The 72,089-nt window shown below is 39.4% G+C and overlaps 1 protein-coding gene across 1 annotated transcript; it reads left to right on the forward strand.

The window, feature by feature from the left end:
• The first annotated feature begins 13,264 nt into the window (after positions 1–13,264).
• On the forward strand, positions 13,265–49,566 carry CEP126 (centrosomal protein 126). The gene is made up of 11 exons (XM_051608428.1): positions 13,265–13,368; positions 14,253–14,378; positions 21,882–22,027; positions 23,329–23,434; positions 27,326–27,524; positions 38,467–40,570; positions 43,749–43,864; positions 44,150–44,237; positions 45,461–45,670; positions 48,091–48,155; positions 49,278–49,566. The coding sequence occupies exons 1-11, from the start codon at positions 13,286–13,288 to the stop codon at positions 49,383–49,385; spliced, it is 3,351 nt and encodes a 1,116-aa protein (XP_051464388.1). The 5' UTR covers positions 13,265–13,285; the 3' UTR covers positions 49,386–49,566.
• Positions 49,567–72,089: the final 22,523 nt, after the last annotated feature.

Here is a 72,089-nt window from a genome sequence, read left to right on the forward strand (position 1 = left end):
TCCATGGGCTGAAAGTCCACATTCGCCCTTCCTGGTGCTTTCAGGGAACGTTCCACTGTGCTCCTCCATGAGCGCAGGGGGACAGCCTGCCATCTCCCCGTGAGCTGCAGGGAAACTTCTCCTTGGGCAGGAAGTTCTGCTTCCCCTTCTTCCTCACTCGGGATCTTCACCCCGGCACGGCTCTCGCCTCTCCAGCACAGCTCTTCCTCCGCTGCTTGCTCTCTCCTCAGGCCTTATATCGGTTCTTTCATATGCTAATCATGAAGGCGCATCTTTTCTAACGACCCTGCCTCGGCCACCTAAGCTGGGGGAGCTTTTAGTGGCTTCTTACAGGAGCCACTCCTGAGCCCCCCTCCCCTGTTACCAAAACTGTGCCAGAACCAAACCAGCACATGGTGATTGAACACTGGAGTAGATTGCCCAGAGAGGTTGTGGAGTCTCCATTAGTGGAGACATTAAAAAAAAAATAGGACATAGTCCTGGACAAGATGCTCTAGGTGACCCTGCTTGGGTACATCATCATAAGAGTTCCCTTCCAACCTCAAAGGTTCTGCAATTTTGTGATGCCTCTCCATTGATTTTTTGGGAAACTGAAACATAAAAAAAAAAGAAAAAAAAAAGAAAAATTGCATTGTCACTGCTCAGGACTAGGGAGCTGAATTTCAAGTGTATCTGAGCCTACACTGTGGGCAGTGGATTCTACTTTAAATTGCTGGGTTTGGCAGATGTTCAGGAAAAGAATTACTGCACTGCAATTTTATTACTTATTTGAATAATCTAAAATGTACATGGTGTATAATTTGTATGCCATGGCATTATTTTTTTGTCTTTATCACATTACTATTCAGTAAATTTCAACTTTGGAAGCAGGGAAAAAGAAAATTATATTAAGAACTTCTAAGGACTTTTTTTTTTTTTTTTTTTTTTTTTTTTTTAAGGGAAAAATAGTATCCTCCTGTTTCATTCCTGGCAAAGCCATTCAATGTGCTATTATAACAGGAAGAGCTCAGATGTGTTTCTCAGTGCATTAATGACTTGTTCCAAAAACTTGACTTTACAAAGAAAAATGATGTTATTGTTTGCTGTTGGTCTGTAGTTCTGTAACCAGGATGATGTCACCACTTTTGCAACAAATAATTGCACTGCAATGAACTTGGAGGGTTTTTATAACCAAAGACTTAGTATATAGTAGGCAGAGACAGATTTTTCTCCAGAAAGAGGAGTAATACGTTCTTAGAAAAATAAGGGTTCTTGTGAGTGAAATGTAGTAATGCTCCCAGATCCTGGTCCCTGCTCTGTTGTAATATTTGCTATTAAAAAACATACACTAAGAAGTATTATCATTGAAAGGCTTTGGAATCTAGATAAAAGACCCCAAAATGCATATATGGGCTTATCCATTCCAAAGTACAAGAAGTCAGACAAGCATGGCAGAAGGATGAACATGGACGAACATGGAGCTCCGGAGTGAGCACATGCACAAAGGTCCCAGAAAGGTGGAAGCAAGCAACAGGCTATTTGAGAGGAACACAAATATGTTGCCTGATTGAGTACTTTGCAAGCCAAAGTTCAGCCAGAGGTGAAACTAGCACAGGAGGTGAAAGGCAACAACAAAAGGTTTTCTAATTACATTGGCATCAAAAGAAAATGTGAGGAGAATGTGGGCCCATTGCTCAAGGGGGCAGGGGACCTTGTAACTACAGAGATGAGAAAGGACAAGGTACTCATTGCCTATTTTCATAGAATCATAGAATGGTTTGGGTTGGAAGGGACCTTAAAGATCATCTAGTTCCAACTCCTCTAACCATGGGCAGGGACACCTCCCACTAGACCAGGTTGCTCAAAGCCTCATCTAACTTGGCCTTGAACACTTCTATGGATCCACAGCTTCCCTGGGCAACCTGTGCTAGTGTTTCACCACCCTCACACTAAAGAATTTCTTCCTAATGTCTAACTTAAATTTACCCTCTTACAGTTTTAATCCATTACCCCTTGTCATTACCCCATTACAAGACAAGTAGCCATGGGGAGATCTTGAATTTTAATAATCTGTCACTACTTAATCTTTCTTGTCTTCAAAACACAGTCATGTACAAGTTAAACTACAGGCCCGTCTCATTTCACCTTTCATTCTTCCTTCCTTTCCTTGCTCACTAAAATGTTGAGTTCATGTTGAGCTCTGCCACCCAATAAGCTAATATTTCCATTAAAACCACCTCAGATTCTGTTCAAGAGAATCTAGAGAAATCAGGCTGAGGCTAAAGGGTACTTTCCCGTGTTCATGCATTTAGTGTTTTAGTATTTTATGTATCACATGGGAAGGAGGAAAAAGCTGATATTCCTTCAGTCTGAGAAACTTCATGTGGCTTTGTGCTTTGTATCACTCTGAACATTGGCAGTGGGGTTGAGCACTCTGCTTTAACCCACCACAGGCACCCATCAGGTTTTCTTGGTATCACACTTTTTAGGTTGCAGAACCTTTGTGTCTATGATCACACTGCCAGCATTTGCAGAACATCGAATATAACACGTTTCAAACAAGAGTTCTTGAGATGGTAGTTTAAATAATTGTGTGTTGATTGTGCAATGCAGAAGTGATCCTTAAATAACTGGGAGGACTTATGAAAACTGCTGCATGCAACTACCTAAAATTTAGAGTCAAGCTGTGAATCCACTTGCAACTTGGAGTACTGTTTGATGCACATAAACATGTAGCAAAGCATTAATACAATGTAGTGTTACAGGGTTTTTTCATAAATATGTTCCAGATAGAGACCAGTAATAAAACCAAAAAGCTTTTCATGTTAAGGAAACATATCTGATTATAAAGTTTTAAACACATACCATAAAAACAAAAACAAAACCAAACCAAACCAAAACAAAACAAAAACACAAAAAAACCCACAAAACACACACACACACACAAAAAAACACACACAAAAAAAACCAAAACTAAACAAAACAAAACAAAACACCTGTGTCCAGTTCTGGGCTCCCCAGTTCATGAGGGACAGGGAAATGCTGGAAAGAGTCCAATGGAGTCTACAAGGATGATTAAGGGAGTGGAACATCTGTCATACAAGGAAATGCTAAGAGACCTGGGGCTGTTTAGTCTTGAGAAAACAAGACTGAGAAGGGACCTTATTAATGTCTATAAATATCTGAAAGGTGGATGTCAAGATGGACTAGTCTCTTTTCAGTGGTGCCCTGTGATAGGACAAGGGGAAACGACACCAAGTTACAACACAGGAAGTTCCACCTCAACATGAGGAAAAGCTTCTTTACTGTGAGAGTGACAGAGCACTGGAACAGGCTGCCCAGAGAGGTTGTGGAGTCTCCTTCTCTGGAGACTTTCAAGACCCATTTGAACGTGTTCCTGTGTGATCTGCCCCAGGTGTTCCTGCTGCAGCAGGGGGGTTGGACTCAATGATCTTCAGAGGTCCCTTCTAACCGCTATGATTCTATGAAAAAGAAAAAAAAAAAAAAGTAATCTAAGTAGTTTAGAGGATCTTTTTTTACTGTCCAGTTAAGGGTTTTCCAAGTGGAAAGTAAGATGCCTTTAGCTGTTCTGTTTTGTTATTTCCAGATGTCTAATGCACTGAACCCTGCACTGCCACGTCAGTAGTAATCAGGCCATGGAAACCATGTTGTCATTTATTTATATTACTGTACCGTCACAAACTGGGTCAAATATTTTGAGTTCACCAAACTGAGATTTACAATTTGAAGACATACTCTTGGAAAAAGAAAACAAAAGAAAGAAATGCAGTTTCATAACATCAGAGATCACATGTCTTTTAAAGACAGCTTCTTACAGTCTGGAGTATCATTCCTGGAATAGGTATTAAGTGTAGTTCAACCAAGCTACTTTTTATTTGGAAAACTTAATCAGCTTCTCTTAATATCTTACACCCCACATGTTTATTTTTATTGAGTTGAAACAAGACTATTTGTGCAGTAAGTGACTGATCAGCAGTCCTAAATATATGGCCACAAAATTCTTATGTATGGTGGTTGGGAATCATCAGCTCCAAAAATGGAACATAGGTCCCTGGAATCAGTTTAATGTCCTGGTAAATTCTTTGTGTTTAACTACAAAAATATTTGCTTTCACAGTTGTTTTATTCTTAGAGAGGAAATGGAATGAATCTTTGAAGACAGTAGCCATCTGTCACATGGAAAATGTTATATTTTCACTGCTATATTTTAGATTTGCTCCCAGCAAGCTGCCAACTAATCTCTAGCACTCTGCTTTCCTAAGCATATGCTAAATTTTAAAACAAAAATACAGACTAACACATAATAACACAATAAATAATAATACTAATAATAACATGTTTATAATAATGTAGTGTTAATATAAGCATACTATTATAATAATATAATTATTATAATATATACAGTAATACTAAGAAAAAAACAGACCATACCAATATTCACATTTCAGAATATTCAAGTGATGATCAAAGAAGGAAATCCTAAAGGCCCAGGAGCAGACTGTCCCCATGTGTCATACAATGAAAGGGCGGGGGAGGACAGCAATAGCTGGCATGGCTTGGCTGCACAGGGAACTTCTGCTGGGACACAGAAAAAAAAGGAGGGTTTACCACCTTTGGAAGAAGGAACAGGCAACTCGAGGAATACAGAGATCTCATTAAGTCATACAGAAAGAAAATTGGGAAGGCAAAAGCCCAGCTAGAGCTCAATCTGGCCACGGACATAGGGGACAACAAAAAAAGTTTTTACAAATTCATCAACAATAATAAAAAAAAAGCCAGGGAGAATCTCCATCCCTTACTGGATGTGGGGTGGAACATTGCAACCAAGGATGAGGAAAAGGCTGAGATACTTAATGCCTTCTTTGTTCCGTCTTTAATAGTCAGACCAGCTTCCCCCAGGGTGTTCAGCCTCCTGAGCTGGAAGATAAGGACAGAGAGCAGAACAAACCCCCATAATCCAGGAGGAAGTAGTTACTGACCTGCTTCTGCACCTAGACAAGTACAAGTCTATGGGGCCAGATGGGATCCACCCTAGACTTCAGAGGGAGCTGTCAGGGGAGCTCACTAAGCCTCTCTCCATCATTTATCGACAATCCTGGTCAACAGGGGAGGTCCCAGATGACTGAAGGGTGGCTATTGTAGCGCCCATCTACAAGAAGGGCCAGAAGGAGCATTCAGGGAACTACTGGCCTGTCAGCCTGACCTTGGTAGCTGGAAAGACCATGGAGAGGCTCATCCTGAGTGAGCTCTCATGGCAAGTGCAGGGCAGCCAGGGGATCAGGGCCAGCCAGCATGGGTTTATGAAAGGGAGGTCTTGCTTGACCAACCTGATCTCTTTCTATGACCATATGACCTGCCTTTCGGACAAGGGGCAGGCTGTGGATGTTGTCAGGAACAGAGTGGCCAGCAGGAGTAGGGAAGTGATTGTTCCCCTGTGCTTGGCACTGGTCAGGGTGCACCTCAAGTACTGTGTTTAGTTCTGGGCTCCTCACTCTAAGAAGAACATTGAGGTGCTGAAGCCTGTCTAGATGAGAGCTACCAAGCTGGTGAAGGGTCTAGAGAACAAGTCATATTGAGGAGCAGCTGAGGGAACTGAGCTTGTTTAGTCTGGAGAAAAGGAGGCTGAGGGAGATCTTCTTACCCTCTACAGCTGAAAAACCTAAATGAGGTTGTGGGAAGGTGGGTGTTGGCTTCTTCTGCCAAGTAAACAATGACAGGACCAGAGGAAATGGTCTGAAGTTGCAGCAGGGGAGAGTTAGACCGGCTATTAGGAAGAACTTCTTTACTGAAGGAGTGGTCAGGCACTGGAACAGCCTGCCCAGGGAGGTGGCTGAGTCACCATCCCTGGAGGTATTCAAAAGCCGTGTATATTGGGTACTTCAGGACATGCTCTAGTGGCCAAGGTTTTGGGTTTTTTGAGGGGTTGATGGTTGGACTCGGTGATCTTAGAGGTCCTTTGCAACCATGACAATTCTGTGATTCTGTGAAAACTACAAGATTCCCATGCTCAAAAGCTGTTCATAGAAAGTTAGTCAGATCCTCTCAGCTGCTAAACTCCATGAAAGAAAATGATTACATTATATTCATTATTATCTAATTACTTGGTTTGGTGCCACAGAAGCACTAAGTGTGAGCATGACTAGTAGATGATATGGCAAATATCAGAGGAAAAATTTGTAACAATCTCTATTTTCATGTCTGAAAAAGGAATAAGGTGTTGTCCATCTTTTCCTTAAGAACACTGTGTGGAAAACTCCTACTAAAATTATTTAAAGGAGAGAAAATCTGACTGGTATTACCAATTTGGACTTCATCCTCTTTGCAGTTTACACTGCAGATCCAGCTCTCACAGCACAACTAAGACACAAGTCAAGCCTGGGGCAAAAGGAATTGATTTTATCTACAAAGAGAAGGAACTCTAAGCCACAGAGAACACAATTTCTACCTTCGACCTTGCTAGTGGAGCAGTACTTAATGATAGTAAAGCATTTATAGAGAGTTCAAAGCAGTTTCTGCAAATAGTCTTGGAAATGTTTTTATCTTTGACAGAACAGTGAAAATTCAAATGCCCTCCCACCAGTACTGATAGAGATTTCAATTCATTTTTTGCATAGCTTTACAATTTGACTTTAAGATCAAATATCTGTTTGCAAGAATGGTCCTTCAAGCTTAGGTTATCTTTTCAGGCCCATCTCCTCCATGATTTGTTACTGCCAGTTAATCTAACCTCTCTGACAAAGGAGAGATTAAGCTTGGTAATTACATGTGGTAATATCTGCCAGCACAGATCTATAATCTTCATTTTCCACCTTCATTTTTAAGCAGGGATTATAATAAAGCCAGACGGAGCCTCAGGGTATCTGCAGACTCTAGCTTCACACTCTGCACCCAGATCCCCTACTTTCTGCTCACAGGCTTGGACCTGGTTGTCAGATCAGAGGTCTCACCAGCAAAGTTTGAGGCTTTCAGCAAAGTAATTAAACTTCTGTAAAATTTAGCCACTGGGATTCTCCAGCAGAATTGTTGTACTGCAGCCTGAGATAAAAGCCCTAACACAGTGACAGCATCCAGGCTTGCAGCCAGAATTAATGCTGTTTAAACAATCACATACTGCTCTCATGCTTATTAATCTTGATGCTTTCATTTTAATATCTACCTCTACAGGTCTGCTGGGTCCATGTTGCTGTTACAAAAGGACTGTGTGCTTAACAAGCCTGGCAAGAGAGGGAGGCCTGAAGAGGGTGTTCATACTATCTCTCCACTTCTAATTCCAAAGACTACAGGGTCTGACAACAAATTCCCCCCCACTCAGGGAATTAAATCTCCCTCAAGAGCATGAGCTAGCCCCTCTCTCACAATCCCTTTACAGGGCCTGTGACAGCTCTCTAGCAGAGAGAAACCTGCTTTTAGCAACTTTTAACCTTCAATTGTTCAGGATTAGTCAAGTATAGAAATTTTTATCCCCCTTAGCCTTGTAACAGTATATATACCCTATCACAAGCTTAATTTCTTCCTATAGCTACATATATCATTGGAAAGAAGTTCTAAAACGTGGTGGTTCTGAACTGATTATGGTTTCTGCTCATTGTATTAATGTTTGGTCAAAGTGCAAGACAGCAAAGAGGAAACCCAAAGAGCTTGTTACTCCAAAGCTGATCTACTGAAACTGAAGCAGAGGTGAGAAATACTGTGCCCAGTCACTAACAATAGATACCAGGTTCCAGAAACACTGCTGTACTGACAATACTAACATTTTTATTTATAATATTCTATTTTTACTGACAGAAATTCAAACCATTCTCACTACGTAATTTAAAATGTACTTCTATAACTCCAATTGGTTTTGTTCATTAACACGCTAGTTCAGGAAGTGAATGCCAACAAGAATGAAAAACATAAGACTAGGCCTATATATTCAAAAATTAAAACTCTAAATGTTATATGAAATGTTAGACATTTTCTTTCAAAAGAAAAAAGAGCAGTCCACTGGGTCACAACATCAATCTTCAGTCCAATATAAATCAGTGGGAGTGCTGCTAATTCTCACAAGGAGATTTGGTTCTACCTGAAAGGTCATCAGCCAATGAGATATGGTACCAAAACATGCAACAGGTAAGTAAAAATATGTGATAGATATAAAAAAAACATTCATCACTATGTAGTTTCTTAATCCCTTATATGCTGGAAATGATGCAATTTTCTGTCTTAAAGCCTGTTAATAGTTAATCCACTGTACAGCTTGTTCTGTGTCTCATATCATGCAAGGTATGAGGGGCATGACTGGGTCAGGTGCAATTTAAATTAAATGAGCAGGTGGATGCTTCTAATGATATTTCTTCCCTTGCCATTCCTAGTGTGTATAAGAGGTATATTCCAAACAACTCTTTAGTGTGTCTGATCCATCTTAGAAATATCATTGATTGAAGTTTACTACTTGAAAATATGATCAGAAAGTGGTCATGATTCAATCTTCCAGAAATTAAATTGGTTTGAATGCTCAGACAAGAGCCCATTTGGGACTAATTTTCTGGAATGGTGAGAACCTGCTGCTACCACTGAAACTGGATATTCTTAGAGCTCCTGGAATTTATGTTTCAACTAGCCCAACTAAAGTATAAAAATCTATGCTCCCTTTTCAAAACATGAGGATTCAAATATGAGAAGATGAGAACAGGATCAAGCTGTCTAAATAGTTTTCTTCAATTATCTGGTATCTTTGTGCAAAGGATTCTAAAGACATTTGAGTTTAGTATCAGTTATATTTACAGGGTGGCTTATTGCTGAAAAGATCCTTATTTAAATCAATTGTTTTATGCTGGCTTTGTTTTCTGCTTTTTTGTTTCTTACTATGGTTTTCTGCCCTTCGTATTTTTCTCGTTTTGCTAGTCTGCAGAACTTCCAGAACTCTGTCCCTTAAAATGCATTACAGTTTACTGCTTATGTTTCAATGTTTTGATACTTTTGTTCATCTGTCTTTTCTCTTGTACCCTTTTTATGCTTCAACACATGGAAGAATTTGCATTTACCAGCTTTCCTTAAAATAACATTCTTTATGGAACACATATTTTAGATGTTTTTGTCTGAGAACTTTTTGGCACTATCTTCTCAGTTCTGTGGAATATCTACCAGACAAGAAATAAGACACTGATGTCATAAATGTGGACATTTCTTCTCATTATTTACCTTGTGCTTTTAATCAGATTATCACAGAATCATAGAATGGTTTGAGTTGGAAGGGACTTTAAAGATCATCTAGTTCCAACCCCCCTGCAAGGGCAGGGACACCTCCCACTAGACCAGGTTGCTTCAATCCCCATCCAACTTGGCCTTGAACACCTCCAGGAGGGGGCATCCACAACTTCCCTGTGCAACCTGTGCCATGTCTCACCACCCTCACTCTAAAGAATTTCTTCCTAATGTCTAACCTAAATCTCCTCTCTTCCAGTTTAAAGCCATTACCCCTCATGACTACATGTCCTTGTAAAAAGTCTCTCCCCAGCTTTCCTGCAGGCCCCCTTCATGTACTGGAAGGCCACTGTCTCCCCAAGGTCTCCCTGGGGCTTTATCTTCTCCAGGCTGAATAACCCCAACAAGCCTGTCTTCAGAGGAGAAGTGCTCCAGCCCTCTGATCATCTTCATGGCCCTGCTCTGGACTTGCTCCAAAAGCTCCATGTCCTTCCCATGTTGGACCCCAGAACTGGACACAGTACTCTGGGTGAGGTCACATGAGAGCAGAGTAGAGGGGGAGAATCACCTCCCTTGACCTGGCCACGCTTCTTTCAATGCAGCCCAGGACACAACTGGCTTTCTGGACAGGTAGAAAAAGGATGCACCTTGGTGACAGAATCCAGAGACAGAGTTTCTTAACTCCAACTTTATAACACCAACTTTGTTGTTCTTCACATAATGCCAAGGTAGAAGGTGGTGTTGGCACTCTTATAGAAAACTGGAGGAGTTTGGCTTTACTGTCTGCAATAGAAACAGCAGCTGCACAGGTGCCTTCTTTAGTGAGTAGCTGTCTACAGAACTGCTGGCATAGGGCTAGGAAAGAGTTTCCAGGATTGCAATACCTGCTCCCCACGCAATGTATATTTGCCTTTGTACGGCAATATCATGGTCAGAACCCAGACACAAGCCTGGACCTTCTTGTTACTCAACAGCTGAGCACAGGGCTAATGGGAAGGTAGAGATCAAAGGATGATCAATGCCTGTCCCTACGCAGGGTCTCTGTCCCCTAGTAGCCTGTATGCTGTCATTGATAGCTGCCCTTTCTGAACAAGCCACGACCTGGAAAGGACTCACACTCTCAACCACATCATCCCTAATGGAAAGGCCTGTAAAATCCAACCTCTCTTATCCACAGTGCAACTCTCCACCTCGCCTGCCCTGCCTATCCCTGTTCTGCCCTCCTGAACAGTGATGCGCTCTTACTCTTCTGCGCCAGTGACAGTAAAGCTTGTGTACCTAGGTTCCGGATTCACAAGAGAAACTGGTCACCTGAAGCCTGATGCAAATATGGTTTTGCCATGTAAGTGTGAGTGATTGCTTAAAAAATGTTGCTTTTCTGCAGCCAGAATTTTGGCAGCAACCAAGTTTTTTATAATGATTTCTCCAAGAACTGAAATTTCTCCCAGGATGTTCCAAAAGCACTTCAGTCACAGCTGAGCATGGACAGCCATAGCCCACTGCACATAAAACATTGCTGTTTCCCATTGTACATGACAACTGAATCCTGGAGACTTACTCTGGGAACAGCTACCTTGACAAATGATAGAGTAGTAAAAGTTTGTCTTCAAGAGGTAGCCAGAGATGCTGAGACCACCCACTCAAACACAGGACAGACAGGTTGGGATTCAGCTTGTCTGACTTTAGATAGCTTTATTGCAGATATTTGTATGAAAAGGTTGCTAAGATCCCATTATAGTTAGCAGAATAAAATTTATTACTGCTACCCTAAAGGAGACATCTTTAGGACATCTTTAGACTTAACTGACTGTACCGACTAGGGCCTCAGTTCAATTTCCTACACACAGGTGACTTAATGCTGTAATGAAACTAGCACCTAGAACCTTGCAGACATGACACAGAACCTATGGACAGTCTTGCCCTTCTGAGGGTACAGCTGGAGGCCAGAGGACATTCAGATCATACCCAAATGATGTGCAGGGGTAGGCTACTGCATCAAGACCTTGATACCACTCACTATAATGCCTGTGTAGACACATAGTCCAAACATCGACACAGAAGTTACAGTGGGCTGAATGCCCACCCTAGTTTTAGTTCCCTCCTCTACCAAGGAGGTTTGTATCCTGTATCCCCGTAGCCAAGACCTAGTGGGAGCATTCTCCATGCATTTTTTGTAGCTTGTGCAGGAAAGAGCAAATACTGGGCCTAAAAGACTATTTTTTTACCTGTTTCTTGTTCTGATCATCTCCATTTGGCAAGCTTCAAGAACCACTAAGTACTTACTTAAACAAGGTTTTGACATTTTAAAGAAGGATGTGTTTCATGTTTCTTAATTGCTAATAAACACTTGTTATTTAAGAAATTGTATTAATATGACATTTCTAAATACCAATCCCAAAAATAATTTTTGAAGAACTCCACTAGTAAAATCCCTAAAAGCTGATTAAATATTGAATCTTCCTAGGTGTGACATGGGCTCAATTCCTGCGGTTGTTTCCCAGCTCTGCTTCAGTCCTGTTTGGGTGACTCACTTCTCCATACTGATAAAGCCTTCTACTGCATCTTAAATGAAACACTACATTTTATCAGGCAAACTGGGACTTGAAAAGTATAGTTGAAAAGTACATAGCAATAAAAGTAACAACCAGTCTTCTACCTGCAACACAGAAGAGCTCAAGAGGTGGTGACTTTGGGCTGGTATTCTGAACTAGATAGAGGTGAAATACTTCCATTTTAGTGTCACCTTCTCAACTGTGGCAACTGAGTTATTATAAATACTAAGCACATTTGGCAACATGAGCATCAGTGGTCTCAACTGTAAAATGCTAATAGTATCTACTTCACAAGCTGTGCTAAAAAGACATGGGGGGTTCTGTGGAGAAAAGTATTTTACAAATGCCGAGTGCTATTTTTACCCTCCTAGTCAAAGACACAGAACAGCTGCACAGTGAAAAAGAGAAGAATTGGTTTCGGCCCAGATGCAATAGCCAAGAAGTGTCTGGCCAGGAAACCACCAAGGCATTTAGCCTTCTGCTGACAGCTGATCCGAGGCATGGCGAGATCCCAAAACAACACACCCTGCTTTGCCTGAAAAAAATAATAACAAAGTTTTTCAATCTCAAGCACAAGGTATTTAATTATTTTTGATTTGCGTAGCTTTATTTGACTGACTTTTTATATTTTTCTATAACATTTTGTACAATTTTATGTTTTTGTTGGTTCGGGGGGGGGGGCGTTGTTTGGGGTTTTTTTTGTGGTGTTTTGTTTTGTTTAATTGCGAATTCTACACCCTGTTTAAAAAAAAAAACCAAAACCAACAAAAAACCCACGTTTATCCTGTTAGTTCCAAGTCTCCTCCGTCAAGAGCTTTAACAGCGGCCGCAGGGAGCTCTGCAAACCCCCGGGCAGCAGGCGGGCTCAGGGAAGGATTTGGTTCGCCTCGCAAAACTTCTGTTCGGATCCCCGGGTGTTGTTTCAAAAACAAACGAAATGCAGTCTGTGATTCACAAAAGCGCGGAGAGGACGGAAGGCTCGGCGGGACCAGGCACCGTGCGCGGGCAGCCGGCAGCGTGTGCCTGCAGAGGCGGCGGGACACGGAGGGTGCCGGGACACGGAGGGTGCCGGGGCACGGAGGGTACCGGGGCACGGAAGGTACCGGGACACGGAGGGTACCGGGACACGGAGGGTGCCGGGGCACGGAGGGTGCCGGGGCACGGAGGGTACCGGGACACGGAAGGTACCGGGACACGGAGGGTACCGGGACACGGAGGGTGCCGGGGCACGGAGGGTGCCGGGGCACGGAAGGTGCCGGGACACGGAAGGTGCCGGCCCCGCGGGCCCTGGACCTCGCGCCAGCCCCGAGCAGCGAAGGCCCCTCCCGCCGAACCGCCGCTCCCCGCCCGCCCCGCGGCCCCCGCCGCCGTTCCCCACCGTCCGTCACCTGCGGCCGCCGCTCCCCCCGCCGCTCCGCGCCCACCCCCGCCCGCGGCCCCGCCCCGCTGCCAGGCAAGCGGCGTCCCCGGTTGCTACGATGGCGGCAGCGTCCTGAGCGGCGGCAGCGTGCCCGGCACGGACGGCGGGTTGCGGGCCCGGGGCGCTGTATGGAGCCCCGCGGGCAGGAGAGCGGAGCGGAGCAGGGGCAAAACCTCCAGGGCTGCTCGGCTGCTCTGCGGGACGCTGCTGCGTATCCTTGCGAGTGCCGGTCAGCGGGCCCCGGGGCTGGGGCTGGGCCCCTGGCCGGGCCTCCCGCGGAGGGGCCGGGCCGTGGGGATGCGGGGCGGTGCTGGCGCCGCGGGGGGCGGTGAGGGGCGGCGGGGGGTCCCGCCCCCGCCCTGCCCCTCCGTCCGGGATCGCCTCGGGGCGGGCTGGAGATACGAGGGGTGCGCTGGGTGTTCTAAACTGCTGTAGGAAAGTTGTCTTCTCCGGCAGTTTTCTCTTTTTTTTTTTTTTTTTTTCCTTCGTCTAAGACGTACGGCCACTGGGAATTGTGTTTTCCATCCTCACTTGGGGTCTTTATTTTCTTGAAGTTAAACAATGAGAAATGCTGACACAAGTTGTGAGCCCTGCCTGTACAGTGCTGCAAGGGTCCGGGCTGCGCTGGTGCTGCTTTCTGGAGAGCTTTTGTCCGGTGATAATAACGAGTTTCAGTGCAAACAACTAATCCTTTAGACTGGGGGGAAGGGCTGTTTTTACTATTGAAACGTTTTCCGTGTGATAAACGTTTCAGACAAGCGTATCTTCCATAAACATCTGTTCCATATGTTACAGATTTAGGTGGATGTATCTTCAAATAGACATCATAAAGGTGAGATTTTTTTATGTGTTGGCGCAAAGCCACTCTAAACAGTAAACTGCAATTAGATTTTTTTCTGGATGAACATAAACTGGGGTGTGACTGTAATACACGTTTGTGGGACCAACTGTTGTGTACTTTGTTAAAAGGCGTATCAGCGTTTTGTATCTCATGGATAAAGTTTGCCCTTTCCTATAAAGGTGTGTAAAGTCAATCACACCAGCTTTTAAGGAACTGTCTGATAAGCGTTTCCATTGTCCTTAACACAATAATAGGGACGGAGCTTTGACGTTTCATTTTGGACAGGATTTGGGAGAAGCACGCCGAGCATTGAAAGAACATCAAAAAATATGCCGGAGTAGGGCACAGAAATATTCCATGGAGACAAACAGAAGAAGAAGGTTAGTAACTAGGGTTCCTCTGATGGGAGGTTGTAAAAAGGAACAAAAAAAGTCAAAGCCTTGAAATGGAAGTAGCCTCACTGCTTTGTTCTAGAGAGATCTAGGCTGTAAAGTTTCACCAATCCAGTTTCTTGCTATAGAACAAATAAAATACAAAAAGAACAATATTCTGGGTTGTTTGCTACTTTTTGGAAACTCACTGTAAAGTAAAGGCAAGTAGTGCTTTCATTTCATGGATCTGCATTTCTAGTATTCAGGTTTGATTAGCTTCAATAGGTGTTGTCCCTTCCAACAATAGGTGTTCAAGACCAGGTTGGATGGGGCTTGGAACAACTTGGTCTAGTGATGGTGTCCCTGGCCATGCAGGAGAGTTGGAACTAGATGATCTCCTAGGTCCCTTCCAACCCAAACCATTCTATGAGTCAACAATTCAACAAACATGTGAGAAATATGTTTGGATGTACAGCTTGGGTCAGCAGGCAGGCAGTTGTCCTCGCCTTCTCAAGTATGTTTTCCTGCTGCAAGAGGTAACAGCTGCACAGCCTCCCCCAGGTTGGGGGGCTTAGTGCTCCCACTTCCCCATAAACACAATGCAGACTTTCTAGTACACGATTATTGACATTGCGACAAGTTGACATTTTAAACAGAGCTTTGAATGTTCTGCCTTTCAGCACACAGGAAAATGCAAAGTCATGAAATATTCTGTGATAAATTGATTAAGCAAATTATTTGTTGAGATGTTTCATGGAAGCGCTCTTGTTAATAGGCATAGGGGGCTTTTCCCTGGCATTGACATTGTACTCACGGATACAGGAGGCTTGGCTATGTCTACTAGAGAGGCAAATGTATTCCTTCTTCCAAGCCCCCAGCCTCAGACCAAGTTCCTCTGCCTCATGTTGTTAATGCTTATACCCTGTAGTTCAGATTATTTCTGTTGTACAGTGTTTCTTTATTGAAAATATGTTGATACTTCTTAAGAGAGGCAGTGTAGATATTGTTTATACTGTCATTTTATCTTGACAGTATGTGCTGTAAACAGATGTTTTGAAATATTTAGAAAAGTGGAAGAGGAAGTATAATCACCTGAGAGTGATTAACAACAGTGTGTGACCCCCAACCTTTGCAGATAATAAACCAAGCCTCAGCTGAAAGATTAAATACAATATTTAGTTTGTCTTATGTTAGAAAGGTATTGAGCGCATACAGTATTAATAAGCTATTGAATATAACTCAAAATTAAGGGTCATTGCATATATGGAGGAAAGTAATTTGGGAATACAAAGTTCCTTGAAATGGACTATTTTTTCCTGACAGTTAATGCAGGTAGGAGGTGATTTATCTTCTAATGGATCAGCCATCAAGTCATGTCTCAAATCTGTGCATGAACCAAGATCCATTAGCTTTGTTACACGTGTAAAGGTGTTAGATATGACGATGGTTTATCACGGGTAGTATGACTTCCTTACTTGGCAACACCCTAAATTCTCTCTGACAGGGCTTACAGGCATGTATCAGAAGTTATTCTTGTCAATGCTGTTGTATAATTTTAAAACTGGAATGGTTTCTTTTTTTTTTTTTTTCTTTCACCATATGGAAAGTAGACATGAGTGCACTTTGAAGTGCGACAGTCTGTTTTCTACTTCTAACCTTCACACAGAATGGTCGCGGTTAAAAGGAACCTCTTGAGGTTACCTGGTCCCCCCTCATTGCTCAGGACCACAGCTAGATGGCTTTTGAGTATCACCAAGGAGGGAATCTCCAGAACCTCTCTAGGCAACTTGAGCCAGTGCCTGATCACTCTCACAGTAAAAAACAAACAAACAAACAAACTCTGTTTCCTTATGTTGAAAGCGAGCCTCCTGTGTTTAAGTTTATGCATGTTGCCTCTGGTCCTGTCACTGGGCACCACTGAAAAGAGCCTGGCTCTGTTCTCTTCACAGCCTCCCTTCAGGTGTTTATGGACATTGGGATTGTCCATGAGCCTTCTCTCCTCCAGGCTGAATAGTCCCAACTCTCTCAGCTTTTCCTCAAAGGAGAGAGCTCCAGCCCCTTCATCATCTTTGTGGTCCTTTGTTGGACTCTGTCCGGTTTGTCCATGTTTCTCTTGTACTGGGGAGCCCAGAAATGGACACAGTCCTCCAGGTGGGGAATCACCAGTGCTGAGTAGAGGGGAAGATTCGCCTCCCTAGACCTCCTGGCAATGCATTGCCTAATGTAGTCCAGAATGACTTTTGCTTTTTTTGCAGCAAGGGCCCATTGCTGGCTCATGTTCAACTTGGTGTTCATGAGGACCTGAAGCTCCTTTTCAACACGGTTGCTTTACAGAAGAGTGGCCTTCAGCATATGTTGCTGCCTGGGGTTGTTCCTCTCCAGGTGCAAGACTTTGTGCTTTCCCTTGTTGAACTTCATTAAGTTCCTGCCAGTCCATTTCTCCAGCCTGTTAAGGTCCCTCTGGATGGCAGCAGCACCCTCTGATGTATCAGCTATTTCTCCTGGCTTTGTGTCATCTGCAGACTTTATGAGGGTATACTCTGCCCCATCATCCGTGATAGTTAATGAATATGTTAAATAGGACCAGGTCCAGTATTGACCCCTGGGTTACACCACTAGTTGCTGGCCTCCAACCAGACTTCATCTCACTGATATCACCACCCTCTGGGCCTGGCCATTCAGCCCAATTTTCAGTCCACCTCCCTGTTTGCTCGTCCAGCCTGTACATCAACACCTTGCCTATGAGGGTCTTATCAGACACAATATCAGTGGCCTTAATGAAGTCCACATAGACAATAACCACTGCTCTCCTGTCATCTGCCAGGCCAGTAATTTCTTTGAGGAGGTTTACTAAGTTGGTCAAACATGACCCAATTTAATGTCAACCTTTAATTTATAAAGCTTTTGCTGAAAAACAGTAAGAGAATTTCCTTTAGCGAATAGATCTAGGGAAGATATTGCAGAGCTTCTGCTCTGTTCTTAATCTTGCATCATTTAGGTTCCTTCTCTTTGTGTTGCATTGTGGAAGAACACTTTTCCGTGGGTTTTCTTGGTGTTGTTTGTTTTTTTTAAGAACCACCACCAGGCTACCTTTCAACAAGGTTGTACCCAAGCTGATGCATATGCAGAGAGCTTGCAGATTGACATCTTCTGGTTTAGACTTTTTCTAAATATACTTGTATTTAATTTGAATTAACTTGAACTAAATTTTTTCTGACAGTGTCATATTGATCTGCTGTCAACACCTATGAAATGCAGCAGCTTCAGCATTAAAAATACGCAGCTTCTGAAAAGATGTGTTCAGTTAATTGATTTATTAGTAAAAGACAAAAAGATCACTTGCACAGAAAAAGCAAGTGTAGCTTCACAAAGCAGAGTCGCAGTAACTTAATTCACAGATCTTTTTAAAAGTGAATTCTTAGAGGAACCCATATTCCTCTTCTATCTGATTCCATTAGTTTCTTTGCATCTCTTGTACTGATCAAGCTTCTCATTAACAGCAGCACTTCAGCACAGTGAGCAAGTAGACTACTGATTATTTTTACACAAGTTGCCCTAGTATCAAGAAAGTCATTCTTTTATTCTCTCACTAATACATGAAGTTACAATTTCAAGATCAGCTTAAGAATTAAATATGTTCTGGGGTAATAGCTGACAGACTTTTTGCTTAAATAACAGTATTCTGGAAATAAGAGCTACTGACTAAACACATACTTGGTGTAAATGAATCAGGTATGATATTTTGTGTTTATATACTGCAGTACTTTTTAAATACCAGCCGCCAATTTGGTGGTGACTGCAGCCATCCCGCCGTTACTGCTCAATGCAAAATGTGTATCCCGTTTTACTGTGACGTTACCAGCTGCAGGTAGCTGGTTCATTCTGGAAACGCAATTGTCTGTGTGCATTTTTTAATAAATCTTGCAGTCAGCTGTCTTGGTTCAGCGTTTTGAATTACCTTGAAACCTGAATAGCTAATCCATCTGCTGTAATTGGCGAAGGAAACATTTTCCCAGCTTGTATCAGTTTCCAATCTATTCCCATTACTGCTGTTTTTTTTTCAAAAGTATTTTATTTTCAACATATGTACAAGCTTTGTTCTCCGTCTGCTGGCTGGTAATCACTGATGATTTAATAAAAACTCCCTACATGATTCTTTGGTGGTGTTGATGCAGAGCAAAAATCAGTCTAGTGCCAGAAATGGGACAAAAACATTAGCACTGGGTACACAGAGAGGGCAAAGTGTTAAGAATTTAGTATTGATTTCTACATCAGAATGAAACCGGGAAAAATAGTGATGACTGTAAACATGCAGACCTGAATTTTTTTGCCATTTGTATTGCTGTTGTGCTGAATTTACAAGGCCTCAGTACAGATGCTTGCCAAGCTTGCTCTCTCCGAACTTTTCTTGACCTGCCACAGCTTTGTTTTGCTTGTTTTAGCTGTAGTAGCAATTTCTCTAATTGAACAGGTGTCTGTGGCTAATTTGTTTTGCCTTTGTTTATCTTTTTATGGTATGGCTGTAGTTTTATATAGATAGCAGTAACAAGCTGTTGTTTGATGTAGAGAATGAGATGCTTATGGCTCTCACATAATGATGTAGTGTAGAAGATACAGGCCTGGTACAATCGCAGAGGTCTTGAGAACTGGAGGTGCAGGATGCAGCATAGAGGAGTGCAGGCAGGGGATGATAAGAGATGGTACACAGGCTTGGCACTGGAGACCCCACAGTCTTTAGCAACTCACTCATAGCTGGTTCAACAAGTGCAGATCCAGATCTGAAAAGACTGGCTTTTGGACTAACAAAGAGAACAAAATAATAGTATGTAATATATATAAAAGGCACCATATATGGAATATTTGGAGGTACTATGGACCTGCAGATCAATGAAGAAATAGCAAAGGTGTTAAAGCATGTTTGCAAATACAGAAAAAGGCTCCAAGTGGATCAGGAAGAGACGAAGAAGAAAGCATTAACATGAACATCATATTGCTCCTGGTGAAGAGACTTCACATTCTGGCAACTCACTGTAACTCCCCAGCACCACCTGAAATAAATGACTGGCCTTGGGATGCAGAAGATCAATGGAAGCATGAGCACAGCATTATGAAAAGGGGTAGAAGCTCAGTGTGTGAATAACAATTTAAGCTGTATTATCATTATGATTGAGGCTTTCTCTGTTTAGAAGTATTCTAACTATTATTATATTTTGGTAACTATTATATCTGGATTAACAATTACACTCTTAAGGTTTTAATCATGCTAACTAAAACCATCTTGGCTTACTTTTTGCCCATAAATAAGATTTGGAGTGTAAAAACTTGTGGGGAGTGCAGAAAGCTCTCCTGTGAACTTCTGGGGCATTTTGGAGGACAAGCACTATAAGGGTCAGTCCTTCCGAAGCCCTTACAGCAAACTGAGTCTGCCCTTTTGTCTTCATCATATCATAATCAGAGAAGATGAGGGGACAGAGTTAATATGTGTTCCTGTGGTCCTGGTAAATATCTCACATAAAGAAAAAAAAATTTTATGGGCAACCTCTGTAGATCCTTTTAAGGATGTAGGGTGGGTTTCCTGTTTGTCCATAAAAGGGATTTTGAGTGTGACACTCCATTCTAGCCTTTTCTTGATCTTGCTGTAGTCATTAAGTACACAAATACCCTCCTGCCTCAGGTTTAAAATTACTGTGTACTCTTTTGGAAATGTGATATGTCAATGGATGAATAATAACAGTTTAGTATCAAAAGGTTGGTTTCATAGCATTCCATAAGCATTCTATATATTCCTTTTCTTAAAATTTTCATCCAAGGTACTAGTAAGCATTGAGTCCACCTGAGAATGTAGCATCCATCACTTCACTCTGAAGATAATGTAATAAAATTAACCAGGAAATAGTTCCACCATCTGGTCATACTGTTTTTAACTTAAAAATACCTTTCACATCATGTAAGTATATGCAAAACTGCTAAATATTTTAAGTTTCATATTCCAAATGCACTATGAACGTTTTGGCAGCCTTTGCAAAAATTGCTGCACCACTGGATTGTTTATAGTAGACAGAAAAACTGGGTTAAAAAAACACCGGTCAGGAAATTCTTCTGCTAACTCTCCATCTTAAAGCCTTATGCTGTTGCCAGTGATACATCTGTGATATGAACCTAAGTTGGTGGCTTAAGGAGAATGGATGAACAAACGTTTGTTTTAACTGTTTTACTCTAATATATCAGTATGCATTTGTAAAATTATTTGTTTTGCATAGTGCACCTGGGTGTCACAATTTAAATTCTGTGAGGTCAATAAGTTTATTATGCAGGATTCACTGAATATATTGAACGCATTTCCTTACATTTCAAAGAAGGCTATTTTTCTCCTGCATATCTTAATCCAAACCAAATAGGGATCATGATGAGCTGTGGTGAAAACAACCTCTTGCATCAGCATTTGAACTTGCCCATTTCCAGCTATATGGAGCAAGAGTCTTTTTTTTAATGCCAATTCTTAGGAATGTGGAAGAGTACAGCTAAGTCATACTCCAGAATAGTTCTTAAAAAATAAATAAATAAAGGCTGTCAGAATTTGCTCTTTCCTTTTTGGAGTTATACTCTGGAATGACTCCAGGTGCAAAGTTGTAGAATTTCCCACATGTCTGAATTTAACAAATACAGTTCAACTAAAGGTCGTCTTGAGCAGCTTCTAGAAATACTATGGGGATCAAGAAGAATGTGTTTAAAGTACTTACTAGGATAAGAAAGTCTGTTTCCTCTCTTGTGATTTTCCTATTTCTTTAGTCAGGATAAAGATGTAAATTTACTGCCAGTGAATTTACTGGGTATATTTCAGTTGGGGAGCTAGTTTAAGTTTGTCAGTAACAGTTGACTGTTTTGTCAGCAGGAATAAAAATTCCACATAGCTTCATCGAGCTTGTTCCTATTGAAGGAAAGCTTTGTGATGATGATTGTTTTTTATTAGAGGTGCTTTGCTTTCCAGGCAGTAGAAGGACATGTTTAACACATTTATTATACATTCACAGCTGATTCTGTCAGTCATTGTTTCACATTACTCGGTTTTCCCATTTTGTTCTACTAATCTGATTGTGTTTCAGGAAGCTTCTCAACAAATAGAAGTTGATACTAACTCTTTCATATTTGTAGGTAAAAACTATAGTTCCTTTATGTACATGGTACATTTACATGGTAATGTAAAGATTGTCACATTGGTGACGAGAACTGCTTGAGTCTGCATGTTAATTTATGTATAAGAAAGAATCAAATATCTGGCTGAGGCTAAAAAATTAAAATATTATGGTGGTGTCTCTTCTTCACCACCCACTGTCCCATTTACATTCAGACAAACCATAAAAATCCAGCTGTGCTGAAGTTTATAGTATTTAATTTATGGACAATCAAGCTTTTGTACTAAAATTGCAAACAGATAAGCAAGTAAGTGACTAATATTTTGCTAAATGTAATTAGAAAACATAAGGATCATCTACTTTTGCTTCTTAAATACAGGGCCTTTGAAGAAAGACGAAAGCAAGAGGAAGAAAAAGAACAAAGACATAGAGAAAAAGTTCTGCAGCAGAGGAAAATTAAACTTCAGGAAGTAACTGATAAGTTCCAACGTGCTCATCTGCCTTTTTCACAGCACAAGCAAATAGGTTTGTAAATTAAAATTCAACAATTATTCACAAGCATTTTTCTAATAATGGAATATAATTGAGAAAAACAATTAACTCTAATTAATTTAATTAATTAGTATAAGCAAGAAGTTCAGCTCTGATACATATGACAAAAGTGGGTAAAGGAAATTTAAAAAAACACATCCTTTTTCCAAAGATTGTATTGTGAGGTATTTCATTATATTCTGGTCACAGTAAGTACATCACCTCCATGGGATATTGTGGCTTCCTGGGTTTTCCCCACTCTTTTCACTGCAGTCTGCTTGTGGCTTACAACACTGTGCTTTCCCAGCTGGGTGTGAAGTGTTACGAGACCATGGGAAGATACTGGAGTAGTATCCACTGTTTGAACCCTTCAATATGAAGTACTCAAGAGTGTGCATTTTGTTTATGAATAAGCAGTCCTAGCATATATTAATGCATTACATAACTTTTGCTGAATTAGTCAGCCTTTTAAGCTGTTGTCTTGCTGCTGGGAAGAAGTAATGATCACTTCAGCTCAGTTCCTGCTTTCTTGGAATCAGTGCAGATTGGCAGAAGTTTTTAACAGCATCAGCCAAGTCTGATTTCCAGTCAACTTTCCAGTGTTGAAACTCTTAAGATATGGTATAATACTTAGGTATTCTTTAACGGATTTACTCTCCCAACTGCAGTTTTGCCAACTGTGAGGTAATGTCTCTGACTTCAAGATCAAATGTCAGATTAAAATAACAAAATAGAGCAGTACTGGTTTAGGGCTTCTTCACAGCTCTACTGGCAGCCCAGACTGTGCAGCAATATAATGAATCACAATTTTTTTTTTCTTGGTTTTCCTTTAGAGAAGTTTTGTCTCTGCCATTTTCTACCGTACTTTTGCTTACTTGAACCTTGTGCCTGTCCAGACTTCCTTTCTGAACTGTTTCAGTTAGTAAGTCACAGTTTGGCCTCTATAAAATGTCTGCAAACCATATCTTTGGCTTAGCACATGAGCAGAATAATCACAATGTAAAAACAAAGTTAGTGCTGGAATTTCTAACCACCTACTTTTTCAACAGTACAGTCTAGCAGTGAAGAACAGAATTGTTGCATATATATGTTACTGTAAAGACAAAAGTAGACTGAGGGTTCATGTCAGAGGATCTACAGATGCTCTATCAAGCCTAAAAATTATAAGCGACTCAGGTTATTATAGTCTGTATTTAAGCTTCCAAATTTAAGAAACTTAACCAAAACATTTATGGTAAAGTATTCCAATCGTTAAATGATTTTTTCCACTGTGATTTTTATTCTAATCCCTCTAGTGCAGACAAAAGCAGCTTCTCAGTTAGAAGAAGCTCTTGAACAAATTAAAGGATCAGTTTTAACACCAGGACTGTGTTTGTCCAGCAGAAACAAAAACAACTTCAGGTAGGCATTTCTATTTACTCTGATGATCAAAGGAAATATATTGCTTAGTGTATTCAATAAAGAGCAAACAGTTACTGTTTAAGAAGCAGACCGTTTCTCTAGAGGTAAATAAAGCATTTCTGTGAACTGTTCCAGTGCAATGTTATGAAACATGCCTGAGCTGTTTGTGCTCGTTTGGTAAAACAGCAGAGGAAATGACACAAACTTTTTGTCTTCAGCAGAATTCTGGAAATAGCCAGGGCTTGCCCCTCTCTTGTTCAGTAACAGCCTGACTCAGATTGCCATGGTTATCAACCCATCTGCTGTTCTATGAAGTATAAAGTATTCTGTCTAAATAATTTCTTATTCTCAACCAGTGGGGTTTTTTTCTATTTTACATTTAAGCATAGTTTAGTTTGTATATTCATCCCATGATCTTATCTTTTTTCCAGTTGTCATCCCTTCAAATTCCTCATCCTCCTTAAGAATTCTTATAGAGCATCCTGATAACAATTTCACCTGCAATGTCATTTCATTTATCCCATACAATTTGAATTGCATACGTCTCACCTTATCCAAGCACTTTTTCTGAGATACTTTCATTTATCACAAAATGTTTCTTCATGCATAGTTTATCTGCTGTATTTGATGCTCCTTCCTGATTATCCCCTTTCTAATCTCTCATTTCTTCAACATTTCAGTTAAGGGTTTTGGTTTTGTTGCTGTTTTTTTTTTCTTACTATTATTATAATTATTTTCTGCATGCTGTAAATTGTGCAGATGTTGAGAATAAAGGTAAATTATGTCTAAAAGGGGTCTTCCTACTTTGGAACTTCAGTCTGTTCTTCATTGTGACATTGATATTCAGTTTGGTTACATTTCTACTGCTGATTAAGCATGTTTGTTGGTGATAAACTGGGCAATTGAGAACACATTCCATATCTCTCAAAGTTAAATACTTCTGCTCTCTTCTAGTCAACATTCACAAAGATCTGCAGCTACTACACTGGATTCACATAATAAAGTAGAATTGCAGCCATTAAAAAAATCTACCTGCTCAATATAAGTTGAAGTTATGGCCAAAAAATGTAGATGTTTCTGAAACCTTTCTCAGGGTTCCTGATGATTTGTCTGATTTCACTCATAGACTCAGTTAAGGACAGCAGCTCAGTACCTCATCCCACTGCCTTTATAATTTCTTTATTTTTCATCTTTCTTCAAACAGTTTCTTGTTCCTTAAGGGCTCACTGCTTTCTCTCAGGACAACTTCAAACCACTTACCATTTCCTTTATTTCTTACAGTATAACAGTGCTGTCACTCCACATTGGATTTGTATAATTTTTTAAAATTCACTATCCTGTTATAACAATAGTGTGCTCTTTTCCTGTTTTTCATTTTTATAACTGGATTTCCTAAGGAAATTAGATTTATACATTCATATTCTTTTACAGTTTGTGTTCCTCTAGTAACCAAATTTGAGAGAGAGCTAAGAAACTCAAACTTCTTCCCACCCAAAAAAAACAGCCAAACAAACTCAAGAGATTTTTGGGGGTCCAGGTGTGTATCAGTCTGGACCACTATAACATGTGAGAAGTTTTTCTCCCTTTTTACTATCAGCCATCTCATCTGAAATAATAAATTCCTTTTTAGACTCTACCAAATATATATCTTTGCTAAGTCAGTGCAGTTAAGCCAACCTTTTTGGAGTATTGTGTAAAACCTTCTGAAAAAAACCCAATAATCTTGATGGGATGAAAGCTTCCATTTTCCATTGTTCTAAAATTATGTTATAATAAATGCAGAAAAGGTCTCATTAGGCTGTTTACCCATTTGGCACAGATGTACTAAAAATAAAAGGGATTTTTTTTAACAGGGAATATAGTTTTAGATACAAAAAGAGGATGAAACAGATGAAGGCTCAGAAGAAAGAACTGTGAAAATTAAGCTGAAGAAATAGAGAGAAATGAAGGAAAGAGGCTACAGAGTTTCTGTACATATGTTAGACATGTGGTAGCCATGTCCAGCTAGGAACAACACATGTTTCTTAGTAATTCATCTCTCCTGGATAGGCAGCAGAGGAGGATGAGGTCTGTGTATGTGTTGTGTGACTGCACTATTCCAAGTTGCTCAGTAGGTGTGCTGGCTGTTAAGGAAAATGGCTTTTTTGCCCATATCTGAAAGGAAGGAAGGAAGCATCTTCACCATCCCCTTCACTGAAAAGGAGAACAGGTAAAATACAGGGTATATATAAAAGGAGGGAAATATTTAGAAGTATAATTTTCATATTTAGTAGCATATAGACCAAAAGTTCACTTCTGCAAATAATTTAGCTAAACTCTCTCACCTAGTTTAGCAGTCTTTAAGGGATTGTTTTGATGCTGCTGAGAAAATATATGTGTGAGAAAGGCATCCTGAGAATGTTGGAAAGGGTATGCATATTGAATAGACAAGAAGGTTTGGTTTATTACTCAAAATCCAGTCATTGCTGAGACAAAGTATCATTTCAAATATTGGACCTGATCAAAACCTGGTAAAATAAAAGCTAAATGTCCCCATTTTGGTAAAGTATACCCATTTTACAAATAACTGGAAGTTTATACTGATAATCTGTTCCCAAGATCTATTCTTCTTCTACCACCGTTTGTAATCATTGTGAGGTACAACAAATTCTTGATCCTAAACCAGCGAGACAGAGGCTTGGCATGCTAACCAATTGTAAGGGTTATGGCTCTACTGAGCAGATGTGAGAACTCAAAGCATGGATCTGGTGACAGATTTCCATTCAGTGCCACTTTGGGTAAGCCAGACTAAAGACACTTATGGCCCTTGAACCAATTTGGAGACAAAAGACAGGACCAGTGTCCACTGCTAAACTGTTCCACCTAGGCAGTCAAGCAACAAAGTCAAGCAGTCTAGTGTAGCTGGCAACCTGGTAATCGTTATATTTCCAGAAGATTAAAGCTTGATTGACCCACGAGCTGGTGGACTTTGGAGTGTGGGTTATTTTTGTTGCTTGTTGGGTTTTTTTTAATGACTACCTTCTTATTTGTTAAAGCTACTTGTATCTTGCTTTTGTCATCATTGATATCAACTACTTCTTGCCTCTTATTTTCCAAAGCTTAGTTCCTATTCCTAGTGATCTTACCCAGCCTTCTTCCAGTTTTGTCTGATTTTATTCGTGACTGTATCTTGTTACACACTCCCTGCTTTCCAAGTCTCTGATTGCTTTGCCTTGTCTCTTGATTTCACATGCTTCTTGGCTTCTTTAATTTCTGAGTGTCCATCAGCCCCATGGTTCTTACTAATTCTCACCCTGTAAAAAGCTGTGGTTTTCCCTATCTTAATTTGGGCTCACACTGACCACAGTACCCAGGTGCACTTCCTACTCCAAAGATTTTATTTTTTTTTCAGGTACCAAATGCAAATGGACCACATGGCTGGTATCAGTTGAGTTGGGCTCTCTAGATACTACAGAGCCTTCTTGCTATTTGGAGTAAGGGAATATCTGACAGCATCAGTATATAGTTATCCTCTATATAAGCCAACCTTATGGAAAAATAAAGGCCATTTTGCTCATATTTAAAAAAAAAAAAAAACAACCACAAAAACTAAACAACATCCGTGTTCCATTTCTGTAAATGACCAAACTGTTGGCTGACATCTTCCAGATTTATTCAGCCTGAGGCAATCACCCAACAACCCAATCAGAAAAGTGACTATTTATAAATAACAGAAGCGAAGGTTTAAAATGGAAAGTGTTGGACAGTTTTAAATAGTACTAGCAGCAGCACCTGTAGTTACATATAGTTTAGCTGTCCTTCACTTGCCAGTGAAGGAAAAGGAGCATGTTAAACAGTGTACAGTTGACAAATAGAAATAAGCCAAAGTAATAAGTTCTTTCTTGCATCAAGAACCACAGGTGACACTTCAACCTCCTCGGCATCTAGAAGCAGTTCTTGCCATCAGAAGCAGATTTCAGCAATGGTTGACTGCAATAAAACAACACAAGAGAGCAGTAGAACAAACAAGGAGAGTAACCAACTTTTCTTCCAGGAAAACCTGAAAGAAATGCAACAACTCCTTGAAAAACAGCATCTCAGCAACTTGGAGGTATGACAATTTCATGTGATGCATTAAATTATGCTTCTTAAATGTAATAGAAGTTTTCTTGAACATGATAAAAATGCAAGGTCTGTTAAGCACACTTTGCCAGGTAGACAACACCTGAGGGCACAATGCACTATGCCTTATTTGTAAGTAAAAATATACATATTTTTCAATAAGAAATCAGGTATTTTTAAAAATTTTTGTAAGAATATTTTCACCAATTCATCAAACATATCTGTAATGTTGTCTTTCTCTCTGTGAACATACAATTTGTATGTCAGACTTCTTAGCTCTGAAGTAGCTAGCCAGTAGTCTATCCCAGGAGTCTTGTGCTAGCTCCAAACATAAATTGGTGGCTTGCAATTTGCACTTAAGTTTTTGCTTTGCTGATTGCTACAGCTCAGCACAAAATGCTATAGCAGTATAATTATGGTAGATCAAATGATTTCATAGGGATTGACTTAAAGTCTCTTGAGATCCTTTTTTGTCACCTTTGGAATAAGTGCAGCTGTTCCAGTAGAAAACCATTAACTTTCTACCTAAAGTAATTTTTGGACCCAAAATCAGTTTCAAAAGTCCGCTTGGAAAGGCAGTGAAAGTCAAGAGGAACTGAGCTCTAAAGTGATTTCTTATTACTGCTCTTTTAAGTATCATTTTAGGTCTATCAGTGTTGTCTTTGATTTTGGAAACATTGTCTTCAATATTACAATTTTTTGAAACCTTGTCTTCAATATTACAACTTTTGGAAACAAGAAGATATAATTTCCAATTAATTCTTTTACTTTATAATGCTATCTGCTGGCATCTGGCCTTTTGTTGTCTGAAATGACCTTGGCACTGTAAAGAACTGTCCCTTTATATTGGTGATGGCCAGAAGCATGGGATCATTGGTGGCAAGAGAGCAAGGGCTTTTCCTTTTAGTACATGTATATGGGTAACTTTTGAAAGACAGTTCAAATATATTTTTATTTCTTTGAAATTGGTGTTTTCAGGCATATTCATCTATCTTTGTACCTCCTTTGTTCTGATGGGTATTCATGAGAATCTGGAGCAGCTGATGGCTAACAGAAAATCTCACTCAGCTGGAGTAAATTTCAAGAAAGTTGAGACACAAAGTGCAGTTTGTACTGGCAAGGTTGTTGATTAGTGTTCAGTCTTATTTCCAAGCATAAAAGAAAGAAAAGCAAATAGCAGATTATAGAAGACTGATCAAACTGAATTCTAGATAAGCACTTTCAAACAAAATACAATGAGGTCCAAGCTTTTTTTTTATTTAATTTTTTTTTTTTTTTTTAATACCACATTGTCTATCTCATTGATATACAGTGTTTGCAAACCCTCCCTAAATTATTATGCTGAATTTCGCAATAGCTGTATTAGGACATCTTAGAATTAGGGAAAAAATTGCAGTCTTTTTGAGAAAAATGAGTACGAATATTCTTAATATATTTTAAGCAAACTATATTGTAGTATGGTTTGTCAAACACAATTGCCACATTCTAATTGAATTCTAGGGAGAAACTTCTGTGAGTCATGCAGGACTTTTACTTACAGTTTTTTCTGTATGTTATTATAATCTTTGGACATTGCATATAATACAAGAATTGGTGTTTATAAATTAATGCATTTTTGAAAACGCTTGGTTCTGTAAATAATTTTGCCTTTTTTTTTCCAGAATGTATTTTTCTGTTACCACTAGGGGTTGCTCAGCTTCTTCCCTCTGATAAATAGTTTTAAATTATAAATATTTATACTTCAAACATTTGGACTTTCTTGAAATTAAATGCTTTGGACTCTGATTAGAAAAATGGTCAAGAAATCTATTGTCATTTTTCTAAGGCCTCAGGTTTGGAAGTTTAATACTTGGATTGTGCTGGTGTGCATGTGCATTGTGACTTCCCATGATCTGAAATAGAATTGATAGTACTCCTGCTAATAATATTTATAATTTAGAATTGTTTATAATGCTCTTCTAATGTAAATAAGCTTCAGAAGTCTTGTTACTGTCTGTTGTCCAAAGTAATTTCAACAGTTCTTGCCTTTCTGAAACTAATGTCAAAGTATTTCTCTGTGCACATGCTTTGCAGTCTAACCATACACTGAGATCCCTTGACCTCTCTTTGTTTCTCTTTTTACAGGCCCAGCAAGATTATAAAGAAAAATTTGTATAGTTTCAGCAGTAAGCCAAGGTTTTTAGTGACCCTTCTACCATTCTCCAAAATGAGCTTGCTTAAAATATTGAGAACAGTAGATTTCATTTTATGTAACAGTTACAGCTGAGCCAGTACATCAAATTATTAGTTGTTATATGTCCATGAATATGTTCTGTTTTGAGGAAATCAATATTGTTAAGTTCATTCACAATTGAAGGTTTTGTTGCACAGTCTTTTCCTGGTTTTGCTGCAGGCATAAATAAAATCTTTAAGGTGGAGCTGGTAGCACAGTCGTTAGCTAAAACTGCATACAGCTTTTTGCCAAATGATAGTACTCCCAAATGGTTATGATTTTTCCAAATGTTAGCTGTTAATGTTGAAATTTTCCATTTCTGGCACCCATCTTGAACTGAGTAATTCAGAAAATTTACATTAAAATGGTTCAACTATGACATGGAATAGTATTATTCATACATCTTTGTCTTTTTCTTTTCATCATCTCTTCAATTTGGTGGCCATACAAAATTGTGTTGGTCAGTACAATATTTTTATGCTCTTCCAGAAAAATACATTATTCTTAAACTGTTTGATTGGTGTAACATTTTATCTCTATTGTTTCACTTTTTAAACAAAGTAGTTGGAAGCAAGAGCTAAATCACAAACAAAACAGGTATAGATTATGACATGGGGACCGCATTTCCCTCTTCTCTCCTTTCTATTGCCATAATTAGGTTATTCAAGTGGTACCATTGACATCTGAATTTAAATCCATTTCTGGTTGATTTGAAGCAGGAATTTTACCTTGGCTAATCCTTTTTTTTTCCAAGAATATTGTGCAACCATTGAAGTACTCAGTATCAGTCTTTTGATGGATCCTGTTGCCCTTGGCATAAAATACTTCAATATTTATTGAAACAGGGACTGGAACACAGGTATTATTTCTCAGAAATTGCAACCCAAACCATGAGGTCAGAGGGTTACTCTTGTATCATCTCTCCTACAACACAATCGAGTATCCTATTATACTGTGTGTGTGTTTATATATGTTACATACAGAATTAAAGAAGTCTCTGAGAAATAAATAATATTTTCTAAGTGAAGTTGCACTGAATGAAAGCAGCAGATGCTGCAAACACATAGTTATGACCATCTCCTTACTTACATGAGTGAGTTGACCCATATGACTGTTAGCTCTTTGTGTTACTATGCTTTTGAGCTTGGACTGTGTCTATGAAATTTAGATGTTTCAGGTAATTGATGGAAAAAATGAAATAATTTTCAAATGCATTTGCAGTATGACTGGAATGAGTTAAACAAGGGTTCCTTCTGCAAGGTCTGTTGTATCAGTCTAACTCTTCAGAGGCATAGACAAGACCAGCATGGAAAAAAGGAGTGCCCATGTACAGAGACTCTCCTGAGTGCCAAGTTCTTGTAGAATGCTCAGGGTTAGGTAGTGGGAAAACAGACTCTTGAGGGGAGAGTTAGGATAAAACAGCACCAGAACTGAGGTCAGATTTGATTTTGAAGAGACCATTCAAAGACCTGAAATAGGTTTGTATGGTCACCTTAAATGTAGAAATGTTGGCCATTTTTTATTTATAACTGTGAATGTTAACATGTTTTATGTTGATCACTGAAATTATATGAAAAAACTGGAGTGATTTCCTTACTCATTTCCTTTTGGCAAGGTCAGGAAGGGCCAGTTTTTATTGGCTTTCAACTCATATTGCAACATACCAGTATCTTCCATGTTATTTCACTAATCCAAAATTCACATTTGCTATAAAAGCAAATTGAAATGTCTCTCCAGACTAAATTATTTTACCCAAATACTAAAACTTGTTTTGATTGTGTATTCCTCAAGACCAGGGTTTTCCATGTAAAATAGTGGCTTATTCCAAGGCCATGCTGTATGAAATGGCATTACAATCTTCCTATCTGGCAATCTGGATGTTCAGTCATTTGAAGAGTGTCTTGCCTTGATTCAAGGCCCTGTCATCTTATATACACCTGCTCCTATTTTACGAGCATATACTTTTTCATAAAAGCAGCCATACCTATTAACATGACTGCATTTTTGGGTTTTTATTCATATCCATATGTGCATATATATATGTATATGAATCTGTGAAATATGCACTAAATTATTAGTTATTATTTAAGTTATTTGTTTTGCTGGAACAGAATAAAGCATTCAGAAATGTAGTTAAAGGAGAGGAACAGAGTTTAAAATAGCAGTATCTGATCTTCAGTTATCGTAATAATAAAATGTTTGCTTGCAGGAAGGGAGTGGAAGATACCACAGTTTCTGCACACTGGTCTGCCAGGATGCTATATCATGATAATTTGGTATTGTCAGAGGTAGTATATACTAATGTCTCAAGGGGATGTTGGGAAATCTATCACTTTCACATACCAGAGTAATTCTCTTACCAGTGTAATTCTACTGCCTTGAAGATAGCAGAGCTGTGTTTTGGGGTTCTTTTTTAAGAGATAAACCTTTTGTGAAGTGGAAAGCAAAACAGAATTTAGGTACTATTTTCTTCCAGTATTCTGACCCTGTCCTAGCAGCCTCATGGTCCTGTGGGTACACAGAAAAATTTTTTCAATTTTTAAAAAATATATTAATTATTACAAGCCTGCAGCAGCACTTCTGTGGTATGTAGTAGCTTGAGCTTTGCTTTGCAGTTTATGCTGATACTGGCAAATCTCCTTAAGGAAGTATGTCTCACCAACTGGGAAATAAAGCATTGAGTCAAACAGAGGACTCAGAGGTCAAGAATAAGCAGAGAATAACTGAGACCCAGGAGACTGAAAGATCTTGGAACAGACAAATAATTATTCTGTTACAAACAATGGCAAGGAAAAAAAATCAGCCTTTAAATTCAGTATGCTGTTTAGGGGAAGGTAAATGCTGACATCTTGTACGTGGTCCAATAAATCGTATCTGTAAAGTTCTTAAGAAGAATGTATCTCTTGAAAAAAAAATGAAGAAACTGATTTTGTAAAACAGGTAACATGTAACAGTAACTAAACAATTTTTTTCAATATAAGTGATTGTATTAATGAAGCATGCAGTGACTGCTGGCAATTACATGAAACTGTCTCATTAGATAAAGTTCTTTTTAAATAGGTATAGATACATAATATTAGAAAATGCTCATAAATATATTGTTTAACTTTTAGGTTGCCTTTTGTGGAGTCAGGCTTTGGACTTGATGATCCTCGTGGGTCCCTTCTAACTCAGGATATTCTATATCTGTATCTGTATCTGACCTTTAGAATGTCCTAATATAAATACACCTTCTGCCTCAGTTGCTGCTGTGCAGTGCACGAGATAGAGTGGAAACGTTAAAACCTGTTCTCTCTTCACAATGTATTTACATTGCTCAAAGAAAAAGCTGTGCTTTTTATAGACTGCAAAAACATATACCAATGTTTCAGTAAGCCAAGAGTCCCTCAGCTGAACTAGGGATCATTTTAAAAATTATATTCACACACAGTATGGTAACGGGTGGTCTTGGAAGTGTGTACTGTGAAGTAGTATTAATATTATTCTCATGCTACAGATCCACTTCATTCAAATCTGTCAAACCTAATGCTTTGCCTTATTTATGTATTTGTGAATAAGAATAAGGCAGGAAGACAAATTCTCAGTTCTCTAGAAGGTGGTAAAATACTTTCTTCCATCAGTTATTCTTCTCTTCTTTCACCATAAATCAGACTTTGTTGGAAAGCTTTTCTGAAAAGGATAATTTTGGGGCTTTGAGTCTCATGATTAAGGCCTTAACCATCAACAAGACAGAGTATTTCTTTCCTTTAAAATGGAAAAAATATCTCTGAGAATGGTTTCCCCTTCATTTGTGCATTGTCTAGAAATAGCTTCATCTACAAAATGTATTTTAAAACATTATTTCTCCTACAGCATGGAAATTACAAATAAGTGAACAAGGATATTTTAGCTGGTTTCCATACTCCTTTTTTGTGATAACCAAATTGACATTGACTATAAAATAGATTGTGAAAACTAGTAACTTGATCATTATAATGTCATTGCATTTCAAGTGTAACATGTAAATCAACTTTAATTAAGCAGTTAAGAACTTCTAGAATTGTACTGCATATGCATGCTCAGTTGTTCTCCATCTCTCTTTGTCTTATGATGGTTTTCAATTATACAGCCCCATACTCTTTTTACATTACTCAATTTCTTAAATTTGCAGAGTAGATAGTGTCTACTCAAAATAAATTTGTTAATAGGGTAGAGACAAAAAAAAGAGACTAATGCATTGTGGTGCTCAGTGACTCAACATTTAATAATTTAATAATTTTAATATAATTTTTAAAGTAGCATTGTGAATTCCACTTCTGGAGCTGAATGACTAAGTTAGTCTGTGAGAGAGTTCAGCAGCTGGAGTAGGGATCCTGAGAAGCAGCTCTCTGCATACTGAGATACTAAATTAATTAATAGAAAGCAACAGAGAACAAAGTTGAGCTGAAAGCTTGTTTCCTACACAGTTATGTACATTTACTCCAGGCTTTCATTAAAACTGGAAGTCAACTTGAAAACCTGACACTTGGTGTTCAGATCACTGTTCTTGAAAAATCCTTCAGTACAGCACTGCCTACTGAAGTGCCTGAGTGCCTGCAGAACTGGAAACTGTATCCTAGATAGCCTGGGGGGAAATTTGGCACCTAGGAGTTAGCCTAGGAAAGACAGGACTGTTGATAGGAAGCTTTTCTCTGGTCATCCTACACCTCCATAGCTTCTTTGGTGGGTTTGGCACAGTATCATGGATCTCTTGTGTAATGTAAGCACCAAAATCCTCCCTCAGTGGCATTTGCTTTCTTGGGTCTGCCCAGATCTTCTGTGAAATCAGCGTTGTGTAGTACCATGTGCATTTTTTTTTTTTCCAAAGTTGGATAGAAAAAAGATTATTCAATTTCTAATGGACTTTCACATTCCACAGTTGGCAAACTCAAAACCAGTCAAGGTGCTTAGGTACCTTACTGGCTTTGAGAAGTAGCTTTGTGTCTACATAAACATTGATGTCTTTTACTTCATGATGAATGTGAAGTATAATATTATATATACACACTGTAACTAAACCAGTTGAAATTGTCAGAAATAGTGAGTAGTGTGAGAGATGAGGGACCTGAGTTTTCCGAGTATGTAGCATTTTTCCAGCATTTACCTTCAGAAGAGCATTCCCATTCACCTCCTGGAATTGTGAACAGTCAGCACTTCTCTGGCAGAAAATGTCAAATATACATATAGCAGCTCCTTAGTGTAACAGCATTCTGGCAGAGTTCATTGGCACAACATTCACTTGTCAGGTTCTCTTAAAATTTTACTTGTTGCCTTGTTGTTCTTTCATTGCCTCATGTAAAGATTTCTTAGGCTCCTGTTTTTTAATTGTTTTCATGCTTTACTGAAGTGAAATTGCTTGACACAGCTGTTCTAAGTCATAAGATATACAAGTGACCTCTTTAACTCCTCCTAAATGTTGCCTTTCCTAGAATACCAAGTATGTGGACAGGCTGGGTTAAGGTTTCATGCATAAGATAATGCAGGCAATAGGCAATAGAAAACATTGTACTTACATAACAGAAACAATATGCAATTATAAAAAACAAAAAGATAATATGTCTATGAACATTTTTTTATCCTTATCATCCTGTAATATTCTCACAGATAAAATCAAATGAAATCATTGAGATTTCCGGGGGTTTAATTCCCTGTAGCTTTTGCCCACGAAAATAAATAAATAAATAAATAAATAAATAAATAAATAAATAAATCATTGCTGAATGCTTTTTGAGGATTGCATAAGTAGTTCTATTTATGCGATTTTACAAGAAAACATGACATTCATTGCACTTTCATTACAGAGTAAGCTAGAAAGGGGGAAAAAAAGCAAATATTTTAATGAGAATGATAAGCATCTTTAATCTGTGAAATGATGAAATGGTATGATGCGACAAAATAAATGTAAATTAACTAAATTTGCATTAATTAAGTAAAATTGAGTATGTGTTTAAATGAGGAATCTTTCTTTATTCTTTAGTTCATAACTTATTTCTGGAGGTGACCTCAGCTGAGATTTTGTGTTCCCATGAGGTTTTGTTTTACAAGGAGAGTAAATTTTTTAAATAATGTGAGATCAAGTCTATTTTGAACCTCTGGAGCACAGCTGGGTAGAATTTTTTTATCTTAATTTTTTAAAGTTGAAACTTTTCTTTCACCTTCCAGCTTTACTAAATTAAACTAACCTGTTATCAGAACAGTTTTTGTAAAATCAACCCTTGCAAAATTTTTCTGCTACTTCATAGAATCATGGAATGGTTTGGGTTGGAAGGGACCTTAAAGACCATCTAGTTCCAGCCCCACTGCATGGGCAGGGACACCTCCCACTAGACCAGGTTGCTCAGAGACCCATCCAACCTGGCCTTAAACACTCCCAGGCAGGGGGCATCCACAATATCCCTGGGCAACCTGTTCCAGTGTCTCACCACTCTCATAGTGAAGAATTTATTCCTGATACCTAATCTAAAACTACCCTCTTTCAGCTTAAAACTGTTACCCTCATCCTTTAACCACATGCCCTACTTAATTTAGTCATTTAGAAACACACATTGAGCTATGCAGGTGCAGCTTCCAGATTACACAAGAAATAAGCCTGACACACTTATAATTTCTTTGTTTGTTTGTTTTGTGTTTTTTTCCCCATCTGAAAATTCCAAAGTTATTTCTTAAATTTAGCCTGGTACAGAAAACTCTGAGCATATGCCTTTTTCTTGTTTGGTGAAGTTCAGGCAGAGGTTAGCAATATAATTTAGCCAAACATAAAGGTTAATAAATAACTAACAGAGAATTATTTATTCTTTTCTATTAGAAAGACACCAGTTTGTGTAGCTTTCATTTGAAAATGTTCCCTAAAGGGATCTTTCCCTATACTTGGTTCTTTGTTCTTCTATTTAGTTTCTTTTCTCAGATCATAACTACAATAGAAGACTGCACCAACCACTGAACATATAGTGCAATATTTAATTCAATCATAAAAAGTCTTTCAGGACTCACTAAGCTTTTTATTCTGCAATTTAAAATATTTGCACAGCTATAAACTGTGCAGTATTTCAGTACAACAATTTTATTAGAATTTTAAAAGAGTTTCTTATAAAAATACATTCTTATTCACTAATGAATTTTATGCATTCTTGGTAAGGTTTCAAAATGTTAATTATATTGTAACTGCCAGGGGATACATAAGCACTTACCTAGCTAGGTTAACAGAGTTTGCTACTTGAACCATTTTCCATTTAAAGTCACTAATGAAAAAAACAACAACAACAAAAATCATTGCATGAGATGGAATATCTAATGCAGTTTCTCTTAGTTTTTCACACCATGTGGTTTAAGTTCACTCAGCTGCCGAGTTGTGTGGAAATGAACTTAACAGCAGAGAGTGTATGAGGTTGTGAAAATAGTTGGTACGCTTGTATTCTTTTATATTTATGTGTATTTTGAAATCTTATACTTTTAAAAGCGTGTATTTTCAACCGCAGCAGACATCTCAGTGTTTGGATGGAGAAGTAATAGTGAAGAAAATACCTGTACAGTACACACATAAAGATGATCAAAGGACTAGGAAGGCTGTTGTACAGAGAAAGACTGAGAGAGCTGGGCTTGTTCAGCCTGGAGAATAGAAGGCTTAGGGGAGACCTTATTGCCATGTTCCAGGACTTGAAGGGTGACTACCAAGAAGATGGAGACACCCTTTTTACAAGGAGTCCCACGGAAAAGATGAGGAGTAATGGGTGCAAGTTACACCTGGGGAGATTCTGATTGGACATCAGAAGAAAATTTTTCACTAAAACAGTTGGACTTCAGAATAAACTCTCCAGGGAAGTGGTGGATTCCCCAGCACTGGACACTTTTAAGACTCAGTTTAACATGGTGCTAGGCCATCTCATCTAAACTGTGTTCCTACTTAGAAAGTTTGGATTAGATGATCCTTGAGGTCCCTTCCAACCTGGCATTCTGTGATCATCCCAATGGTGATTTGGATGTTGCCAGTTGCTCTTACTCATCACTACATTGAAGTTTGACAAAGAATTTAGGGGAGAAGATAGGACTCCCATGTGCCCTTAGACCTAATCTGTCTTCATAGATCAGATGGTATTTTCTTCTTTCTGAAAGATGAGAAGAGGGGCTGGTTCACCAGGGGGAGGGAGGTGTTAAGCCCTGTGATGATGAGCACTGAGAGATGTTCTCTGGATTTGCCGTGACAAGGTTTAAATCCTCATCACTTGTGGCCCTTTGTGTGAAAATAAACATATTCAGTCTAGTCTTACTGAAAAATTCCAGTTTGGGCCAGAATCACTATCAAATTTGCATTTGTATGGATTCTCTTTGATTTTGTAAACTCCCTTGTATGTCGAGAGTACTAAAACCATCCTGTGCCATTGGGCAGTCTGGAAACAATGGCACTGTTTAGACAACTCTTGGTCCTTTTTTGATACTGTAGAATTTATATAAATCTTAGGATTAAGTTTGTTGCAGCTCTTTCCTCTGAGTTTTATGCCCAAAACAAAAAATTTTCTTTTGCAATTCAACACAGGTGAACTTTGACTTGATAGAACTCATGGTGCTATGACTGCAAGTTGTGAAAACACAAAGCTCAGTATTGATTGCATTTCAGCCTAAGCTCTCATTAATGAAAAGTTATTATCAGCAAAAAAATAAAGATTTCTGATAAATGTAACACTCTGGTTTTATGCCTGTATTTCAGAATTTTCAAGTCAAGGATACAGATGATTCAGAAAGCCTGTCAAGCCTTGACAGTCTTGAGGCTGGAGAACAAAATGGAAATTACACAACACCGACTGAATCATCTTTGACTACACAGTGTGACTGTGCCCTGTCCAATCCAGAAAAATCACAGACTAGGAATAATGGCTTGCTTTATACAGCCCAAAGTACTTCTTCTAAATATATGCATCTAAACAATTGCCTGAGAAATGCAGATTTGCAAAATAACCACAACTTACCTATTCATGATCTTTTAGCTAAACATAATATTCTAACTCCTGCTGAACATGTAAACAATTCAGAAGAGGAATCACCGGCTTCTTGCAGATCAGGAGAAAAACCTGCAGAGTTCTCTACCTGTGGTGAGCAAGAAAGGTCTGTCAGTAATGCATTTAGTTTTCTGCAAAATACAAAAGAAAGAAGCAAGCCATCTTCTGGCACATTAGGCACTGGTCATCTTGTTTTCAGTCCTAGCAAACCCTGGGCCAGCCCTGACTCAGTTCCAAGAGAAAGAGTTCAAGATCTGATGCAAGATCAGAGTTTTAAAATGACCCTACAAAAAAGAGCTATATCTGAGCAAGCCTCCAGTCAAGCTATTGCAACATCTATAATCTTATTTCCTAATCAGGGATGTTCCACTGGCATTCCCAACACAGCTGATATATTACCAAAGGACAAAATCATCAGTATGGAGTTTTTTAAAAATACCTCAGGAAAAAGCAATGAAACAAAAAAAGAAAAATATACTGATTACATTAATTCTTTATTTCAGGACATGCCAAATGCCTCAGTTTTCTGTGATGTTAAGCAACAGAATAACAAAGAGGAAGAAAAAGGAAATATGGTAGAGACTACGTCACTGGTGTTTGATGTGGAGTTAAATTCTGGCACTCCTGCACAGCACAAAACCCTGAAAAACAACATTATTCAAAGAAAAAAAGCAAGATTATTCACCAGTATCCTAAAGAAGAAATCAAAATATGAACCCAGTCCTTTCAAAGCTGTGGTTATGAACCACGGGATCAGCTGTGGAAGTCTGCCCGTGTCTTCTGTCAGAGACAGTTTAGAACTGGCAAAAATAAAAAAGAAAAGTGCAGACAATGACAAATACAATAGAAAACTAAAATGGTGTGACCAAATTAACCAGGTAAAAATAGAAGTTAATGAAAAGTGCTATGAAAAAAACATCAGTGAAATACCTTCTGCACAGCTGCAATATGTTCAAACTACAGATAATGCTCCTAAGAGTAATTTAAGTATTGTTGCTCAACCTGCAAACCCCATGGTGATAAAAAATAATCAGGAAAGCTCTCATGTTTCAAAACCAAATGTTAATACTGAAGAATCAAATAAAGAATGCACATCTCTGGATATATTAATGTCTACTGGATCTTTTTCTGCTAATAAAGCTTGGATGGTATCAGAAGTTGGAGAAGGTAAAACCCCAGCATGTAGCAATAATTCTAAAATTAATGAAGTTAATCAACTCAGAAATAAGGCAAAAATGAATAGAAGACAAAGATCTGTAAAAGTCCAGCCAAGTTATATGCCTGAGAAGAGAACAGACACTATAATCCAACCACAGTTGCCTGCTGAAGCCAACAAAACTCTAAGAGCTGCAGGGAAATGGTTAGCACCTCACCCACCATCCGCACCTCTGCCAGGAAAGAGAAGGGGTGAAAGCACATCCAGCCCTGGGTGTCAGCCACTGCTGCCTTCAAGTCTTCAAGCTACCACGACAAGCTGGAATGATTTAAATGAAAGGCATGTTTTGTTAGCAGGTCGGGTTTTTAATAGAAACGGCACAGAAAACCAGGGGAGTATTGCTTGTCATTCAGCCTTTGCCCCTGCAATACCTACACTGGGCTGCAGCACGGCCAAATATGAACCTTGGGCAAAAAATACTTGTTCTGTAAATAGTGTTCAGAGAAATGCCTGTCAAGCTCATTCAGTAGCCTGCACTGAAAGAAGACCTGTTAACACAGAAAACAGATTACATCTCCATCATACCACAACAGCTGGAAAAACAAGTACCACATGGCAAGCAGCTCATCCTGCCCGAGCTCCAGAAGACTCTGCTACTGGTAAGGGTCATGTTTCTGGCTTTGGGGCAGGGGGTGTTCAAAAGAAAGTCTTTTTCAATTACATCACAAATTTGCTTCCAGTTAAAACACCCAGCCTTTCATCCATTCAGACAATACAGCCAGTTTTAACAAGTTTTTCCATTTGTCATTGTCATTTCTATTCTAGTGGTGCTCAGAGGCCTCTCAAATATAGATTCCCATTTTTAATAGCTCTATACAGCTCTTAATGAAAAGGAAGTCTTTTGCCTGATATTATATTCCTGATTAATGAGCAGATGTGGCAGGTGGGCAAAATAATGATATAGGAGGAAGTGACTTAAGTTTATTTGAGCAAGTTTTACAAGGTAACTGGGAGTCATAGCTTGTTGTCCAACAGACACTGCCACCTGAGTGTGAAAGAAATGTAGATCTACCATGTTTTTTAAATGCTAACACTGTACATGGCTAAAATTATTGTTTTATTACCAGTAATACAATTAATGCTCAAAAAATTAAATTTAAATATACAAATAAAGAGCTTCTAGTGGACAATTTTACTGTGCTGATTTGTAAAAAGATTTAAGAAATTTTAGGACCAGTCCTGCATTTTATTAAAAACTCATCTTGGGTACAACATGATGCAGAGATTGACTGGTAAGGTAGAGAAAAGATGCGTAAGAAATTCTGGGAGAAGAAACTTTGATCTCTTTTTTACATTTCAAAATATGACCTGTGTGTTTTGATTTGCCTTGCTTCTCCTCTGCAGCCTGGCTATATTCTGTGCCTTGGGCACTGGTGGCATCTTTCTGCTTTAATTTTTATGTTGTCTATACAAGCTCGTTTGCTTTCTACCCAGGGCTGCAGCTGGAGGCAGAGCTTCCAAAGCTGTAAATCCTGCGGGAAGTATTGGCAGTATCCAAACCACTTAACGTGCTCAAAGACACTTTGTAGCATAATAATTCCCCCTAAATTCAAGAATAATTTAACCCCCCTAAATTTCTCCTTTATCTACAAGTGATACATAGTTTTAACTATGGGGTGATTCAAAACAGCTCCCTTGTGTGAGGAGAGATGTAGGTGAATATTCTTGGCCTAAAGCAGAGGTGGGAAGTGAGAAAGGTTATCTGCTTGTCCATTCCAGTTCAGAGTCAAGGAGATGAGCTTAAGGTATGTGTGGCTCAAGTTAACCTGTTTGGTTTTACATTGGAAACGACTGAAGTCTTGCATTACCAAGCCTTGCCTCCCGCACAGATACTTACCTCCTGATGTCCTTGTTTGCACATCCTATCAGTGACTCAGGAGATTGTGTGAGCTGCCAATACTGTCTTCACTGCAGCTGTTTTTTTTAGGGGAAGAGCTGAGTAACCTCTTTTTAAAGTTTGGGTGGGGGGCCACCTCTCACCATCTGTTTAGATTTTGTGTTTTGAATGTCTTCTTTATATTAAATACTCTAGATAACTCTTAATGACTTGCTGTTACTTGTTCTTTGGCCTGCAAATGCACACAGATCACCACAGTCTTTGTTCTGCAGTGCTTGCTGTAAGAGACTGAATACTGCATTGTTCTTGAATAAAGAATCTGCTGTGGCACTATTGCACAGCTCAGCTGTGTCTGTGGGGACACTGTAGAAAATGTGATATGTAGCAATGGTAGGCCAAATGTATGCTGCAGAAAGAGTAGTGAGAACACGATGAATAAATAAAATTGTTGTCCTTGAGGATCTTCCTTTGATTGGGCTCCCAGGCTTCAAGTGATGTATCTCCTGGCTGGCACATTATTTTCTCTAGCTAGATATTAGAATTATTTAAAGTCCTGTGATGTTCTGTCATTAAAATGCTTTCAAAATGTGTGTAAACATGCCTTTTCAGTATCTCATGCCTTTAAACAGATTATTGCTTATTATATTTTTATCTTATATTTCCCAAAGGAGTCTTTTCCTTGGTATAGTTTTAGCATGTCTTGCAAACAAACTAAATGTGGATGCCTATCAATAGAGCAACCTTGGATTTTATTTTTCAGAAAAACATTATGTGGCTACTAATAGAACAAGGGGTTTATTCTTTGATTCTTTTTAGATTTTCCCCAATATACAATATGACACAATCACATTTCCTTACCTTTTCAGGTGCTATTCAGAACCACGTGTCACATTACAATAATTCTCCTATAATTATATGGCAACCTTTGAAAGCTAACGTGTCCCATGTTACTATTGATGGCAGCAGCCAGATGAGTAGTTTCAAATCTGCTTCTAGGATCAATGAATTGTTTTCTTTTTCTGCAAGTAGTAAGAATTCTGCTTTGTTAAATATCACTGTAATAACAACTAAAGAAATAAAATTATGTTAAAATCACTAAAAGACCTCTTGTTGTTCAAGGAGATGTGGAGTCTCTCTCCTTGGAGATAGATATTTAAAAGCCATCTGGACATTATTCTGAGTGACCAGCTCTAGGTGGCCCTTCTGTTGCAGAGAGATTGGACCAGATGATCTCAAGAGGTCCCTTCCAACTTCAACTACTCTGTGACTCAAATAAACCGTGTTGACTTGACTATTGCATGTTTTCTGCATGGCACTATGTCCTCATCAAGGTCATGTTGGTCGGGGCTCTGAGCAGCCTGATCCAGTTGAAGATGTCCCTGCTCATGCAGGGGGGTTGGACTAGATGATCTTTAAAGTCCTTTCCAAACCAAACCATTCTACCATTCTGTGATACTCTTAACAAACGTTGAATCCATTAAGATATAACAGCAACTTGGCATCAGAATTTACTGTGTTGGGCAATTCTCTAAAAGCAGCTGATTTTCTAAAACATTACTTTTTGGCAAATTATTTGGTATTTGTTATATCATAGTTCACTGTTAATTCTCCCTCTTACTTTGTAAGGCCACCTTGTATCTTTATACATCCACTGGGATTCAAAGGGGGGGCTTCGCTTGACCTGCTTAGGAATGCCTACATAGAATCCACATCTGGATTTTATAGTCCTGTCCTAACATAGAATCCAGTATTCCTTAAAAGAGCCTGTTCCTCTCTTTTCACTGTAAGAAAATATATTTAGCAAGACTAGATGTAAACATACATAAGGTAAACATGTACATTTGGAAAGAAACATTTACTCACCATTACTTGTTTTGCTACTGGTAGCTTTATCATGTATTCACACATTTATGGGGATTTTTTGATGCATCTCATTGAAGGTGTTCCTGTTACAAGACAAAGGCAGGTTTTTGACAACAGAGAAAATGAACATGTTTCAGACCACAGAAGGCAAATCGTATCCTCTAAAAGACAGAAACCTACTCATCATGCACAGGTAAATATTAGATATTGTGGTTTTTTTAAAAGCGTGTTTATCCTCAAAATGGAATTTCAAGGATATGAAATACGTGTTCAGTGTCACCAAATTTTGGATCAATGTTCTTAATCAGCTTGCTGTCACTGCTAATGAAAATAATAAAACCAACTAGACTACATCTGCTGTATTAGTATACACTAGTATTTCTGCTCCTGGAAACATTTAGTAAGATGAAATAATCAAGATGTTCAGGAAGTAGAATACCTTAAATTACACTTAAAATATTATTTTATGTTTTGATAGAACATGATACAAACCATCCAGCTGAGTCCTGTTCAATCTTCATTTGGTCCTGTACAAAATATGAATAACACCTGTAAGTCTGATGAAGGTACAGTAACACATTTCAATTCTATGTTATACATAAAGTAGTGACCTGCTAAAAAGCAGCCCCATGGAGCAGGACCTTGGGGTCCTGGTGGACAACAAGTTATCCATGGGACAGCAATGCGCCCTCATGCCCAAGAGAGCCAATAGTATCCTGGGATGCATTAAGAACAGTGTGGCCAGCAGGTCAAGGGAGGCTCTCCTCCCCCTCTACTCTGCCCTAGTAAGACCACATCTGGAGTATTGCATCCAGTTCTGGGCTTCCCAGTTCAAGAAGTACAGGGAAATGCTGGAAAGAGTCCAGTGGAGTCTACAAGGATGATTAAGGGAGTGGAACAACTGTCATACAAGGAAATGCTAAGAGACCTGGGGCTGTTTAGTCTTGAGAAAAGAAGACTAAGAGGGAACCTTATTAATGTCTACAAATATCTGAAGGATGGGTGTCAAGATAGGCCAGTCTCTTTTCAGTGATGCCCTGTGATTGGATGAGGGGAAACAGCACCAAGTTACAACACAGGAAGTTTCATCTCAACATAAGGAGAAACTTCTTTACTGTGAAGGTGACAGAGCACTGGAATAGGCTGCCCAGAAAGGTTGTGGAGTCTCCTTCTCTGGAGACTTTCAAGACCCATCTGGACGTGTTCCTGTGTGATCTGCCCCAGGTGTTCCTGCTGCAGCAGAGGGTTGGACTCAGTGATCTTCAGAGTTCCCTTCCAACCCCTATGATTCTATGATTCTGTGGTTCTATGATCTAATAAATCCACTGTGTAACATAACTTTTGCCATTAGTGATTCTAAGTAAGAAAGGGTGGTTTGTTGTGCAGACATTTATTTTTCTTTATTTTTTTTTCCCCTACAAAAATGTAAGATAAAGCATCATGTGTCATGATATTGATGGTTTTATAAATGCATTACAACATGTAAAGTTTCATTCCATTCCTCTTTGTATTTAACTGTACAATAGCTGTGTATATCATACATAACTATGATAAGGATGGGTAGCGTTTGCTATCATGATATATTTCTAAAGTCAGTAGAACTTGCTGTAGTGCCCATTGTGAGATGGATTAGTGATCTTAATTATGTAATTTTCTAATGTATCATGCTTCCTGCCTTTGCCACTTTTTTATCTTTTAATGTTTCACAGACCTGTAGTAATGAAAGCAGGCAGCATCTTTAAATATCATGAGCTCTTCTCCTTTGAAGTTACCCCTGTCACCTCTTCAGTTTCAGAAAGCACTGGTCAGTTTCTTATGGCAGAAAAATTAGCAAGTACACCACTTACAGAAAATCAAATCCTGACAGTAATGGACAGTGTGCAACCAGCCAGGCAGCCCTTGCTGCCCAACGGGGCTCCACATCCAGGTATGAGTGCACTTTCAATAGAAGAACTGAAGATTTTCCAGTCTCTTGATCATCTCAATCAAAGGCTACGAAGTAAGTTTGATAATAAATACAATCCTACATCAAGTCATTAAGTAACTTTATGTTGTGTGGTCAAGGATTAATTTGGATTAAAAACATTAATCCTATGACAGAAATGTGTATTTTCTTAATTATTTTTACTAAATGTAGCAAACAAGAGATCAAAATTATGAAAGCTTTTTAAAAGTCAATTAAATTAATTTACAATAATGGTGAATTTGCCTTGGTCCAAAAGAAACCTATTCAAAATATGACTGCAGGACAGCCCAACTGTAGCTGTTGTTTCTAAGATGTGTTTGTCAAACAAGGCCACTGCCAGGGTATGCAGAGATGCAGTTTGAAAAGCAGAAACTCATCTTGGGCTGACATTGGCCAAAGATGTCAAGAACTTCAAGAAAGGATTCTTCAGATAAGTTAACCACATGCAGAAACAGAGGGATAATATTGCCCACTATTAAAAAAGGCAGAGGTCCTCAACACCTTCTTCACCTCTGTCTTTACCAGTGCTGTTGGGTCCCAGGGCATAGGAACAAAAGTTCAGGTGGATGCAGACACCGACCCACTGTCAGTGAAGGAAGAGTTGGTGTCAACTATTACAGGAGATTGACCTGTACAAATCGATGGGCCTGGATGCCATTCACCCGAGGGTGCTGAGAGAGCTGCTGATGTCACTGCAAAGCTGCTCTCCATGGTCTCTGAGAACTCGTGGAGACTGGGAGACGTCTCTGAGGACTGGAGGAAAGCTAATGTCACCCCCATCTATAGGAAGGGTCCAAAGGAGACCCAGGTAATTATAGACCCATTAGCCTCACTTCAGCCCCTGGAAAGGTCCTGGAGCAAATCCCCCTGGTGACTGTCACAAGTCAATTGAAGCACATGATTGGGAAAAGCCAACATGGATTTACCAGGGGCAGCTGTAACAGTTAGTATTTGCATTGACCTACACAATCATACAGGTCTTTCATTAAAATTCTCATTAGTCTGACATAGTTTCTGAATTCTGTGTGCTCTGTCCTGTCTTTGAAATCAATGGGAACCTTGTGCCTTAATCCATGTGGTCTCTCCACCGGGCTGCTTGGCTTCTCCTATCATTGGAATAACTTCTGCTTGCCATTTTTGCTGCTTATGGAACTGCCAACTCTCCTGAATGTTATGTTTTCCTTGGACTTCTTTCATGTAAAATTTTACATGCCAATTATTTGAGTTTGTAAGAGTCTACTTTCTTGAAGTTCACTGATTTTCTTTTACTATTCTACATCTTTTCCTTGTGGACTGCACCACCTTGTTTACTGGAATTGGACTAAACCAGGTATTACTAAGTGCCTGCCCACTATCCATGTATTTCTACATCAAATAGTAGATTATTTGAGGGAAAAGGCTTCCATTTCCTGTAAACTGCAACAGCAAAAGAAGAGATCTTTGCAACTGCTTAGACACTCTGCAGCTGTACTTTGCAATTCCTGCTCCCATCAAACAGTGGTTCAGAATTTAATTATGTTGTACCTCATGGTTATTGCCTCCAGGCAAACAGAAGTGAAGAATCCTGTCTTTTGCCAGAGAGGAGTTTTACTATGATGTGCTCAGGTTAAGAAAGTAGGTATGAAAAGAGAAATATGAGAAAACAGAAAAATTGCAGTATAAATAACAGAGAAGTGACAAAGAAATAGAGGCAAAGGTAAATGCAGCAAAGGAACTGAGAGCAAGAAATCTGAAATTTGCACAGTATGAAAAGGAAAACTATGAAAAAAGAAAGAAAAGTACATAAGGAATACAACAGAAACAATGAAAGAATCATAGAGTTAACTGACTGTAAATGAAGGCACTGAAAATTAATGTAATACATGTCTGTATGTCTCTTAGAAATTTAATTAGCCTGCCTAATTATATTGGTAAGGAGCTGTGAAATTTTACAGGTAGACTTACAGGACATGTGAGTACCTGTAAGTACATACCTGGAAATAAGTAAGTGATGTGTTTTAAGTACTTACATGTCATGGAAGTACAACATTGCTTTTTAAAGCCATGATCTTTCTGAGCCTCTTTTTTTTGGCTTTATTTTCACATGTTACCCAATTAAGCAACTAAAAGTGTATCTTCAGCACGGCCTTTTTAATGACTAACACTTAGTCACTAACCCATCTAAGACAGGAATTTTTGTTGCCAGCTTAGAGTAGCTGGCATTCTTTAGCTTTAGATTTCTTTATTGACACAGTATTTTTTGTACAGATAATAACATCTAGCTGCAAATTTTAAGAAGACAGATAAGGTAGGTGCTTCAGCAGCTGTTGGTAGGGGAAAAAAGAATAGTGTTACTCAACTACATTTCCACAATCTTTGGGAAGTTTTGTGTTGACTGTTTTACTGTAAATCATATTCCTATTGTAGTATTTGTTTTACATCATATTTATTATATACTTTTTTGCTATTTTTAGATGTTCAAGAAGAGATTACCAGAAACCCATCTGCTTCAAATGGTTTGCAGATGATCTCCCCGTTAGTAAGTATTTAATTTAAGTAAGTTCAGGTTTAATTCCTACAAACTGACCTTGAAGTTTATTTTATAGAAGAAATACAATTTAAAATATTGACATAAATCTGTTTAACTGGCTTTCCAGGTTTTCAGATTTCTATTTATGTAAAAAAAAAAATAATTAAAATACACATATGAACTTTATAGTATTGTAAACAGGCTTTAACAGTTTATACCAGACTGACTCATCCTCTGGCTTAATTTTCCTTCTGGAATCTGAAGACTGCAAAGTTCAGGAAGATCCAAGAACTTTTAAATAATAGTAACTTAGCAAGGTCCAACTGAATTACATATAGCTCATAATTAATTTGTATTTCTTAATAACATGGGGATGAAAGTAGGAATGATGCCTGGTAGTGTGTAAAATAATGAATTCTCACTTTGACCTGTGGATATGCCATGTTCTGTAAGTGATAGGTATTACCTTTCTTCATTGAGTGTTTGTATTTTGTTTCATGTATTCTAGATCTTATCAGCTTGAAACAAAATAATTATGATACCTAGAATATAAATGATTGAATAGGCAGGTAAGCATCCAATGTACACAATTTACATGTCAAGTGTTAGTAAGAGTTACTATTTATAATTCTGCATTATCAGTCCCCTGCTTGACTATATATTTGTACTGAGGAAAAAAAAATATTACTGTATACTTCAAATTTTGACATACTTTCACACACAATACACTTTACTGGATAAACTGTTATCAGAAATGTTAAGAGAAAATACTCTATTCAGAAGGTTTTTGCCACTTATTGAGACTGGGAAATGACTGAGATTTCTTCAAACCTTCTGCTATTAGAAGCAATGAGATATTAAATTTTTACTTCACCGAGAGAACAACCTGCTTCAGCTCTGCTAGTTTCAGAGCATTAAAAAAACGTGTGGATATTCTCTCAGTAATTTGTGTGAATCACATTGTACCCTGTAATACCAACCTCTAAAACCAGATGAAGGCACAGAGTTGTTTATGTAATGCATAACAGATCACATGATATCATCAAATTATGGTTCCTGAATGTTACATTATACATAATCACATCTCTGTTTATACAGATGTACATCTCATTATTTTCCATTTTATTACAGAGTATGCAGCAATGTGTATCCTCCCCTTTGGTGAGCACTACAGTAGCCTCACAGCAGTACCAGAATGCCTCTGCTGGCAATCAATTGCAATTGTACAGGAGATACTGACATCTGCTCCAGGGTATTGCAGCTTTATGTACTTTATTTGCAATGTGGATACTATTTCACACTATCAAATTAGCAGGAAAATAAAGATTAAAGCAGTAGCTCAAATAATTAATATTAATTGACTGATAAGCATTTTTAGAATAATTAAGTCTATTAGGCACTGTATAGTAACATTAAAAGAATGAAAATACTTAATTTTTTTTATGGTTTTATTGCTTGTGTAAATTTCCTGTACCTATAATTATAGAGAAAGGAAAACAAATATTTTGCTACCTAGATTAAGTGTAAACTTTCCTTACTTCCTGAGTTTTTTCAGATTCACTAATAGATTCTGTTACAATTGTAAAAGATACATTTTAAAAGTTACTTGATTATCAATAAATAATACATGGAGTTTCACTTTTTACCTTTATATTGGTGGCTGTATTACAAATTACTGCAGATTATGTGTTGCCCTTATTAAGTGGCTACATCTGATATAGCTCTAAAACTGGTGGTGCTCCCAGCATCATTCTTCTCCTAACATATGCTCCTAAAATTCTTCTTCAATTTGTTGGAGATTCCTGTTCTCCAGATGTTCCCAACAATGTTTATCAACACTTATTTAAAGAGCAATTCTTCCTCAGCTCCCCATGTAAAGTACCCCAGGCTGAAACTGTCAGAGTATTAGAAAGAAAAGTGCTTCAGAAGGAAGTGTAATGGCATGTAGATGCACTTTCACTGAAGCAGGTAGGGAAATCTCTCCATGTCAATGTCAGCTTTAGGCTAAAACAATTATTCTAGGAACACAAACCCATAAGCACCCAGCCAGCTCATTAGCAGAAGCTGGTTTTGGCTTTCCTGATCGGTTTTACCTTTGTAATCCATATTAAAGAACCTCTACATGAAAGGAAAGCAAGTGGGAACAACAGGCCTGGAGATGAGGACTCAGTTCCTGTGCTTAAGATACCCAGATGGAGCCAAATGTCAATATATTCTGCCTGAGGGCATATATAGATTAAGAAGAAGTCCAAGTGTCTTTCTGCAGAGCTACAGGCACTTGCACTTGTCTTTGCAAGTGTTTGTTTTGGAGAGACTGATTGGTTCTGGCAGTCTTGAATTGGCAGATTATACATAGGTCCCTCCACTTTAAATTCATCTGTAGCATGATGATTAACATGTCAACAGATTTGACTGTTTGGTGATAAACCTGTCTGTGTTGTCATGTCAGTTCTCGATTAAAGGCCTTTTGTTTGTTAATTAGCAAGATACCTAAATCTGTGAAGTTAGTTAATAGCTAAGGAGTGGTACCTTTTTTACTTCCTCTCTTTGCTCTCCCTTTGCCGTTTCAGTATAAAGTAGGTAAACATTGAAAAAAAAAAAAAAAAAAAAAGCTGCAGAAGGTATATACAATGCACAGAATCTGTCAACACATCTAGGGTGGCAAATAGCTGCAAGAAGCAATAAATCAATTTATGAAATCTCTGGATTTATTACTTCCCATTAATGCCAGATTTTTCATTTGTACGGTAAGAATCAAGGGGCTAGTCTGGGGACTTTGCACTACTCTGTTTCCACCAGAGATGTGCCTGAACCCCACACACTGTTGTTGCTGGTCTTTATTCAAGTGTATGGAAGCTTGGGAGAGTTGTATTTCAGGAGTGGGCTCAGTGCTGTACAAGTGCAACCATGGGAACCTGCACCCAGAGGGACAGTGGCATTTCTCTGAACAGAATGCATCCTCCCAAAAGAAGCCATCAAATTATTATTTGGCAAAAGTATAGTCAAAATGTTATTTCCCATCATGCCATGATCATCATCTTTGGTAAGTGCTGTTATTGCTTAGGAAGGAACCAGCCTGTAAAAAGGAGAGAAGAGGAAAACATTCCCATCCTATCAATGGACCATTTATCAGGGGACTAGAGCTCACGGTGTCAGCCAGGACGAAGGCAAGCTACATGTGCAGCAGAGTCAGCAACTGCAATTTTACAAAGGAGGTTTAGGGAGGTTAATTTTTTCAAAACAGTGTTTTGAAGAATGAAATAATGCTACCTTTCTCCTCCAGTTATTGCAGCACCTTCGGAGGAACAATCTGGTTGGCTTAAAGGGGCTGACCTCAATCTGGAGCCTGTTACAACAAACTGTATTTAAACATCAAAATGTAGAAACCTGATGGTTTATGATTGCTGTTGCCATCTCTTCTGACAGTGCTGCCAGAAGCAGGAAGGTACAGCTGCAGTCCACAGGCTTCAAGGGTTCTGATCTGTGATAGTACTTTGGTCCTCAAACACATGTAAAATTCCCAGCAAAAGACATGCATGTGTCCTCAGAGAAAATGAACAAAGGCCTTCTCAGTTTGAACTCCCAATTGGTTTGCACTGAAAAGACTGAGCCCTTGCATCTCTGTTTGTATGCAGCACACTGCCACATTCCAGGATGGCAAGGATTTAATATTTAAATTGCAGGGGAAAGTTTCCCCACAGAGATTATGAGATGGGAAAGCAAATAATCCAAATACCAGAGGCCATGGATCAAAAACAGCCTTGCTAGTCAGCAAGCCAGAGCACCAGCTGAACCAGGTTTCTTCTCCTGTTAATCGGTTTAGGTGGCAAAAGCAAAGCCCATGAGTCAGCTTCCTCAGCTTCCTCTCTTAATTATTGGGAGAGATTTTTTTTCAAAAACAAGTGCCTGCATTTACATTTTTAGGAAAGTATTTTCAAACAAGCTATTTGATTTAGGGCTACAGGCTTCAACTCACAATAAGAAACTTGTCTCCTAGATCTCTTTGGCTCTTTTGACAATCCTGAAGTATAGTTTTTGTTTAGGTGTCTAAACAAACAGTGTGACTCTCAGGCATCAGGAATGTGCACTATGGGAGAGTGTGAGTGGACCCAGAGGCAGCTGCTGGATTCTGAGCACTTGTGAAGAGCCAACAAGATCTTTTGTTCCCATGAATTGGTGGTTATTCTTCTAATTGATGTTTCCAGGCTTTTCTGTTCATCACCTAGAAATAAAAATAATTTTAAAAAATATTTTAAAGGCTTAGTTTTATTTTTCAAGTATGAAGAAAAGTAGTTATGATAAAACCAACAAGCTTGGTTCAGACATGAGCTCACTAAAATTTGCTTACCTTAGATTCTTTCCAAAACCTCTTCCCTGTGCCTACCATTTTTGCTGCTTTTTAAAGAAATCAGTCCATATTATTTTTACAATAAAATTTTAGCATCAAAAGAAAACATGAAAACCAGGTTAAATTTACAGTTCCCAGTACAAGCCTAAATAAAAAACACCCACAAAGTTTTCTTAAATCTGCACCTATGTGCCTGATTTTCAATTTGACTGAACATCTGTAGGGACAGTCTCAGGTGCAATTTGACCTCAGTGATTTTACAGAGAATGACATGCAAATTGTTCCAAAAAATAATCACATGTCCTCAGTACATGCTTTCCCATGTGATGAAGTATAACTTAAGTAAAGGACTAAAGACCAACAGGTCACATGAAGTTGTACTGGGGACCCAGTGCACAAAATAAATTTTTCATTTATAAGATTTAACTTTCATAGTTTAGGAAACCACGTGTTCCTCTTCTTGGAAGGAAATTTTCTGCTTTACACTCAGCTTCACTCATAGTCTAATTTGCTCCTTGAGCTGAAACACTCCAAGTAAATTGGCCCATCAATAAAAATGGATTTGTAAGAGGAAGTAGTTTTTAATAATATTTTACTTATATTACTGTAGCATAGTATTTTACTGATATTACTGGAATGCCCCGGCAAACCTGATCATGAACACTGTAGAAATCCGAGGCCTGCAAACAAGCAGAAAGGCTCCAGGGTTAAATGAAGGTAAGATTTCAGCATGGGATGGCAGCTGTACAACCGCTCTGTGGCAGGACAGGGTGTGTAGTGATAAACTCGTTCCATCTTTACTCAGCAGAATTTACAATCGGGGTGTAGACAGAGCATTGTCTTCAGCTCATCAGCTAATAAATGGCAGCAACCAGGGAGAATGTCCCAAATGGGTTGCAAACAGCAGTGGAGTAGAGCCAGATGAGGGTGTCACTGACAAGCAGCATGGCCAGGAGAAAGCCAGGGTTAGAAGGGGCTGATACTATCATAATCCTAACACCCCATCAGGGGTTTGCAGGGTGTGAAAGCACCCCTGCCAAGGTCCACCTCCTTCTCCATCTCCTGTGCTGCATATTTCAATGCCAGGAAGAATGTTATCTACCTCTACATCTGGGAAGGCACCACAGGTTAATAGTCACCACCCACTCCAGCACTGCAGCTAGGTTTTAGGGTGGCAGGATGCATTGGACCTGAGGTCTCCTGACCAAGGTGAGAAGGGCCCCTGCTTGCTGTTGGCATTGCAGGCAGCAGTGACAGGCATGAAGATGCTGTGGAGGTGAGGGATAGTGAAGCTGCAACCACATGGGGACTATGCCATGTCCTCAGTGCTGGCTGGGACAGGCAAGGAGATGGGAACTGGCGGAACTGCAGCTGGAGCTGCCATAGCAGCCCAGGGGTTCTGAACGAGACTTTGATTCTCCATCCTCTTCCGTAGCTTTCTGCCAGCCAGAGTCATCAAGCAGCAGTGTCATTGTCAGTGCTGGTTGATAAGGTCTTGCTGGTGGTGAGAAATGTAGTGGTAATGGAAGGGAAAAGGGGGACTGGGAGAGGCCAGAGACCCTCCTCAAGCCACTGTTCCTGGCCAATTTGCTTTCATGGAGAAAAAGTATTTTCTGGAGCTACCAGATTCACCAGATGAGAACTGCAGCCTTGTGAAGAGATGAAGGCCGTTGCAGAACCACTCCTGGCAGCTGTAGCTGTTTCAAATGTTTTGAACACTGTGCTCTGCAGCTAAAAGGGGCACAAGTAAACCTTTACTTTATGGCAATGTTTGGGGGCAGCCAATGTTGGTGTACAATTGCAGCAGTGAGCACTGCTGTTCCTTCCATACAACCACAGGCTATTAGGACTTGAGGGTACCTCAAAGCATTTGAGACTAAAAGACATCCTTGAAATATGGCTTTACCTGCATTAGGCCAGTATTTCATACACAAGTCTTGAGTTGTGTGGCAGAAGCTGTGGTAAAGTTCCTGCTGGGGAGGCGAATCGGACTGATGCTGTCAAATTCTGCAGACAAAACAGGAATGACAACACACACTAGAAAAGAAACCAGCAAAATATGGGCAGAGTGAATGCAGGGAGTGCTATCTAAAACGTGGCTGTTGGTGTGTGGGAATAATCAGACTCGCTTGTCATCAAATATTCTGAAACACTGAAATCTGCTCCATCAAGTAGACAGGAGGTTCCATATCCGATTTTAATTGTGCTCATAAAAATATTCATAATAGTCTGGCTCATAATGATTCCTGCTCTAACACCACTGCTTTTATAAGAGAGAATTCTCCCAGAGTGAATATGACCCCATTAACTAGAGATGGTTCCACAATGTTTTTGGAATTGTATTTCAAATAATAGCCACAGGATTCCTTCAATATTGAATATAAATCCCAAGCCAGCAACAATGGTGGCAATGATCCAGGTGACAGAAGTGGCTGTGAGCGACACAAATCTACATATAAAGTATCTATTATTGTATATATTAATTTTTGTTCTTGTTTTGAGAAGGAAGGAATTGTTCAACATTTTTATTTAATCTGTATCCAGTAGTTTTCTCTTTTAGAGTGGAGGAGAACAAGCAGCAGAAGCAGCAAGGAGAGAGGAGAGGAGAGGAGAGGAGAGGAGAGGAGAGGAGAGACAAAAACCACTTTCCTGTGCTTTTTGTCCAATATTTAATCCTTCCTACTGGTGCTGGGGTAAGACTGTAAAATATGCTGATTCTGTTTAAGGTTGTGCCATCATGCACTTAGGTAAAAATACCAATAGGATGGATCATCATCTGTTATTTGATGGTCATTGAAGAGCTGTGCAATTAAACAAACTGAAAATAATGAAAACATTTATTCCTAAAGAAGGAAATTCTCCTGAAATATTTCATATTCAGCAAAGAGTTTTGGTCAAGGAAAAAAAAAATCACTGAAGTTGAAATATTTCTGTTTACATTTAAAAGTCTGACTTTTCAGTTCAAGATAAGGTTTTGAGACCACATTTAGCTTAATCAGATAAGTCAAAAGCTACGTGAAATGTTTTGTTTCAGGTCCCTTTAAATATTTTGGTAATTTCTTGCCAGTGGAAATTATTTGCCCTTCTGATTTCTCAGTTTGGCCACCTAATAAAAAGTAAAAACAATTTGCACAATCTATGAAAGAGACCTGAACTCTGTTCTCAACTGTAGGCCCCAGGTTTGGCACTGAAGAACACGGCCTTCAGAGATCAGATGGTTGGCCGGCTGGAGTTATTTTCTCTTAGTTACTCACGTTGCAACACTGAACTCTGCATTTTCCAGTCAGCCCATGCCCACAGTCTCCCTTTGGAGAACAGAGCTTTATGGTGGCTTTATGGTTTCAGCTAGCAGGGATATGGGGGGAAGGATGAGTATTTCCACGTACCTTTCATTATATTGCTCTTAACAGCAGAAAACTAGGGAAACAGACCACAGGTTGCTAAGTGTGAACCTCTTTCCTTTCTTCCTGTAGACCTGTCTTACTAGGAACTAAAGGTGACTTGGCTGACCAGAAAGATTGTATTCTATGTTTAGGTTAAGTGTGTAATGACTTACATTTGGTGGAGCTGAAGAGTAAGCTTGGGATTTCCCAGACATCTCCGAAGCCAGTAACAAATATAATGTCTTTCCCCTTTTGCCTGGATTGTTAGAAAGCTGGATGAAAATGTGAAAGCAATTATGTCCTTCAGGCCCTTCAGAATTACTGCATCATCCACACTCTGTGATTAAGCCTCTCTCTCTGGCTGTCTGAGATCATCAGAAGGGATCTGCTTCCTGAAGCACAATGTGCTTTAAAGTCTTGTGGGATGGCAGAGGCTTTGCACACACAGTGACCATTTGCAGACACAACTAAACCTTCCAATTCAATGACCTTATTACACATACGGGTGTTTGTTTTCTAGAGTGATGGAGATATATAGGGCATATATAAACAAGTTCTTAATCCTTAGTAATTAGCACTGCTTCTGAGAGTGACAGACATCATAACTTTTCTTTTGTTTTCAGACTGGAGGATGTGGCACACTATAGTGCATGTGTCTCTGTGGTTGCTACAAAAATACCCTGCTGCAAGGGGGGGATGTGTCTTCCATTGAGGGGGAAGTTGTAGACCAAATATGGTCCAAGCCTGTTTGATAGTTCTCTTGTAAATGAAATGATGACAATCCTCTTGTGACTAGGAAACATTCCAGAGCCTGGGTGTAGGGTTACACAATGGTACAGTGTCTTGCCCCTGATTTATAATTTGAGAAGCAGATTGCGTTCAGACAGAATGTGAGCTGAACAATGAGGTTTCTAGTTCTGATCTCATTAAGAGAGATTTATACCAAGAGGCTATTGTATCTTGTTCTTTGGGTTTGCCATGCCAGCAACATTCATAAAGTTATTTAAAAAAAGAAAGCTTCTGTCACACACTTAGGTCAGAAAGTTCTCAGGAAAATATCTAGTCAAATATAGAGCAGTCTCAATCTGCACTTACTATGGCTTATATTTCTGGCCTTAATAAGTCTCAGAATGATTACTGGATCAAACGTCACACTCAAGCTTATTACATGTAAATATTTGTGGAGACACGGATTAAAATGCCTTTTCACATATTTATGTTTGTTCACAGTTGAGTCACTCTAAGATAGCTTATTATTTGCAAATCATACATAATCACCAAAAGAATGTTCTTCCAGTGCAGAAGAACCATTAGTAGGTGGAATAACAATAATATCCTGAGAGCTACTTTCCCTCCTGCCACCTCCAGAGCCTCTGTGCTAAATGAAAGGTCATAAAGACATGGCCTGGAACCTGCTCTTCACTGAGAGTTGAGTAGTCGTTGTGCACAGAGAAGAGGATGCATAGCACATTAACTAAAGTTTCAATAATGCTGCCAAGCAATTTGCCTGACCACCAGTAAAAAGAAAATGTAAGTCCTTTCCCAGTCTTGCTGTGCTAGAGAACAGACTGGCCCAGCAGCATGTGCTGCCAGTGCACCTCGGGAGCCTGCAGTCCAATTCTGCAACCTCAGCAGGGGGGCTGTCTCAGAGTGTCACAGCAAGGATGAAGTCACACAGAGCACAGCAAAATCCAGCACGGCTCTTTGGAGATTAAAGGACGGTGTATCTGGAATACAGGAGGCATCTGGCTTCAAAGTAACTAAGTGCCACCCACCTGTCATCACCACTTTTTCATACTCCTGTGAAACATGGAGAGTTTATCATTACCAAGGCATGTGATTTCCCAATTCCACCTGCACTGACTTTTGTGCTGTTGCTGGTATAAATAAGCACACAGTGCAATTAGTCTATTATTCACAGTCCTGTCACATATTGAGTGCTGTAGTAGCACTTCTGTAAGCTATGTCCTCCCACACAGCTGATGCACATGTCAGATGAGAGGCCACTCGAACCCAAACTCAATGGCCAGTTTGCATTTACTGAACAGCTGAGAGTAGGTGGGGAGACAGGGCAGCAGAAACATGTCAGGCTAATCTTCAGATGGCAGCCAGATCCTCATCATGGAAAACTGCTGCTAAATAGCTTCTACTGTTGCAAAGAACATGGATCAGCCACATCACACGTAGAAAGAAAGAGTGACACTATGCAATGCAGGGGCATGGGGGAAAGTGGTGTTGTGAAGATCAACAGGAATGCCTTTGGTATGTTCAATTTGTACTGTGAAAAGGATGCATTTCTTCCCAGTAAAGGTACAACAGCTGAGTCTTTGCATGTTGAATTAGTAGCAGAGATCATCCTTTCATCCTGTTGTGGGACTGTAGCTAGATCTTCCTTTTGGTCTCCTCTGCCTGAGCTCCTAGTAGAGATTAAAAGAAGCAATGCAACATCCTTCCAGTCAGGTCCTGGTCCCACTGCTATAGAAGAGTTGCAGAGTGTTTTTAAACTTCATTTTGTAAACATGTTTTGAAATGGATTCAAGTTATCTCAGCTTTGTGTCGTGTACTTTGCTCTGTGGTGAGCCTGGAGAAATAGGAACATCTTGCTCACTTTTTCTGTGCTATTCCTTGTTTTGCAATGAAGAGTTCAGACAGTACTGCAATAGCAGCTTTTCTGTCTTGCAAATGACTGGTCACTGAATGCCAGACAGCCCAAATATGGAATAATTAGGATAGTAATGGCTGACATTTCCTAGGCAATGTAAATGATAAGCTTTAACTAACTTTGGCAGTCTTCTGCTTAATCCATACCTTTTCTCCTTTGGTTGACCACTTGGTGTTAAGTTACAAAAATGTGAACTTTTCCTTTTTTTCCCCCCCTAAATGTATTAACTATTCTTTAACTCCCACAATAGCCTTAAATCTCATTTTCCATCAAGGAAGTTCTCCTTTAGAAATTTTCTATCCAAGTGCAATTGATTTCTAGCATTTTACACTGCCTTTAGTATGAAGAACTAGAAAAGACAATCCAAAGTGTATCTTCAGCTACTAAAGCTCTGTCAAAATGCAATGATCTGGCAAGGCAATGACCAAAGCCATGAACCTCATTTTCAATGTTTTCTGTGTTTCCCTTCTTGGAAAGCTGTTGGTGCCATTAACCCCTTCCTACTGTAGTACTTGTAGCAGGATCATCCAGCCTCCCCTCTAAAAACTGCACTTTTCATGTGTCTGAGGACCTAGCTCCAGAATGGGAGAAGGAGAACTGAGTGTATGCAGGAGGATGCTATGCAAGAGCTTCTGGCGTCAGCTTTGGAATCAAGCTCCTTGATGTATTTTCTTAAATTGCATTTTGTATTCACACACTCAATCAAAATGATAAGAGCCATGTTATTAGGTACATACTCTTTGATTTTGAATAAGATAAACTTGACAGAAAGGCTCCTGTTGGTAGATGCAAATAATTTTCATAGAATCATAGAATCTGATGAGTCGGAAGGGACCCATCAGGATAATCAAGTCCAACCCCTGTCTCTGTGTAGGGCACCCCAAGAATCCCACCATGTGCTGAGAGCATCATCCAAACACTTCTTGAACTCAGGCAGGCTTGGTGCTGTGACCTCTTCCCTGGAGAGCTTGTTCCAGTGCTCAACCACCCTCTGGGTGATAAACCTTTTCATGATATCCAGCCTAAACTTCCTCTGATTCAGCTTCCTGCCATTTCCCCAGCTCCTGTCATTGGTCACAGGAGTGAAGAGACCAGTACCTGTCCCATCTCTTCCCCTAGTGAGGAAGCCATAGACTGCAATGAGATCACCCCTCAGCCTCCTCCTCTCCAAACTGAATAATCCAAGTGACCTCAGCCACTCCTCATAAATCATCCCTTCCAGACCATTCACCATCCTTGTGGCTCTCCTTTGGACACTCTCTAATAGCTTGATGTCCTTTTTATATTGTGGTGCCCAAAACTGCAGGCAGTTATGACAAACTGCACTGTCTGAGGCACAGCTCTGATCATTAGACTCCTACACAAAAGACAACAGAGCCAGCTCCTCCATCCCTTATCTTGCTCTGATGTGTGCTCCATGTTACCTGCATCTGTTAGTGTACTTTAAGGGTACCTCAGTTTTCAGACAATATGCTCAGGGACATGTAGATTTGAGCTCTCAAATGCTTTAGACTTAGGACTGATGTCCAGATAGTCTCTTAACCCGAAGTAGTACCATTCCTGTGCATGGCCAGGAACAAAACTTGGGTTATGGATTAGTTACTGGGCCTGTGTCCTGGTCTTTTTTATCTACTTAGATATGTGCACATAATTCTGAATCTTCCCAGATGTTCATATATTTCAGAGAACTAAATAACTACTTCTGGAGTCTACTAATTCTAATATATAAACATATATATATGCCAATAGTCATAGCAAAATTACATCCTATTCTAATAAAGACTCCTGAGTCTTTCTTTGTTCTGGTCCAACCACATAGTCCAATCTCAGTGCATTTGAACCCCTATTAGGTCCTGTGCTTCCAAGCTCTGACAACCTGTGTTAGAATCATAGAATCATTTAGGTTGGAAAAGACTCTTAAGACCATTGAGTCCAGCCACAGCCCAATCTTGAGCCACTTAGGAAGTCACAGACCTCATTTGTTCATCCTCCCTGTCTCTGGAGATTTGCATCCTCATGGCTCAGCTCCACTTCACAGCCGAGAACATCTTAGTTAAGGGCTGGGGTTGGGGCCTGGGGCACCTCAAGGCTCTGACTCACAAACCTCCTCATGGATAGCACAGGAAGTAAAGCACACTAGTGCTGTTTGCCAGTCCTCAAGTGCTGTTAGACAGGGGACATTGAAAGAAGAAGTAATTGGATAAAAAAGTACATACTTGCAAAAGTGAGAGCCCCAGTATCCTCATAATACCCACCCACAGTCCCCTCTTTTCAGGGACCTGGTCAATGGCTTATGCTCTTTCTGGCCATCAGTACATGATAGGAAAGGAGTTGGATCTGTAATAAACAGTGCACTGAGTCCATGTCCAACAAGGAAACTGCACCTGGTGCTGCTTGTCAAGACAATGGCTACACAGATACAAAGATGGTGGCTACACAGATTAATATCTTGAGGATTTCTGATTGCAGCTGCAATAAGTAAAATAATATTGTTTTCAATTTAGGCCCACTCTTTTTATGTAACTATATATTTTTTTTTCCTATGTTACTGTCTTTCAATTCATTGCCAGATCAATACTTAAGGAGAATGGTTGCCGGGCCAGAGGCAGAGACTTCAGGATCAAAGTTTTGGCAGCCAGAGAAGGAGAAGAGATAAGGAGGAATTGAAAACTGAGCTAACTATGGGCAGCACCCTTCCCAGGAGACCCTGCAGCAAGGTGCAGAGCTTTCTGAAAGCACACGTGGTAATTTCAATAGATCAAATTTACTGAACTGCCTCCAGCACAGCCATGCTCTAAATGTACCACTTTATTCACCATGTAAGGTCAATTGCAACTGTCCCTCGGGCATATTAGTTGGAGAGAGCTTATTGCTCCCAGCTTTAAGGTACTTTTTATTGGCATTTATGATGAGACTCAGTCTCATCTTTTTCACCTCACTCCTGAAAATGCTATGGGGTACATTCTGTTTGAGAGATTCTGTACCTGGTTTTGTGTTAGAGCAACCCAAACGATGAGAACATCATCAGGGCAGACTTCTTGTTTTGAGAGTTGAAGTTGCTCAGTTGCGTTTCTGAACTTGTTTTGTGAGTGGCTCATCTCCATTCTTCATCCAATACAAAAGAAACATTGATACCAATTCTAAGTTGTTCTGCATCTGCCATTAATGGAGGAACAGAGACCTCACAGAGAAGAAAACTCCATACTGTCAACCCCACATGAGAACAGCATGAATTAAAGCCAGTACCATCTCTCTGAGAATGTCTCAAGGGTCTATTTTCTGAGGTCCTATCAGCTGGGCTCAGTTATTCCAATAAAAGCAGAAATAAGAGTCTTTCACTTCTCATTTCGAGTGGCTTTGTTTTGCTCATAGCATTTACACAAACAAGCTGCTCAAGGAAAACACAGAAGTTCCTTATTGATCATATCAAGGATATTTAAATGAAACTGTACAGGACAAGATCTCTTGATTAGAAGCTTAGATGAAGGAGATTACTAGGAGACACTAAATCCAAATGTAGTTGTTAAGTATGATTGTATTCTAGAATGAATTGGGCATAGCAGAGCAGATGCCATTTCAGGAGCTGAGTCATAACTCAGCACACTGATAGCTCATACTCTGTTACTCACAGATTTTCAGAATATTGGGGATCTACACCATAGGGAGAAGGAGCATTATAAAAGCTATTTTGCAATATTTTTATCTTACTATATAAAAATACATGCAACAAATATTCTAGTATGTATACTATATTGTATACATACATTATTTCATGTTGTTAATAGTGTCATTACATACTTATTTTTATATTGGTGTCTCCTCCAAAATGAGAAGCCAAGAAAAAGCTTGAGTTGTGTGCCTTGATGCATCAAGTTAGGAATATAGAAGATAAAGGAGGAGATTATTTTTCTTTTGAATGTAACAGTTAAATTATTCTGGAGAAAAGTGGCACTAGTCACTGCAAAATACTTTCATCTACCTTTTGTGTTATTGATAAAAATCTAAATTCAATACAATATGTTGCCATCAAATAATTGAAAATGTTTTGGTTTTTTTCATTTTGGAAGGAGAGAAGGTGAAATAAAATGTTCAGCATACTGTAATGAACAATTTTTTGTACAACGTTTTAATAATCCAAGGAAGCTTTGGAAGATTTTGTGACACATGAAGGGACAGGGTTCAAAGTTCTAATTAATTTTAATGGAAATTAGGTATCCACGTTTTTTTTAAAGATTTTAAATCTTAGATATGATTTATAAGTACAAGTACAAACGCAGCATGTGAACAGCACCCAAGAAGAGCAATAAATGTACAGAACACATGGCAGCAGAACAAGGTGAACCCAAAGGAAGCACCTAGTTCAGTTCCTAAATACCAAATGTAAACCCCTTCCAGAAGTCACAGAGAAGAGACTTGAAAAAATAACATAATTCTTAAAATCATACAGATTTTGCCTGTCTGCCTGGGTCAAAACTCTCTTTCAGTGATAGACAGGTGCCAGCCTTGTTACCCTTCCCCTGAGGGCTGACTACAAACACAGAACTTTGTGGCACAGCATTTACAGCCCTGAACAGTCCTATCAATGTAGCTTGGCCTTGCATGCAACATCTGGCCCATAATTAATACAGCAATTTAAGATCCTTCTGATACTATTAAATGCAAGATACATAAAACCCAGGGAGTCTAAAAGCTATTCTTATTTTGGGGTTTTGGTGTTTGTTTTGTTTTATTTTTTCTGGGGAAGCGAAAAACTGAAGGGTTAAGGAAGATGGAGTTTTGAATGCATTTTAAAAAGCAGGACTACTAGAGTTCACATCTCTGCCTGTTCCTCAGATCTCTTTTGTCCTTAATAAGACAGCACTCACACATTAGTGTGTGAGGTATCAGGTGGCCCTTTCGTGCTTATTCATTTCCTATAAAGAACATAACTACCATGGCTGTTTATGTTTCCTTTGGCAGCTGAGTAGCCAGAGGTTTAGCATGCCGTAAATCTGCAGCTGTAGCAAAGCCCAAGTCCCACCAGGTTCATGGCTGCTGGCTTCTGTGTGCTGAGGAGGGCCCTCAAGCTGCCCCTCCGGGCCACCACACATCTGTCACTCACATCCCACTGAGGTCTGTGCCTCTACCCTTCACTGTCTGGACACCATGGGGGACTGGCTGTAAGCCAAAAGCTACCCTTTGGTAGTCTGCGGCAGCTGTGTATGAATTTATTCGGGAAATTCAAAGAAAATGTTAAAAATTTGTACAGTACCGTTATTTGGGTACTGTACATTGTACAATGGGCCCTCTGCTGTTTAATATCTTCATAAGTGACCTGGATGTTGGGAGCACCCTGAGGAATTTTTCTGATGACACCAAGATGAGTGCAGAGGCTGACACTCCAGAAGGGAGAGCCACCCTCCAGGATGACCTAGACAGGCTGGACAAATGGGTTAGCAGGAACCTTATGAAGTCCACCAGGGAGAAGTGTAAAGTCTTGCACTTGGGAACACAGAATCCAGGAGTGCAGTTCAGACTGGGATCCACCTGGCTGGAGAGCAACCCTGTGGAAAGGGAGCTGGGAGTCTTGGTGGATAACAGTATTTAAAGGGTGGCTCTCAAGAAGATGGAGACTCCCTATTTACAAGGAGTGACATGGAAAAGACATGGGGTAATGGGCACAAATTGCTCCTGGGGAGATTCCAATTGGACATGAGAGGTAAATTTTTCACCACAAGGACAGTCAAACATTGGAATAGTCTCTCAAGACTAGTGTTAGACTCCTCCACATTGGACAGTTTTAAGTCTCCGCTTGACAGGGTGCTGAGCCACTTCATTTAAACTATAGTAGTACCTAGAAAGGTTGGACCAGATGGTCCTGGAGGTCCCTTCCAACCTGGCATTCTGTGATTCTATGATTCTGTGATTATAGACTGAGGAATTAGAAGTCTGGTATGTCTCCTGTAGAAGTGTAGAAATGATGTGTGTGATAACTGCCATGTGCTTTTTTTAATAACAACAGGAGAGAAATAGACAATTTTAGGGCACAGTTCATCTGTCCCTGAGATATATAACTAAGACAGGTTAAGATGAATCAGTACCTAAAAGTGCCCATTTGTATCTAGTGACTTGGAAGACAGCTTAGAGACTAGCTCAAACATAAACACTGTGTAGAAGATAGATTATATGTATGCTGTTGTAGACAGACCCAGAAGAGGTCTGCTGTCTTCTTCTCTTCACTTTTTCTCTTGACATACTGGTGGGGTTTTTTAAAACTAGATCTCAAACTAGGATTACCAAAGGTAGCTGCAAAAGGATGTATAATATGAGAACTCGATCACCAACACGCCTTGTGAAACATTATGGTCAAACTGGTCTTGCCTCTACATCAAAGATACAGCTTTGTTCATTTGCAGTCAATTCTTCTTTATCCAAGTAAATGAAGAGTTGGGATTCCACAAGGATATGAAAAAAGAAAAATAAAATATGCTTCCAAACCTAAATTGAGAACCTTTGAAATTGCTGCATCCCAACACATCTGGTGCAACTGGTACACTGAGTGTACAGAAGCTAAACTGACTCTGCATAGATCAGTTTGGTTATACCTCTGAAAATGGTCCATAGCCAACTCTTTAGCTCCAAAAGCAAGTGGCATGCTACAGCTTGCAACTACACAGCTAAACACTCTTTCCACCTAGAGCAGGTGGTTTTGCTCACATTGCATTTGGAAAGAATCTCAGGACTGTGGCAGGCCCAGAGCTGGGCTTGGATATTGTCTGGGAAATTGCTAGCTGGCACAGATCATACCATGCCAGGGACTGTGACACCAGTTCAACTGTATAGACCATTAACAGGTCAGTGCTTAAACCCATCCCCTGCATTACTACATGTTTCCAGTGTAGCTGTACAGGTGGATTAAGAATCTAATAAAATCTATTGTCTCAGACATACTGCTGTGTGAATGCGGGTTCCAGCTCCCATCAGGCAGCCAGGTCATACCTCTCTGGTGTAGGACATGGTTTAAAGTCAACAAAGATAACCCGGCTATCAATATTGGACATTTGGATGTATTTTCAATATCATATCATGTTGTGGGGGTATGAAGGAAAAACAATGTATTGCAGTAGCTCAATATTCAACTGGAGTGGAGTTTTTGAAGATTATATTACACCTTCTTGTCTCTAGACTATCTTTCAAGGCAGAGTTTTCAATGTTACCTAAATAATTTTCCCAATCCAGTCTGACTAACTCTGCTACAAGGCTTTGTTACCCTAGATGGAATATTTAACACCTAGGAAAAAATGTTATTTTAAATTTAGTAAACAAAAACTACATCTAAACTGCCTTGTTGGTATATGCTAGAGTTTTGTGCCCAAGTCTTACTTCTTCCTTACTTCCTTACTTCCACGCTGTCTAAGTGTTAGTTCACTCTCAAGCTCCATTCCGGAGAAAGCTCCGTTTTTTTCTGGGCTGGGAAGAACTAGGAAGAGACTAAGAGATGGTTTGTGCCAGTGTCCCACCCCTACACTGCATGAAGATACAGTGCTAGTGTGACTCATGTTGGATTTGGCTCCTCCCAGACTAACCAGTATTTCAGCAGGCCTCTTGATGGCCTCATGTCCTGAGCCACCCTGGGTGTTACACAATAAAAAGATATATCTGGCAGCCTATGAAGCAGCTTCCCAACAGCAGCCCAGGGCAACATCTTAAAAGAAGAAAAAAAAAAGAAGAAAAAAAAAAAAAAAAAAGAAAAAAAAAAAGAAAATCAGTGGCTCCATTGTCAGGAAAATTTCTTTGTAGCAATTTAAAATTACACTGAGCACCATAGCACAAACTGGGTTTACACAAAGTGGAGAGCAATGCCAGTTCTATTTCATATATCTATCTGCATATCTATGTCTATTAATTTTGTCTTCCATATGTATGTGTGAGTGTGTGTACATACATGTTGAAAGGGTAACCTGGCCTTGGGTGCAGGCAGGCAGAGCTGCCTAGTCTACACCAAGATACATGTGGTCCTTGTAAACAATGGAATCATAGAATAGTTTGAGTTGGAAGGGACCTTAAAGATCATCTAGTTCCAACCCCCCTGCATGGGCAGGGACACCTCCCACTAGATCAGGTTGCTCAAAGCCCCATCCAACCTGGCCTTGAACACTCCCAGGAACTTCCAGAACTTCCCTGGGCAACCTGTTCCAGTGTCAGAGCAGCTTGCTCCTGTCCAGTGCAGCATGACTGCTGTGACAGTGATCAAGTAGGTCTCTGTTTTGCGTCTCCAGACATGAATATTCCTGACAAATCCAGGGAGGAGCCCTCTTCCTAAGCTGTGACACCTACCCCTGCAGACTCACACATGTAATGGATTCATCATCACTGCTGCTCCGGTCACTTGTTTTTAAGTTTTCAAAACAATTGGTTGTTTTTCTTTTTCTTTAGAGCATATCTATACTGCTAAATCAAAGAGGACCTTTTATGAGCTCAGGCATTCACACTTATTGTCACACTGCTTAATCCTTAGTGCTTTCTTTGACTCTGTTTCAGATCACTTCAGTTGTCACTAAGAGAAATCAGTTGTGATGAGAGGTGACCCTGTGGAGTATGGACACAAGCCAGTCAGTGCTATTCAGCCCCAAGGCTTGAATCAACTCAGCAGTATAAACACAGCCAAACAGTCTGTATGTTCAATGAGATGAAAAGGAACAAACCACTCTGATTCCATTTAATGCCAGTTTAGGGCTCTTAGCACTGCCTTTCCCACAAATCAAGCTGTTGTATTGTCTAGCTAAGGGCTTTTCTGGGATGACAGGATGAGAGTTTGAAATCTGTCTGTTCCAATAACAGAAGCTGCAAGAAGTGTTCAGGTTTACTATCAGTGCTTCACTAGGATGTAGTCAACATGTTGATTTTGGTAAAATAGAAGTCTGGAATAAGGAAGACATTCAAAATAAACAGAATCCTAGGAAGGGCATTCACTTTAATTTTATGTTTATTTTTCCCCAGAAGAGAAGAGGTAGAGCTTGCCAGCCTTTAAAGTTGCTTGCTAACTGCATAATGAATGGGGTTAAGTCAACTCTGACTATGTTTTCAGTTTCCTTAGGGAACTAGATGCCAATATGGTGGAAGTTTTCCTGCTAACATCTAAATGCTTCTATGCAGGGGCCACCTTGCACATCTAACATGACTTTCAGTGCTTTCAACTTAATTAAATTTATCTTCTAGCCAGATTATTTGCCATAATTACAGTTCACAGGATACTTGGCATAACTGATCTCATTTATGACAATAAATCATTTATTGGATACTCTGCTGTTCCCTTAGTAACTCTCAATATGTTTTCTAAATCTAACTTTGTAAAGTATGTTTCTTAAAATTATGTATAGAAAACCTAGTTACGTATTACAATTGAAAATCTAGTTATCTACCAAGAGTAGTACGTTTGCATCTCACAATATTAACCTATGAATAATATGTATGACTCCAGTACTTCTGCTGATGAATTAAAAGCCAGAACTCAATAACTAGTGGAAATAGCATCTGAAACATCGTCAGGGACCTAAAATGGAAAAGAGCAATGCCTGGCAAGGAATAGAAAAAAACAAACAAACAAACAACAACAAAACCAAAACCAATTTAAAAAACCACAGTAGCAGAGCTCATTTATGAGTTAACTAAATTTTACATTTCAAGAAAAGAGAGGGAGGGAGGGGAGAAAGAAAGAGGGAGAGAAAGAAAGAGAAAGAGAAAGCTCTGTTAAAGCAGTATTTTTTGAAATTCTTTGTATCTCTTTGTGCTTGTGGAATAAGGAAATGCTTGCAAGCTCTCTAGAAAATTATATAATATTTTCTGAAATGTACGGAGATCTCCAGATAGAATTATAGAGCACCAGACTGGGTACCATTCCAAACGCATTCAAAAGATGTTTTTTTAAGCTCTGCAGGAAGTTGGAGGTTTATTAAGAGCACCTCATCCTTCCCCTACCTGTGTCTTGCGTACAGGCATGAAAACCCTTCACACCCCTCCTTCAGATTACAAACTCTTTTATTGTATGCACATGTCTGGCGTAACTAGTCTATATTTTGGCAAAGTTCTCTTGGTCTATTGTTATATAAATAATTTCTCTAAATGTTGTTTCCCTGATCTATTTTTTTTTTTCCTAAGGGGGTTGTAATACCCAAACATTTACAGCTCTAGTCTAAATATTCCTCAGCTGAACTACAGCATAACTAGGAAGCCAACTGCAACTTTAGAGAAAATTGCAATGATCCCATTGTTCCCTCTAGGAGCCAGACCGGGAACTGTAAATCATCTGTCCTTCAGAAGAAAAAGACCTCACATCCTTCTGGCAGGACTTCTGATTTTGAAGTTTGTAAGTTGAAACCTTTAGCAACGACTTCTTAGCTCAAGCTCTAGCAAGGATAATTTTCATTTAGACATTGAAATGTGGAAAGTATTGAAACCAAAAGTAAAATGTTGCCATTTCTCTTTCAGACTCGTTGCAGATAATTCATTCTTCATCATTTCAGCTGAACAGGAAGGACAATCCAGTCTCTTTCACAGAGGATGGAACTGATTGGTTTCAAACAATTTTTCAGTCAACTGTGACTCAGTTTGGCGTCTTCTTATTCCAAGTAGAAGTTATATATTTTCAGAAACACTTGCATATCATTTTATGAAAATGATACTGTGCTGAATAGCAAACAAGTGAGATTTTCCTGGCCCCATATTTTTGAATGAGTTTGTCATTTCCTCATCAGGACATTTTTGCTTTAGTAACTGAGCCATATGGTCTCATTTGGAAGGCCAAGAGGAAGCTCATCTCTTTTATGCTGGTACTTTCAGAAAGGAGTCAAAGGGAAGCGGGGATTTGTTGCTGATTTTTTAAGTACACAACATGATTTATAAAACCCAAGGACTGAAAGGAGATGGAAACACCTGATGGTGGAACACCTGTTCCTGGCATAGGGACAGATTCTAGCAGAATTTTGTGCACTTGCAAAGTATGCTATCCTGCTGCTCTAACTGTGGATCTGCAGCAGCCATTTTGTTCCATTGTTTTGCAGGTGCAAATTTATTCTCATTAGATAAATTACAAAAGCAAACTAGTGTACCTATCTTCTTATCTATTGGCATCTGTAGACAAAGTGGTGAGATCTCTGAGTTAGTTTCCTGCCAGAGGATATGCACAAAATTTAGGCCACACATTTCATACTAATAAACAAGAGCTCCACATTCTCCTTGCAGTCTTGGACCTGTATCTGGGGAGAGGAATTGCTTCCTTCAACATGGATTCTGAGGCATACTACTGACAGGAGACCAGTATTTAACACTGCACAGCAAATCACACAGAAGCTCAGAATAGAAAACAGAGAAGAAAAACACCCAACTGATCCAGGAGGAGGAGTTTTGCAAAGATAACATAGCAATCACATTCTCTGATAAGTTATTTATTCTGTTGTGTAACTGGAGGTTTTGGATAAGCAGGTTTTCATTAGATAATCTCAGTTTGTATGAATCAAAAACAACTTCATCAAAACTCATGCAGAATTCTGAATAAAACCCCTCCTAGTTTCCCGCCACTGAGAAAACACTGCTTGGTAGGACAAGCAGGAGCTTGGTCTTCCCTGGCCTGTGAATTCAAGACAGCTCTATCGTACAGATAGATCTGGATTTCTAGACTCTGTTGTTCCCAGAGACTAAAATTGCTGATTAATAAGGGCTTCACCCTGGCACTGAGGATGAAGCCCAGATACTTGGTGCCCTTCATCATAAGCTGAGGAATCCAAGTTTTAGACTTTCAGCTCTGTCCTGGGAAACTCCATGGGGAAATCCTGTAGACTTCTCCAAAAAGCCCCATATTTGCTAATAGGTGAGAATAAACCACAAAATTCCTGGAACTCAAACCAAAATAGTTACCTCTTTACAAACCTATGTCCTGTAAATGTCAAGGTTATGTTCAAACTGGGTGATGGTTTTGTTTTGACAACATCACTGTTTCCTAAATTGACCCTATATTTTTTTACTTCATACTGTGCTGCCTTAATGCACCCAAAACAGATACCCTAGAAAGGCCACCCTCACTCTTCAATTAGTCCTGATTGCTGTAGCCTGTTTCTTAGGCTGAGTAGAACAACACAAACCTTTTGTTTCAGACATTTACATGGGTGCCAATCTGCTTCCAAGTATGTATTATCCCTAGGTCCCTGGACATGTTTGTCTGTCCTAGAGTCAAATTTGCAGAGGTGAACAAGGACAGTCACAGCACCTGATGCTTAGAGAGGAACCCATTAGCGTCAGCTCTCCGGCAGATTCTTAATCTCATTTTGAGCAAATTGCATGAAACATCTCCCTTACTTTGTCTTTTCCATGACAGGAGACACTGGCATTACCTCTAGAAGGAAATGTCTCAGCTGATAGTCTTAGATAGGTTGCTGTGGAAGCCATAATTGTGGAAGAAAATGTGAAAGAAAACAGTTGTCTGGAAAATGTCAAAGGAAAAAAAAAATGCCACAAAAAAACATTTCTCGGTAATTTCTTTATATCTGTGGGCAAGCCTACAATGACCTTAAGCTTGACTTTGTGGAACATCTGCCCTACACCTAAACAGCATCAGGAAGAAAAGTGCAGACTTTCCTCTTTCATGTGACTTCCCAAGCCCAATTCAGTAAGCATTCCCTGAGCTGTCCTGGTAGACAGAATCCTGCACAAAACAAGAGAGTCAGTGGCTGTGTTGCAGTGATGCTTTCATCTATGTGGGTAAAGCTGGATTTTACCCATAGGGGAAATGTACATTCGTGTATCACCTTTTATAACTTGCAGATCAAAGGGCAGTACGGGACAGAATTCCCTCAGTCTTGTTGTTGAAACTCTCTCTTTTTGTGTAGATGTGCAACACTTGTTGGGCTGAAGAGCATAAAAATGACAACAGAAGTAGTGGCCAGAGAATTCAGCTGAAGTAAAGCAGACTTCAATCCAAGGTCACACCTCATTTTTCATAATTCACATGAAACTTCTCCTTTTGTTAGATAGTGTTTCCTGTTGACAAGCTTAGGCATCTTTTTGCTCAGAGTAAGGCTTTTTTGGGGTGATCTCTGTAGCTATTCACATTTTTAAGTAGTAGCCCGGACATGAAACTAAGAGTGTGTATCTTGATGGGCATATCAGCCCAAGACTACCATGTATGTCCTTTGTGGGTCTAGTGGTAAATTACTTGGTTAAATTGCAGTAGAAGCTTTGTGGTCACGTTGGGAACTAACTACTGTTCTCCAAAGTCCAAAGGAAGAAATTTAAAAGTGGAAGTGGAGCCCATCTTTTCCTCCCCTTTCTAGGAAAAACAGAATAGACTAGGTTTCCTCACACAACTTAAAACTATAGCAAGAAAAAGTTTGCAAAGGAATTTAGACTAGATAGTTTTAAATAAACCCCCAAACACAAGGTGTTTTATAAAGGTCAAAGAACAAATATTACACTTCAGAAAACATGTAATCATTTCAGTAAACAATTTGGAACAGAGCAGTTTCCCCACCCTCCTGGAGTGGTTTAGGGTTTTGTCAGGCTCTCAGATGGCCTGGGTT

Source organism: Apus apus, chromosome 1 (genome assembly GCF_020740795.1).
Source record: "Apus apus isolate bApuApu2 chromosome 1, bApuApu2.pri.cur, whole genome shotgun sequence".
In the NCBI taxonomy this organism is placed as follows: Eukaryota; Metazoa; Chordata; class Aves; order Apodiformes; family Apodidae; genus Apus; species Apus apus.

Coding starts and splice junctions, on each gene's coding strand:
- CEP126 (XM_051608428.1), top strand. CDS start 13,286: ATGGAGCCCCGCGGGCAGGAGAGCGGAGCGGAGCAGGGGCAAAACCTC. Junction 13,369..14,252: donor GCTCTGCGGGACGCTGCTGC/GTATCCTTGCGA, acceptor ACACAATAATAG/GGACGGAGCTTTGACGTTTC. Junction 22,028..23,328: donor TTCACAGCACAAGCAAATAG/GTTTGTAAATTA, acceptor TAATCCCTCTAG/TGCAGACAAAAGCAGCTTCT.